Below are 71,565 nucleotides of genomic sequence, written 5' to 3'. Positions count from 1 at the left end.
AATATTCTAAAAAAAAATCGAAAGAGAAAAGAGGCAAAGTACGATTTGTCTTTTAAGATAAGAATTTAATTTTAATGTACTAAAATAGTTTTATACGTGTATTCAATTACGTAACGTAATATTAGTAAAAATAATTATTTTTTATATTAATCGCGTGAATAGTTATAAAAAAACGGATATTTTGGAAAAACTCATTGTTAGATATAAGAGACTGAGAGAGTAATCTGAAAAGTGTATTATTGAGATGTGATCAAAGGTATAATATATAAGGAGTATTTATAGGTGCTAGATAAATTAAAGTAATAAAGGCATAGAATCCTACAATTAATATACAGATATACTATATAAATATAGACGATACTAATTGATCTAAATTGATTCTAATGATTCTCTAACACCTATATTATCAATGGATTGGTTGTACTTCCGATCAATTAAATTATCAACAAACACGATTTACCTAATTTTTATGGATGTAATAGATTAAAGAATAAAAAATTTATTGATTAGATACAATATTTATGGAAATTATAATTAATAGAAGATTTATTTCATTGTTACTTTTGTTTCTAATTGTTAATAAATATAATAGATAAATAATAAAATAATAATTTATAAAATATAAAATAAATTTTATAATTAAAATTAAATAAAAATTATTTAATAATTATTAAAAAACTTAAAAAATATATTTTATTATAGAAATTATTTAATAGTCTAAACATTATGCAGCATAGAATTTTGGTCATTGACTGGCAATGCAATAAAATTAAACCCTTAAAATAAAACTATTTTTTTATTCATTTTCAAAATACCAAAAAAAGAAATTTACATGATCTATTACATAATAATTGTAACAATAATATGACAAATATAACAAAATAAATACACTAATACAGTTAGTAAGGAAGGGCAAAATGGCAGGGATATAAATATTGAGCCCTAAATCGAAATGAAAGCAAAGCATGATACAGGGATTTTCAGCGTGCAAGCTTACTGTAACGTCACACACCCTAGCTGCTTCTCTTCACTCACTTTCTCTCTCATCTCTCACTCTCTCTCCTTCTCTGTCGCGCTTCTTCTGGCGGCGGAGCTGCTCAATTTCTCCGGCGGCGGCGTCACATTTACGATTCCAGTCACCTGAAATGGCGGCGAACGATCGGAAAACGCCGAAGCTTCCCGTGAAAGGCAAACGCAACATCCTCATCACAAGCGCCTTGCCTTACGTCAACAACGTCCCTCACCTTGGCAACATCATTGGATGTACGTTCCCCTATCCCTCTCTCTTGAAATTGAAATTTTCTGATTTGGAATTTGTGATTGCCGAAGATGAAATTGAAATCGAAATGAAATGAATCTGATTTATTATTGTCAGGTGAATGAGAATGTGTGTATTGTTTTTTCAGGTGTCTTGAGTGCTGACGTGTATGCTCGGTACTGTCGCCTCCGCGGTTACAATGCTATTTACATTTGCGGTACCGATGAGTATGGCACTGCAACAGAGACTAAAGCTATGGAGGAGAATTGCTCTCCCAAGGAGATTTGTGACAAGTACTTGTTTCCTCTTACTTATTTTTGTGATTTAATAATATGTTGTTTACTTACTATAGTTTATTTGGTGAGGTGTAATGTGTTAATTACTTAGCTTAGTTGTGGTATGAAAATTGGATTGGCAGTGGCAGTGTTGTTTCAGTAGGTTGTTTTTTGATCTTATTATCTGTTGTGAGAATGAATAATCAAAGGATGATGCTGTTGTTTGGAGTTTGATCAATTCTAGAGCCATATTTTGATAATACTTTATGGTATTTGTGGGTTCGTAGGTACCATGCAATTCATAAGGATATCTATGAATGGTTTGATATAAGTTTTGATGAATTTGGGCGGACTTCAGCCCCACAGCAGACTGAAGTTTGCCAAGCAATTTTTAAAAGATTGTTGGACAACAAATGGCTCTCAGAGAACACAATGCAGCAGGTGATGATGAGTTATCTATTACTTTTCAGTACAAATTGTTACCTATATAAATTTTTAATAATTTTCTTCTGTTGACACCATTTGTCACTTGTAATTGGTTGTAAATGAAGGGTTAGTTACTGATGTTGAGTTTTTTCACAGACATGTTTCTCATGCTTTGTTTTTGCTTAAACGTCTATCATATTTCAGCTTTACTGTGACACATGCAAAAGGTTCCTAGCTGATAGGCTTGTGGAGGGTATATGCCCAACTCCAGGGTGTGAGTATGACTCTGCACGAGGAGATCAATGTGAGAAGTGCGGGAAGCTTCTAAATCCAACAGAATTGAAAACTCCCAGGTGTAAGGTAGTATACTACAAATCTATTTCTTAACTTCTCAATATAGGTTTCATCAATTGGTTAACTAGTGGTTTTTAATCTAATTAATGGGTGAATTTTCGCACTAGACTTGTGATTGTATTGGATGATCTTATTGAGCTCAGATTTTTTAGTATTATTTCCATTACATAATCCTTTTCCTTAAAGTTTTGTTTCACCGTTGCATGGGGTTTCCTTCTTTGGTTCTTTCTGATTATTTAATGTAGTTATGGTTTCTTGAGCACCTATTGACTAACTTGTTATGTTCTAATACAAATATAGTTGTCGCAGTATGAACTTTTGGCTGAGATTTTCACATTTTAAACAGGTTTGTCAAAATACTCCACGAATTCGTGATACAGATCACTTGTTTCTTGAACTTCCCCTGTTGAGAGAGAAATTGGAAAAATACATAGAGGAGGTGAAAGGGTCATGGAGTTCAAATGCTAAGCAAACAACAGCTTCATGGCTTAGAGAAGGATTAAAGCCACGTTGTATTACCAGGGATCTGAAATGGGGGGTTCCCGTTCCACATGAAAAATACAGTGACAAGGTTAGTTTTTCTGTTCGGTCTTTCACAAAAGAACATGTTGCTTGTTTTTTCATTCACTAATTTTATAATCATATTATTCAAATTGGAAGGTTTTCTATGTTTGGTTTGATGCACCTATTGGGTATGTCTCAATCACTGCATGCTACACAACTGAATGGGAGAAATGGTGGAAAAACCCAGAGAATGTGGAGTTGTATCAATTTATGGGCAAGGACAATGTGCCTTTCCACACTGTAAGTTATCAGATTTATCGTAGTTCAGGGTTTATGTACCATTATTGCTCCTATAGTTTCCAGGATAATGCATGTTAATATCTTGTTTCCTATGTTCTTTTTTCCCCCCAAGTGTCATCAGTGATTCCCATTAGTTAAAATGGATGCTTCTGTTAATTTTATATTGTTTTCAATACAATTTTATTTGCTAGTGTTGCTTGTTCTTATGAGACTTGCTTCGAAGTCTCAGCTGCATACTGTTTGTACATGTGCACATCTTTTCCCTCTAATGACGTTCATTACTTGTAAAGCTTGTTATGGTTGCCACATTTTTTGAAGTGTGTATAGCCTGTGCTCCATTGACAATTTGACATTGCTTTGCTCTATGGATCCTACAAGTTTAGTTATGTTATGTATCACCTGGTTGCTTAGTGGAGCCGGTCAACAAGAAAAAGACACCCTTTAATTGCATTGCAGAATGGAGTATAGTTTAGAATGATTGGAAAAATACTTCTTTAGAATCTGATCGAATTGCTTCTTCAGGTGATGTTTCCATCTACTCTTCTTGGAACTGGTGAAAATTGGACCTTGATGAAGACTATTAGTGTTACTGAATACTTGAATTATGAAGCAGGTTGGTTGTTTTTCTTATCATGTTTATTGATAAGTGATTTATTGAGACATCGCTGCTTGTTGATTTTCATTTGAATAGTTTGAAGTTGAACTAACTGAATTTTGCCTCAAATTCAACTTATTTATAGGGAAGTTTTCTAAAAGCAAAGGCATAGGAGTATTTGGTAATGATGCAAAAGATACTAATATTCCAGTTGAAGTATGGAGATATTACTTACTCACAAATAGGCCTGAGGTAACTCTAGTTTAAATGTACTTTTGGAATATAACTTGTATCTCATGAAGTATAATTGTATGCTCTATTCTGTCTCCCTTTATTAAGTACTTGAATGTGATTATGCAATGTAGGTATCTGATACATTATTTACATGGCCTGATTTGCAAGCAAAATTAAATAGTGAGCTGCTGAATAATTTGGGCAACTTTATCAACCGAGTTTTGAGCTTTATTGCCAAACCTGAAGGTTGGTTGAACTTTTTCTGCATCTACATCTTGAAATATCTATTGATTTGCTACTACAGATCTGTAGGAATTAAATGCCTAAGGACTATGAGTACATTATTTTGGAACTACATAACTGCAAACAAATTGTTGTCCTTTATCAGTATTTGGGAAGTCAAGTGCACAGTGCTTACATTGGAGTCATTTATCTGCGGCTTTCATCTTGTTCATTTAATGGATTCTGGACATATGGTTAATCATCTACAATATTTATGTGTTGAAAAGTAATAGAGAGTCCAAAGAAATGTTTGTCTTGACCTGCTTTGCTTTTGCAATAACATTTATTACTAACTCCATCTTATATAGGTCAAGGATATGATTCTGCTATACCTGCTCTTGCTGATGGTCTAAGTAGTGAATCCCATGATCCTACCAAAAAATTGGCTGAAAGGATTTCTGCATACGTGGACCAGTACATAGAGGAAATGGAGAAGGTTGCCAATCCTCTTCTGAAACAACATTGTTTTGTGATTGCTAGAGTTCTGAGTCAGTGCACTGTATTATTATTATGACATTTCTTTTTGCAATCTGGGGACAGGTTAGACTGAAACAAGGATTGAAAATCGCAATGGCCATATCCACCGAGGGGAATGGATATCTGCAGGTATTTGTTCTCCATGCCCCTTGTTGGCATTTTAACACCAATGTTATGTTAAATGGCTGTGTAACTTGCTTCTGGACCTTTTTCTTAATTAACTTTGTAGGAATGTGAATTTTGGCGCCTTTACAAGGAAAACAAACCTCTTTGCTCTCTTGTTATGAAAACTGCGGTTGGGGTTGTATATATTCTTGCATGTTTATTGGAACCCTTTATGCCGTCATTAACACAGGAGGTAAATTCACTTCCCTTTTTACATGATTTTCCGATGTAGTGTTGGTCTTCTATTTGTTTTTTCCCCAAACAAAAACTGAGATTTTTTATATTGCAATATATTCTGGGTACTTTTCTGTTTTGTCATTGAAGGTATTTAAGCAGCTAAATTTGTCTACGGAATTGCATCTTTCGCTTTGTGACGAAAAAGGAGATGTTAACAAGGCAAAGATACCTTGGGAGATCCTAAATGCTGGCCATAAAATTGGGAAACCACAGCCACTGTTCAAGGAACTGGTATTGACTTGTTTTTTATGAATTAGGAAAGATCCTTGCATTCTAGTTGTGTGATTTATTGATTTGTTCAATGTTGTTAAACAGAAAGATGAAGACGTAGAGTTCTACAGGAAGAAATTTGCGGGAAGTCAAGCTGATAGGATCTTGCGTGCAGAGGCTGAAGCTGGAAAAGTCGCCGAGGAACTGAAGAAGACAAAAATTTCAGGTTTTGTTTTTTATAAATTTTTATTTAATCTACTTTCTCTAATTTTAGAAAAGTTTTGGTTTTTGGAGGGGAAAAAACAGTTTACAAAGATAGAGGGTGAGATATCCTATTATTTCCGCGGAATATCAAAACCAGAAGACAAGGGTTGGAAAAGTATCAAAACTATATGCATTAGTGCCTTAGATGTCCCTAAATATCACAGATAGGTACTTCACCATGAAGAGGTGACAGTCAATCCTATCCCCCAATACAATAAATAGCTTCTTGGACCATTTATAATACGCTGCTCCATTTTAACTTAATAACCCATAATATAGCAATCGTTGCATCCTTGTGTATGATACCACTAACTAATTCTTATTTATCATAGCAATCATTAGATATATCTCATTTGTTATGGTGTGTCTGATTGCATACTCTTTTACGAAGTTTTAAAGATCGGATACTCAGATTAATGCCATTGTTTGCAACAGATGGTGGAAAGAAAAAATCATCCTCAAAGTCATCAAATGATGGCAAAAACAAAGCTGCTCCTGAGCCAGAAATTACCATCAGCAGGCTTGATATACGTGTTGGCCTTATTAAGAAAGCTCAAAAACATCCCGATGCTGATTCACTATACGTGGAAGAGATTGATGTTGGCGAAGAACAGCCCAGAACAGTTGTTAGTGGGCTTGTCAAGTATATACCACTTGAAGAAATGCAGGTCTGTTCAACTAGCATGTGTATATCCTGTTTATATAACTACTTTTGTAGGTACTGTTTTATCTATCGTTTGACTAATCCTAATAAATTTCTTCAGAATCGAAAGGTCTGTGTTCTCTGCAACCTAAAGCCAGCAACAATGAGGGGAATTAAATCCCAAGCAATGGTTCTAGCTGCTTCGAATAGTGATCACACCAAGGTAAGGAAAACACAATGCCTTTACATGTAGGTACATTGATGGGCATATATTTCGTTTGTTTGTTTACCAAAGAAAATAATTGAATCGTGATTAGTAAAAGATGTATGATCTTACGCTGCGTGTACATAACCGCAGTGTGTATCTTTTAACCACACTGTTGCTGCGTTTGAATTTCTTTGGAATTTTCTTGCCTGAAGTATTTTTTTGTTTTCCTTTCAAGTACTTCTTTCACTTGAGGTATTAGAGTAGTAGAGTGCTAAATTTCTGATTGCTGTGCTCATAGGTGGAGTTGGTTGAGCCACCCAGTTCAGCAAAAGTTGGAGAACGAGTCACATTCCCAGGGTTTGAAGGTAATCCTGATGAACTCTTGAACCCAAAGAAGAAAGTCTGGGAAACATTGCAAGTGGATCTGCAAAGTAATGGGGAACTAGTGGCATGCTACAAAGATGTTCCACTCACCACATCAGCTGGTGTTTGCAAGGTCTCATCCATACAAAATGGATCAATTAGGTAGGCAAACATCAAAGGTTTTCAGTGTTGGGGAGAGTGTGTCAGAGTGATATAAATTAATTAAATAGGAAAAGAGAAAACATAATTTAGCCCTTACTATTGACTAGCCAGATTGTTGTTGCTTTTCATGTTTAAGTTTAGAATATACATCGATGAGTAATTTTTATTTTTTGTGAGCCGGACCCAAATTGTTAAGATGGTCGGCTAAATTTCAATTGTTCTCTATACTTTTCTTGTGCCACGTGCTCATACGATGATGATATAAGCAATCATTCCTTCAAAGCCAATGTTGAACATCTTGTGATGGAGACGCTTACGGTTATTCAAAGGACAAAGATTACTAAAGGATGAATGGTAAACGGCTCCTAAACAAAAAGAATAGATGGCAGTGAGTGAAATTGAAAGTAAAGAGAATGTCGGAAGTAGGGGTGAACAATACATAACCGGGCCATGCTGGTTCTCAATTCTGGTCAGAACTAGCCCCTCTTTTTTGGCAACTTTGGTAAAACCCAAAAAGAAAAGGAGTGATCGGGTCTATTATATAAACCGTGTTATGGTTCATGTTTGGGTTATCCAGCCCGGACTGGTTAAACCTAGAGAGTAGAAATGTAAACTCCGGTTAATTCTTGTTTACTTTCGTTAGTTTGTCTAAGCAAGTATTGGTAGTTTGAATTAAGCCTTGTGCATGTAATAACCCATTGGTCAGGAGTAAACTCTTAAATGGAGTTTCGATCCATAACAAATTAATTATTGACCTACTAGGTTAGGGATATCATGAGGGAAAAAAAAAATCCGCTAGGCCTTTCCCTCCTTCCTTCCCTCTACTTCGTCTCTCAAATCACCTAGCCCTTCTTGGTGTCACTGGTTTGTAATCTCTCTACCGCTGCGTGTTGCAACCGTAGGACTTAGTGTCATTGCTGTGGAGTCTTTACTTGTCAATTCTCATCATTGTGTTGCAACCGTAGGACTTAGTGTCATTGATGTGGAGTCTTTACTTGTCAATTCTCATCATTGTGGGTTCTCTGCCCATCATTGTTGCTAGATATTTGTTCATGTTGCCATCGCTCCATGCTCTTGTTGTTGTTTCTTCTTCTTCTATCATCTTGCTAGATTTGTATTCTTTGAACGTTGGCACATTGTTGCTAGAGGTGGCAAACGAAAAAGTTCGCCTTGCTCGCTAAAAGTCCGTCATTTAGCGAGCTAGTCCGCCCCGCCCCACCTAGTGAGGCCCTTGCCTCGCCTAACGGCAGGCTAACGGGCCAAACCCTCAAATCTTTTTTTTATAAATAATTATATATTAAATAATATCTATAATCTCACAATAATTTCAATAAATTTATAATTTCTAAATATATAAAAAAGTTACAATTTCTAAATTCGCAAATATTAAAGTCTTTATAATTATAAATATGTAACAAACATAATTATAAACCAAGCTGTTTGAAACAAAGTAATAAAACTAACATTGTCCAAAACAAAACAAACATTGTTCAAAACATATAATTAAACATATTCAACTTTATAATCAATCAAATATAAAACATATTCTAAAATATAACTTAAAACATCTTTAATTATCATCTTTATCTTCTTGTAGATAATAATACTATAGAAATTTGTAAAAAGGCCCTAACAAAGAAAACGTCAGGCCTGCTGGGGAAGTCCGCCCCGCCGAAGCCTACGAATTAGGCGGTGCGGGTGAGATAGTTTCAAATTTTCAGCCCAACTCGCCTTTTTTTGGCGGGTTACGTGAGACAGCTTAATGAGTTTTGGCCCATTTGCCACCCCTAATTGCTGCTAAATTTGCACTCATTGTCGTTGTTGCATCTTTGCTTTGTCGCCATCATCAGATAGATTTGTAAACTTTTGCTGTCGTTGCTTCCTTTGACCATTTATTTTAGTACTTGAGACCGAATTATTATTATTGTTGTTGTTGTGAATTGATGTATTTAGCATTTTCATAGGCAAAATCAAATTAGATTGAGAATTTAATTCTGTTTAATTTCTTCGTTCATTGATTTGTTTAAAATATTCGATTAGTTTCGGTTTTGTCTAATTTCTTTTTAATCTTGACGGCCATCCTTCACGGTCATTTCTTTGCCGGCACCTTTATGCCCAAAATATAAGATCAGTTTTGGGTCAACTTTTATCTAATTTTTGCGATGTTGCTAAACCATAACCATATGGCAGCCGTGATTTTAGTTCAAGTCATAAATCATATGCCTCTTAGTATGTTATATTTTGATTTGAAATTTAGTAAAGATCAAGTAGTGAATAAGGATCCAAGTGTTGGGGGGTGTGAGTTTATAATGTAATAGAGGTTAATACTAAATTGATACTCGAAAGATTCTAACGCTAACAAAATGGTATCTGACTTTTACTATTGACAAAATAGTCCCTAAAAAATTTTAAAATTTGACAAGCGTATCCTCGAACTCGCCGGAGCAAATCTCCGGCAAGCACAATGCTAACGTGGCCGCCGTGACTTGGCAAACCACCCCCAAACCCTAATCCCTCCTCCCCATCGCAGCCCCCTTCCCTCTCCCTCCTAATGCACACTCCCCCCTCCCTCTCCATCGCAACCCCCTACCCAATGCACACTCCCTCCCCATCGCAGCCCCCTTCCCTCTCCCTCCCCATTGCAGCCCCCTCTCCAACGCACACTACCTCCTTCCCTCTCCTTCCCCAATTGCAGCAGCAAAAGCCTCAATAACAGCAGAAACAACACCATCAGAACCCAAAACAGAACCAATAGAAGAACCTGCACATTCAAAACCTAACCTTGCTTGTTCTTCCTTCTCTCTTTTCCCTCATTCCTTCCTTCTCTTATCGGAGGACCATAACAATAACAATATCCATTCACACACACAGACATTTACACAAATGCATAACCTACATATATAAATATAAAGAGAGAAAGAGAGAAAGGCTAAGGGGCTGAGGAGATGCGGCTATTCCAGGCCTTGTTGTCGCTCTGATGGTGGTGGCAATGGCCCTTGATAGTGCTCTTGCTGTTGAAGTTGCTATTGCTGTTGAGGTTGTTGCTGTGATAGAAAGGAGAGAAAAGTGTGCATTGGGGTTGCTGTTGTTGTTGTTGTTGCTGTTGATGTTGAGGTGGTTGTTGCTGCGAGTGGTAGTGGAGGGAGGGAGGGGAAATGTGCATTGTGGAGGGGGTGCGATGGGGAGGGAGTGTGCATTGGGTAGGGGAAGGGTTGCGATGGAGAGGGAGAGGGAGGGGGGAGTGTGCGTTGGAGAGGGAGAGGGGAGGGGGTTGCGATGGGGAGGGAGAGGGAGGGGGAGTATGCTCTGGGGAGGGAGGGATTAGAGTTTGGGGGTGGTTTGCCAAGTCACGGCGGCCACGTTAGTATTGTGCTTGCCGGAGATTTGCTCCGGCAAGCTCGAGGACACGCTTTTCAAATTTTAAAATCTTTTAGGTACCGATTTAGTATTTACCTCTAATGTAATATTTAGGATTGAGAATTATTTGTTTAATTTATCTGACAAAAAAAAGTATAATAATATGTAAATAGAACGTTGCTTGTCAAAGCATACTTTTGATTTGTAAACATTGCTTACTAAGAAGTAAGAACTCATCTTTTAAAGGTATTTCACAACAAGCATCTAATTTTTAATCTTTCAGAATAAATTATACAATATTTATTTAATTTACTATTAAAAGCAAAATACTAAAACTGTCAAAAACCTGTAGACATTGTCTGTTTTATTAGGTAGGGATGTCAATTAAGTCTCTTAATCTCACTCCAATTTATAATTTTATTCTTGATGATAGAGATGATAATAAAACACTTCATATTCACTCATAAAATATGTGACTACAAAGATTCATACCTTCTATAAGGCATGTTTTGTTGCCAATGAGTTATAACTCAAATGACATAGTCTCTCCAAATAAATTTTTTTGAATTAAATGTGTTTGAAAAAAATATTCCAAGTTACATATGCTGGTTTTGGGTGATGTTTGCAAAATAATTCTGATAACTAGGTGATAGGAGGAACAAACCGAATTAATGGTGTCAATATCGTCAAAGCAAAACTTTGGAGCATGTGAAAAGATTTATATCATGCTGCTGAATCTGGAATCAAGCTCGTGGAGTATGTCTGATTGTCCTGAGGCGTATGACCTGGTGTCTGGATGTAGATTACCTATAGATATAGTGAAATAGAGATGGTTAAAAGGATCTTTCACTTAAAGATGAGAGCAGATTAAGAAGTGAAATTTAAACTCGTATTAATAGATTCTAATAAAATTGCACATTAGCTTGTTAAAAGAGAAGTTTGTGATATTGATGCTGAAATAGTTTGGCCACTCCAAATGCATTACTTCCTCTGTGCAGAACTTTGGATAGTTTATTCTTCAATGTTTTCTCCTTCTTTCTCTTCTTTTTTTTTTTGTTGTTCACAAAAAAAAAAAGATGCAATTTGTGTGATTAATCTTGTAAAATATTTTATGAGTTTAATTTTGATGCTTTACATAGTCGTACAATCATATCTGTTTTTTTGGATGACCATTCACGCAGTTAATGTAAAAAATAGTTTTTTTTACTAATATGACATTATATAATTGGATGCACGTGTAAAACTACTTTATACTAACAATATATTAAAATTAACTTCATATTTTATACCGTTCCATTCAAATACCGAATGATATAACATAATATAACAATAATCAAAATAAAAATAATAATTTTTTGTTCAATTGGCAAGTAAGTAATTAAGAAGAATATAATGGTTATCTCCATCAATTTGAGCATACAATCTTATTTGAGTTTGAGATTTTGTGACAACAACAAAAATTAAGAAAATAATAATAATAATAATACTTAATACTACTAATAAAATAATTATTTATATACAGTTATTTTAATGAAAAAATAATAGTTAAGAATGATTAAGTAATTTAATATATACCCAATGAGTTATAGCTCAAATGGCATAGTCTCTCTATACTCATTTAAGAGGTTGTGGGTTCGAGTCTCCTATCTTTGGTAAAAAAAAAAAAAAGTAATTTAATATATATGATTAAATTAATTTTTTAATTATTATTTTCATAAAAAAATAATTATAAATAAATTTTTATTTAATAATAAATATAAGTGTAAACTATAAACCGTAAAAGTGGTTTACTAAAATTGACTCGCAAAAATCCATGTACATAAGGTTTAGTAAATAGTAAATAGCCCCACCCATGAAAGGAATTAGAGTTATGTAAGTTATAGGGCCCAAAAAAGTGTCAGTCCCAGCGAGTTGGACTGAACCCATTCCATTCCTATTCATTCTTAGTTGCCAAACTCACACACACACCCGCACTCATCCAATCAAATCAAATCAAATCACCCTTCATTCACCACTAACAACTTCACTTCGCTTTTTCCCCCTTCACAACACACTTCTTCGCTCTCTCTTTCTCTCTCTTACTCTGCTTCAAATTCAAGCTGTCTTTTACCCTTCTCTCACTCTATATATATTTTTATTTCCAAACGAATAAAAATTAAAATAAAAAGTGGGAAAAAGGGTTGTGTCTGCGTGTTTGTGTCTCTCCCTCCCTTTCTCCCTAAAATCTTTCTCTCGAATCTCCCTCTCTTTCTCTTTCTAGGGTTTTGCTTCTTTCTCTTCTCTCTCTCTTTTACACATTCTATTCGCTCTCTGTATTTGTCTCCTTGTGTGTCTCTCTCTAGGGTTTATCACTCTCTAAGCTCTCAGCCATGGCCGCCGAGAAGCTCAGAGATTTGAGCCAGCCGATTGATGTGCCCTTGCTTGACGCCACCGTCGCCGCCTTCTATGGCACCGGATCTAAAGAAGAGGTCAGCTTCCACTATTCTCCTCCTTCTTCGACTCTCTTTGCACTGCCGCAATGTACCCTTCATATTTTAGGGTTTAAAATTCTCTTGAAGTTGCCACTTTTTTTATTGGGTCTTTCATTAGAAGGGGCTTTAGCGAAGCTGTTTAACACCGTGCTAATATTATTGACTGCAAAAATCATATTTTCAGAACTCAAATTGAGTATGATTAATCTGGGGTGTGTATTGTTTTTTTCTTTTTTTCTTTTGAACTAACTAATGGTTGATACTTAATTAAACTTATATGGGATTGAAAATTGGGAACATTACCAATGTCTATTGGTTGGTTGTGTTGGAGTGCTGTATTGATGAATATGCTGCTGCTGCATTAGTCGTTGGGCTTGTTTCACTTAAAGAGGACGTGGCATTGTGTGTGGAAATTTTGCCCCTTTGGTGTTGTGAAGACTAACAGGTTTTCGTGCGGATTGTAATCTTGCAGAGAAGTGCTGCTGATCAGATTTTGCGCGACTTGCAAAACAATCCCGATATGTGGCTTCAAGTAATGCATATTTTGCAGAACACTCAAAATCTCAACACAAAGTTCTTCGCCTTGCAGGTTGGTTTTGTTAATGATCTGTGCCATAGCATTTAGGGTTTACGGATTTAGGGACTTAATTCATTCCTGCAAAATGTGTTCGTTTAGGTCATAATGCTATTAATAAGCTGGACAACCGACCATTACATGTATAAAGCCGATGAAAATAACAAGGATATTGTTGTCCAGATAATTCCTTATTTATATATTCAGTCATTCATTTAGGATATGGTTTATTAGGGACTTAAACCGTTCCTGCAAAATGCTATGGTTAGACCGTAAGTCCATAATGCTATGACTAGTGGTGGACAAGTGTGCACTATATTTAAAAATACAAAGCAAATGACAAGGGTCGCTATTGTTTAGATAACTCTATAGAATGGTTCATTTGCTTCTTGTGCTTTGTTCTTATGATATTTGGGTATTTAGTTCTGGCCTCTGCATTCAAGTGGCTGATAGTTCTGTTTACAACATTTGTTAGGTCTCAAACTAGCTTTCCACTTGTTATCAGAATGTCAATTTAGCTGCCTTCTTACTACATGTTTTTTTTTTGGCTTGTACATACAGGTTCTAGAAGGTGTAATTAAGTATAGATGGAATGCACTACCTGTCGAGCAGCGAGACGGAATGAAAAATTTCATCTCTGATGTTATTGTACAGGTATCAGCTGCATTTGGAGAAAGAAGAAACATTTAGCTAATCAGACATACGTTGATATTCATCATCTTTTTTTCCGGATACCTAGTTTCCCTGCATCATTGATATTGTTGTACTTTCATTGCACAGCTTTCTAGCAATGATGCATCATTTCGGACTGAAAGGTTGTATGTCAACAAACTCAATATCATATTAGTCCAGGTAACAAATGCCCTAATGTTGTTTTTAGTAGTTATTCTGTTAGCTTTGTAACCCCATTATCCAGTGCACGTTGTATGAGTTCAAGGTTCTTAATGTTGCACACCTCTTCATTTTCATCTCTCAAATTATTTTTCTCTTGCTACCTAATTGTTGAAACTTGAAAGTCTATTTTATTATTTAAATCGATTGTTTTCTTTTTAATTATTTTTTGAGATGAAGGCTGCCAATTCTTTTACAATTCGTCCAAAATCTGGATTCAGGAACATTCTTTGCGTTGAGTTCTTATTTTCATTCCCCTGGCCTTTGCTATATAATCATGAATTTGCGCACAGCTAAAACCCATACAATGATCTGTTTATCTCATGCAGATTTTGAAGCACGATTGGCCAACAAGATGGGAGAAGTTTATTCCTGACCTTGTCGCAGCGGCAAAAACTAGTGAAACAATTTGTGAGAATTGTATGGCTATATTGAAAGTAAGTTTATCATGTGTTGAAAGTCAGCTTATCTTATTTTTTTAAAACTTTTATTTTTGTCCTAACAGCGAGTACTAAATTCAATTTTTTTTTCAGCTTTTGAGTGAAGAGGTTTTTGATTTTTCAAGAGGAGAGATGACTCAGCAGAAGATTAAGGAGCTTAAGCAATCATTGAACAGGTAACTCTTGATCGCTTTTATACAGAAATTTCATGTGATCTGAAAATTTTCTTTGATGGTTGCTTTTCCATTTCTCTTTCTATTAAGCTGGAGTTCTGTAGATTTAGTTATTGGTTTTGAAGCAATAGATTTATAGGATGCCTTCATGGAGTTTCATAATTTCTGTTTCAAGTAAATAAGGTTTAAATGTTGGCTAGAAGAAAAGATTTTTGGACTTAGGATCATGATGTGCAATGTTTGGTATTCTGCAGTGTGTTTGATAGGGAGAAGTGCTTGGGTTTTGTGAAGTTTTTCAGTTGAAGTCTGTTGATGTGTTGGTTGGTTGTGGGATCAAAAGTTCTTGGTTTCTTTTGGCTCCTAAGCCAATTGGTGTTTTAAGGGTGTTTTGTGTACTGATTTGCATAGGAAATGTGCTCTCCATGGCCACTGCCATTCTTGAGGTTATTAGGGGAGTTTTTCTGTAGCATTTTTGGTATTTTTGTTCTGATGGAGGAAATCTTATTCTCGCCTCACTGTATTTCTGTTGCTTTGATGAACTTTTTTCCCTGAAAAATATTTTTGTTCTCTTTTGCAAGTGGTGTATTGATTGAAAGACTAGTGAGCTATTATAACTGCTTATATGAATGGCTAGGTCAACCAATTATTGAAAATGACTAGTTGGGAGAAAACACTATAGTTGTTACTGCAGTATTTGTTAATTGCTAGATGCATCTACTCACTGGCAGGTTGCATTGGGTTGACTGAAACAAAATGATATGTTTGTTGATTGGTAGGATTTTATGAAAAACAAAATCATCTTTGAAAAATTAAACATTGGGGTTTTAGTACTTTCTATCTGTGTCTTGTAATTAGTTGACAATTTAACTTAATAGCATCACCTGGTTCCTTTTATTCCAGAATTCATCATACATGATTTTGCTTGTTTCGTGCTTGGTTATTTGAATATTTCTGCAACATTTTTGCTAATTATTCTACTTTCTTCTTTGCAGTGAATTTCAACTCATACATGAGTTATGCTTATATGTGTTATCAGCATCGCAGAGGACTGAGCTCATACGTGCCACTCTCTCTACTTTGCATGCCTTCTTATCCTGGATTCCCCTGGGTTATATATTTGAATCAACATTGGTAGGCCCTTTTTTCTGCTTTAATGGTATTCTATGGGAAAATTCACAAACTGATAATTTTATATTTGTTACGTCACAGCTTGAGACACTCCTTAAGTTTTTCCCAATTACAGCATATAGGAATTTGACATTGCAATGTTTAACAGAGGTATGTTTCATCATATGAATGCTTATATTTTTACCTGAAATTTTTTATGATAACATTTATTTTTTTTTTAAATCTTTGTAGGTAGCATCCCTTCAATTTGGAAATTACTATGATGTGCAGTATGTGAAGATGTATAGTATATTTGTGGTCCAATTGCAGGTGTGTTTTGGTTGTTTTCTTTGTGTATAGTTGTATAGTGTTCAATTATTCAGTTGATTCTATTTTGAGCTTAATATAATCTAGTTTTCGTTGTTTATGGGATAATTTTTTATTCAATGTAGGGCATACTTCCACTTACTACAAATATACCCGAGGCATATGCACATGGCTCAAGTGAGGAACAAGTGGGTCTTTGTAATTTTCTGAACAAACATCCTGATTTACTTATCGAAAGAATTGACTGTGAATTGTTTTCCTGACCCTTCTTCTCATTTTCATAGGCATTTATTCAAAATTTGGCACTGTTCTTCACATCATTCTTCAAGGCAAGTCTAATTTTTGCAGGCTCTCTATAGATCAATGGTTATGGGTTTTGGAGTTGAAAAAATCTCTTCTTTTAATTGTATTTCTCATTCCCTACCCCTTGCTTTTTCTGTTTACTGTTTCTCTTAACAGTTTCCATGTATTTATGCAGGTTCACATTCGCATCCTTGAAACCACCCAAGAGAACATATCTGCTTTACTGCTGGGCCTAGAGTATCTTATCAACATTTCATATGTGGACGATACCGAGGTCTTTAAGGTCTGTTGATTTTGAAATGTTTTTTTTCCCCTCTCTACATATATCCAAAGTTGTCTCTAATCTTGATATTGCTGATAGTCATGCTCTTCAACCACAACCAACAGTGTGTCTGTTAGCCTGCATGTGCATACTACAAAAGTATTTGTTCCTGCCTTCTGTTCTGAATACTGAAGTTCAGATTATTCCTTGTTTGTTGATACAACAGGTCTGTCTGGACTACTGGAATTGCTTGGTATCGGAGCTGTTTGAGCCTCACCGTAGTTTGGATAATCCTGCTGCTTCTGCAAATCTGATGGGACTTCAGGTATTATCTCCGTAGTTGGGACTCTGATTGTTGAAATTATAGAATATATGATTTTCTTGTGAGGTTAGTGTTCACAGTACATCATTTATTTGCCTATTTGTTTTTTGATTGATAATGCGTAAAAGGTTGTAATTGTTATTAAATGGGGGAAAAATAAGATATCTAATCCTGTTCTTGTCTACTCTCTTCTCATCTAATACATTTTCCTTTTTTCTATCTAGAAAACAAAAGGCAAAAGCAAAGGAACATAATTGGTTTCAATGTCTACCGTCCTTTTTGTTTTCCTTTTACTCAATTCCTCTTAGATCTCCTCTTTTGCCAATTCTTATTTATTTGAACAACTTCAAAATATTTTCACGTCACAAGATAGAGTCTAAATCTTAACCCCCCCAACCAAAAAAAAAAGGGTTTCTCAAACCATTCAGTTTTAAAGCTGTTATTTTGGGAAGGTCAATGGTTAGCTGTCTTTGATATGTTATACCTCGTCTTTCTTCTTTTGTGTGCTCCTAATGTACTATTTGCTGACGATGATTCGTGATGGAATGATCAGGTTCCATCAATGCACCCTGGTATGGTTGATGGGCATGGTTCGCAGCTTCTTCAGCGGCGTCAGCTTTATGCTGGCCCCATGTCAAAGTTGAGATTGCTTATGATATGCCGTATGGCAAAGCCTGAAGAAGTTCTCATAGTTGAAGATGAAAATGGGAATATAGTTCGAGAAACCTTGAAGGACAATGATGTTCTTGTTCAATATAAGGTTATGAGCGGACTACTAATATTAAAGAAGAAAAATGCATTGAAGCTAGTTTACTCTGAATGCTATCTTTTGATTGATGGCCTTTTCAGAATATATTGTTAAATCTGACTTCCACTCATCATTTTTGGCTTATACAGATTATGAGGGAGACTCTTATTTACTTATCACATCTTGACCATGACGATACTGAAAAACAGGTATGTGAATTGGAAAGCATCCTTTTTCATTTTGCTGGGAAAGACAATGATATCATTCTTTGGTTTCTTATCATTCAAGTTATTGTTGCCCAATTTATGTTGTTTCAAGATAAGCTGACTTTATATTTAGGGAACCACGATTTCCAATTTTATGTTAAATGTTACTTGTAATATAAGATTAATTATCTAAAATCTGATAGAATACAGTACTATAGTGGTATGGGCATGTTTTGGTTTAAAGTGATGGCATTAAAAGGGATATTATGAAATCGTCCAGTGTCTTGCTGATTGACCTTTATATGGCTTGTTTCGTTAACATATTGTGTAATATACAGATGCTGAGGAAATTAAGTAAACAATTGAGTGGTGAGGATTGGTCGTGGAACAATTTGAACACATTGTGTTGGGCAATAGGATCTATATCTGGTTCCATGATGGAGGAACAGGTACTTTAGCTTAACGGCTTATCTTAATTGTCATCCCCCCATTGCTCCATTTTCTTCGATGTTAGTGCTTTGAATAGTGATAATTATTGTCGAGGAATTTCTCTTATTCTGGTAGTGCTCGTAGTTTTAACTTCAAGTCTTTTACCATGTTGTAGTCCTGAGAAGTGAGGACTACCATATTTATTTACTTGGTCATATCTAAAAAGGATCAATGTTTACCATGGCATCTAATATTTCAGATACATATTGCCTTATATTTTTTTTAACAAATCTCTGTTTCTCTCATGGTTTCATTTTGATTTATATAGGTCTAATGTATGTATTAGATTCCTTTTTTTAACTGGTTAAATTTATCAATATGGAGTGCATTTCTATTTCTTATATTTCATTATTTTATGAAATGTTTTGCTTTTCCCTGACGTTTATAAATAAAATTTTGGATTTCTGGCAGGAAAACAGATTTTTGGTTATGGTCATTCGTGATTTATTGAATCTATGTGAAATCACAAAGGGAAAAGATAACAAAGCTGTTATTGCAAGTAATATCATGTAAGAATTGTTTCTGCTTGCCTTGTTGCTTTTGTTTTTGCAAAATATTTCTGCATAATGTATTAATATGTTTCTTTTATCGACAGGTATGTTGTCGGGCAATATCCACGATTTCTAAGAGCTCATTGGAAGTTCCTTAAAACTGTTGTTAATAAATTGTTTGAGTTTATGCATGAGACTCATCCTGGAGTTCAGGTTATTTTTCCTGCTTTGAAAGTTCACTGCAATTATTACCAGTGTATTATTTTCAATATTATTGGGAGATGTATAAACATTAATTATGAAATTACAGAACTACTTAGCAATGAATGTCGAATTATTTGTTTTGGTATTTCTGTTCTATTTATAAATCTCTCTCTCTCTCTCTCTCTCTCTCTCTCTCCACCCTTCATTATAATAATATATGTGGGGGTATGTAGACACAACCAACCCACCTTATGGTTGTAGTGTTTCTATGTGTACCCTGTACTTGCTTTGGCCAGCATTGCTGGTATTTTTTCTGTGAACTCGAAGGGAATATTGTTTGAAGTTGCATATATTTTCGGTGGGCAATAATCAGTATTTGATAATTGTCTTTTCTATGTTTTTTATTCAGGATATGGCCTGTGATACATTCCTGAAAATTGTCCAGAAGTGCAAGCGTAAATTTGTGATCACCCAGGTATCAGGGCTTCTAATTGCTCGTTTCTCATGTTTTTGCTCTATAGTGAATACTTCGTAACACAATGTAGTTTCTGAAAAGAGCTTCCAAAAGTAGTAATAACGTAGAACTTGGCATTTCTCCAAAAATCAATAAATGTGCCAATCCAAAATTGCTATTTCAGGTTGGGGAAAATGAGCCATTTGTATCGGAACTGTTATCAGGCCTTGCAACCACAATTGCAGATCTAGAACCCCATCAGATACACTCTTTCTATGAATCTGTATGTCTTCGATCTTAAGTTCGTTTTTATTTAGTTAGTTGTATTTGTGGATATTTAATTATTATTGTATTCTAGGTCGGTCACATGATTCAAGCAGAGTCTGATACACATAAGAGAGATGAATATCTTCAACGATTGATGGAACTCCCAAATCATGTATTTTATTTTCGTGATGAGCTATTTTAATTTTTAAACTGTCTTGCTATGTACATGAATTTGTTTTCTTTTTTCTTTGGGGTTTCTATAGAAGCTAATTGTTGGAGTTTGTAATTTCCTCTATTTTCCTCCAGAAATGGATGGAAATTATAGGGCAGGCACATCAAAATGTGGACTTCTTGAAGGATCAAGATGTAATTCGTACCGTGCTTAATATATTGCAGGTAATACCCTCAAAATTCATAGATATTCGGCTGTCTATTCCTTAATATTTTACCTTTGTGCAGTCTATTGCACAGTATAAGGTCGTCAGTGGTGGAAAACTTTGAATGATTTGTTTGTTGACTCAGCCAATGACCATTTTTTCTCCTACTCATGTCTAGTTTCGGGATGACATTCTTTGACAATTACCAATTCATCCTTGTACTCAACTTCGTGATAGCATAGTAGAATGTTTCCCGCTGCTTGTTATTTGACTGTTGTAGGCTTGTCACCATGGTTCGGGTTTCTGCTAGGTTATAATGTGTAATTGAATAATTGATATGATAAATTGTCAATTCCAAGGGTCTCACTTTTCGTAGATATTTTCTTATATGATGGTATGGTTTAATTTTAGTCTCTTGAAAATTGCAGACGAATACAAGTGTTGCATCTTCTTTAGGGACATATTTTCTCCCCCAAATTACATTGATATTTTTGGACATGCTGAATGTATACAGGTTTGTTCTTTCGATGTTGTGTGTATTGTGAACGTATTGTAATTTTATTATTTATTTCTGATGAATGCTCAACCATTTCCACCCTAAAACAGGATGTACAGTGAGCTTATTTCCAAGAGTATTTCAGAAGGAGGACCATTTGCATCAAGAACATCTTATGTGAAACTATTACGGTATGATAACCCTTCCTTTGTGGTGCAGACAGTGTTACTGTTTAGTTGCTTTTTTTTATGCAAACTGGGTTACTGTTTAGTTGCTTATATATACATGTGCTTCATGGATGCAGTTCGGTTAAGAGGGAGACACTTAAGCTTATTGAGACATTCTTGGATAAGGCTGAAGATCAACCACAAATCGGGAAACAATTTGTGCCACCAATGATGGATCCTGTTCTTGGAGATTATGCTAGGAATGTTCCTGATGCAAGAGAATCGGAGGTTTTGTCCCTTTTTGCCACAATTGTAAACAAGTATGCTTCTACTCATTTGTTTTTCCCCATTTATTTTTCCAAAATGCCAACCCTATGACAAATTTAGGTTGATAGTTATATTGTGAATGCTTACACTGACTCACTTCCTCTGTCTCTATCTGTCTCTGTGTGTATGTGCTTGCCAGGTATAAAGCTGCAATGATTGATGATGTACCTCGCATATTTGAAGCTGTTTTCCAGTGCACACTTGAGGTAACTGTGTAGAGTAATTTGTTATCATAAAAATAGTATAGCTTGGCATTATAATGTGATTGCTGCCCTACTGTTTAAGTGCTGTATTGTGGTTTGTTGTTACTTGAGATTTTAATTTGCATATTATGGTTAATATAGAAATTTTTTCTTCATGGTATGTTGTAAATCTATTCCCATCTAGTGGGATAAGGCTTCGTTGTTGTAAAATTGTTGTTTCTGGAAAGAAATATCAACTGGATTTTCTTTCTGCAGATGATTACTAAAAACTTTGAAGATTACCCAGAGCATCGGCTCAAGTTCTTCTCATTGCTTCGTGCCATAGCTACTCATTGTTTTCCTGCATTAATCCACCTATCAAGTCAGGTTGTCCCTCTTTCTCTACATGCAGAATCTAAAGCTGAAGTGTTTATCTGGCTTCTTTTGTTGAACTGAATTGTTAAAAATTGGAATATGTGTAGTATGTGCCTGATGTTGTTTGTTGTTTCTGTCAGCAACTGAAGCTTGTCATGGATTCGATTATATGGGCTTTCCGGCATACTGAAAGGAATATTGCTGAAACTGGGTTGAACTTGTTATTGGAGATGCTGAAGAAGTTTCAGGTGTGGTCTTCATATATTATTTTACTTGTCTTGTCATAAGACACCCTAACCTGAAGTTCTTTTTCTGCATTCTTATTTTTTTTGTTTGTTTTATTCCTGTTTTGGAGAGTAACTCCTCAATATTATCTTATCTATAATTATTCCCGCTGGTTCGTATTTTTTGGCTGATTGTCGGTATGCATAAACAGGGCTCAGAGTTCTGTAATCAGTTTTATCGGACCTACTTTTTGACAATTGAGCAAGAGATATTTGCCGTCTTGACAGACACCTTCCATAAGCCAGGGTTCAAATTACATGTGTTGGTGCTTCAGCATTTGTTCTGTCTGGTGAGTGTATCATCATGGTTCATTTTGCTTTACTAAAAACTGTGGTAATATGAGAAGAGTTACTGGAATAACAAGTTTGACATTTTTCAGTTGGAAACGGGGGTTATTACCGAGCCTCTTTGGGATGCTGCAACAAATCCCTTGCCATACTCGAGTAATGCAGTATTTGTACGTGAGTTTACTATAAAACTTCTAAGCACTTCATTTCCCAACATGACATCAGCAGAGGTAATTTGAGTGAAATAATATTTGTTGCCAGTTGATTGTCCCCTCCTTTACCAGAACAGATAACTAATTACAAGCGGTGTGTAGGTTACGCAATTTGTAACTGGACTCTTTGAGTCTACAAAGGATCTTTCAACATTTAAGACTCACATACGAGACTTTCTTGTACAGTCAAAGGAATTTTCAGCTCAGGTAATTTTTTTTGTTTATTATTATTTTTATTTTTGTTACTTGTATTCAACAAAATTGCTACTATGGCTTTCTTGTATTTTCTTGACCATTACATCTCGCCCTAATGGTTGGTTTGGAAAGCGTTTTGGAGAGGTGTTTGTGCTTTAGCATAAGCATAATTTCGTTTTGCGTTTGGTAAAAAAAAAGCTCATGTGGTTATGCTTGTAGCTTTTAATAGCCAGGGGTGTTTTTGAAAGCACCTAAGGAGGAGCTTTTCAAAGTTGGTTTGTGCTTATCAAAATTAAAAAGTCTAATATAATCTCGTACATTAATTAATATTCAAATTTAATTTTTATATTAATTTCTATTATAGTATTTTTAAATTTTAAAAGTTATTTTACCAAACGCACTTGTTGCTTATGTTATTTTTAAATGAATTTACCAAACACAGATGTTACAACTTTTAAAAAGCTAATTTTAATTTAATTTACCAAACACAGATGTTAAAAACTTTTAAAAAGCTAATTTTTAAAAGCTAGCTTTTATAAGCTACTTTTGAAAAGTAAAAGATACCAAATTAAGCTTTAGTATTTTGCTTGTTATTTGGCGAAGCTTTTATTTATTTGATCTTATTCCATTTCTAAATCACTTGCTTCTATTCTCTCGTCATTCAATGAAGCGTCTTGTGTGCTAACTTGCGTTAATATTATTGCTTGACTGTTATGTACCCCTCTGTACTTCAGGATAACAAGGATCTGTATGCTGAAGAGGCTGCAGCTCAGAGAGAGAGAGAGCGACAAAGAATGCTTTCTATTCCGGGGCTTATTGCCCCGAGCGAATTGCAAGATGAAATGGTGGATTCATAGATAGGCTAAACAGCGGGGAGTCAACTCCATGGTCACCTTAACTTGTTCAGCAGATGCATTGGTTTTACCAGAGTACAAGATACTGAGAAATGATGCAGCCTTTTTCCTCCAATTTTAGTTTTTTTTCCCCACGTCCCAATGCTTAATGTTTGGGGCTGGTTTGGCAAAGGTTTCTCTGGTTGTCGGAGTTTTGGCTAGCTGGCTGGGTGGGGATACTATTGCCATGTCATTTGGGTGAGTGTAGAGTATTTAGTTGCTAATTGAGGTTGATGATTAAGGGATTCAGTGAAAAATTCATCATTTATATATAGAATCTCAGGATGGAAAGAAGACTATGACTCCTTAGGTGTGCTAACCTCTGGCGGTTTGTGCAGAAACCCCTTGTGGTTTGATATTTTGTATTTTTTCACCAATTAATTCTTAGGGATATTGATGGACCATGAGTGCTCTGCTCTTAATATATGGTTTCATGATACTATTATTGTGTTATAAGTTTTGTTCTCTTCTCTCTCACAATAGAGGGAAAAAGATATTGTTCTATACTTTCTATTTTTAGTATTTCTTCAAAATCTGTTACATTGTCTTCACAAATGGAAAATCCTGTATGTGAAGTCGGATTATTTGCATTGTTGTTCTCTCGCATGGCTGTTGACTTGATAAAAAGGGATTGAATTCGATTATCAACTGATTGCAAGCTTTCAACTTAAATTCGTAAATAACCACTTAAATTCTTGTATTCAATTGGGCAATAAATTAGAAGAATAATATATAATTTTCTACCTCCATTAATCATATCCTTTTAGTTTTGTCGTGCATGTTAAACTCAGATATTATGTTTAGCAAGACTTAATCCTCTTTTGAGTGTAATTAAACCCAAAATGGTGGTGTTTTTTTACCAAGAGTTAAAATGTTTAACATTTAATTAAGGTGACCCACCTCTAATTAATAGCTTAATTATGCTGAGACTATCAAAATGGAGAGAATATTTTGATGGTCATCCAATCATTTGCGGGGATGATTAGATTCATTTATGAGTTATTTTTACTAAAAAGTAAAAAAAGGAGAATATTCTATTTTTCGTTTGATTAGTGTACTTCCTGAATTTGTTTATGTTGGAATTGTGTCCAAGTCAACACAGAAAGGGGAAAAGGAAGGAAGGAAGGAAGGAAGGAAGGGAAGAAGGAATAAAAGGAATTACGAAAGTGCTTAGAAACAAAGCAAACCCAGCTTACCCAAACCAACGCTGTTTTTTCTTTCCCTCCTTTCTTCGTATTGGTTCCTTCTTCTCAGATCGCTAATTCTTCTTTCGATTCGATTCGCTTCTTCGTCCATAGTTAGGATTTGATCTCGCCGCCGGCATGGGTCAAACGTTTCGTAAACTGTTTGATTCCTTCTTTGGCAACACTGAGATGCGGGTACCCTAATTCTCCTCATTCTCTACTATTTTTTATTACCTTCCATATAATAATAATTATTATCATGATTAATGATTGATATTTCTTCATTTAATTAATATAGCTTGCCTTTCAGGTTGTTAACAAATATGTTTGGTTTGCGGTCATCATGATCATTTTCAATTTTGGATGATTTATTTATATTACAATTTGCGCGCAATACGAATCGTGATTATGTTTGGTTTCTTGTTACATGCTACTCTTATTTATTTATTTTTTCTCATTTTCCTCTGAATTCCATTGATCCGATTCAGGTTGTGATGCTTGGTCTTGATGCTGCTGGAAAAACAACTATACTCTACAAGCTGCACATTGGAGAAGTTCTATCAACTGTTCCTACAATTGGTGCGTTTTCCTGTATTAATAGGATCCTTATTATTATTTCTTTTTGTTGAATATAAATTGAATTTGTTGTTTGGTCCTCTTGCATCTACTCGGTAGTTGCTAAAGGTAAAAAAATGTGTGTTTTTTATAGGCAGACAGTGTTAAGCTTCTTCAATGTTATTTATCTTATCTACTGCTTCAAGTAGCATGTATATGTGAATTTTTTTGGGTAAAAAAATGTTTGGTGAATTTTTTTTCTTTTGGTAATGGAGCTGGCTGGTTTCAGTATAAACTAGATTTTGTTGCAGTCACTATTGGTAGGGATGATAACTATAAGTAGTATGTATATGTGAATTGAATGGATGGAAGCATGTTTGAAGATTTCAGTTTAATAATAATCTATACATTATTTTGGACTTATAATTTCGCATGGCTTTGCAGGTTTCAATGTGGAGAAGGTTCAGTATAAAAATGTTGTATTCACAGTTTGGGATGTCGGAGGTCAAGAGAAATTAAGGGCACTTTGGAGGCACTATTTTAACAACACAGATGGTCTGGTAAGGATTAGTTTACGTTTGTGTTCCATTTGGTTTCTCTTGTGAAATGTTACTTTCTGTTACATTTATGGAAGAGGACTCACAAGCAAGCTAGGGGTTTAAAGTGTGATACTGATATGTGCATGTTTATGCAGATATATGTTGTTGACAGTCTTGACCGAGAGAGACTTGGGAAAGCAAAGCAGGAATTTCAGGTGATAAAAATAAAATCCAATACCATACACACAATGTTATTCCAACTAGAATTTGAATTGATCCATGGATTACTTGCAGACAATCATAAATGACCCATTTATGCTCAACAGTGTCATCTTGGTGTTTGCCAACAAACAGGATCTGGTATGTCTTTGTTACTTATTAAGCTATGGTCTTTAGGCCGAATGACCCCACATTTAAGGGTAAAAGAAGTAGAGATAAGTTAGAACCAAAGCGTTTAAATTGGTCGAGTTTGTTGATAGTCAATAATAATAATTATGCTATAGTTGTTAGCAGATTGTTCTATATTGGCATGTGCACAATGTAATTAATTCATATATCACTGTTGCAAGTATAGTAGTCTTCTTCATTTACTGGTATTAGTGAAAGTAAAAGTAGTTCAAATTAGTCACTCTGTGAAGGGTTTGGCTCTAAAATCATTTCCAAAAATTTTTTTGATTTGAATGTGGGGCCAAACTAATCTGATCTCCTAAGATATTTGGCATGGTGGGTTATCCTTTTGTAGGTTTTCTTATGTAAAGACTGTTAGCATTGATAGTGTATACGACTCCATCAAACCCTTCTTATCCCAGTATCTGTAGTCTTGTTAATTTCTTCACTTTCATTGAAATCGACCTGCACATCTATACATTTATCAGTTTCATATAATCTTAGACTACTGTTCCTGTTGAACTCCAACAATTTATGGGGTTTTGCCTTTTTTCTCAAGTGAGTTTATAATTGTGAATATCTTATTTTAATTGTTCAGAGAGGAGCAATGACACCAAGGGAGGTATGTGAAGGATTAGGTCTCTTTGACCTCAGGAATAGAAAATGGCACATACAAGGCACTTGCGCGCTTAGGGGAGATGGCCTTTATGAGGGCTTGGACTGGTTGTCCTCAACTTTGAAAGAGAGACAGGCTGCTGGATACTCTTCAATAGCACTAGGAACCTCATCCTTCTAATTTTCCAGGTTTGAACTTTGATGAACTACCATCTTTCATTCATGACTTGCTTTCGCATATATTTGTCATTAACTTAATTAAATGTGTATTTCTCTATTGCAGCTATTTTGGCCTTAGGCTTTGGCGATTGATGCCATGATGCATGGTTGTAGGGTTTGGCCAGTTCATTCTAAAATGTTGTGAATGTTAATCAAATTTTTTTTAGACTCACATCTGGAGCTCGTGAGGTATATATAGTTGGTTCAACTTTTTAGGGTATTTGAGATATGACTTACTCAAATTATAGTAAGTTTGTGAATTAACTAGATTCGGTTGCCGTATTTGAAACCTCTCATTTAAGTGCTGCGTGGATCATTTATTCATTCTCCCCTGATTTCCTCCTTGCTCTGATTCTGTGTGTCTGTGTCTGCGTTCCTCAAATATCATTACCCTATAAATAATTATTCTGAGTTTCTGACACAACATTGGGAGCTTGTCATGATCTCTTTGTCGCCAACGTTGTTAATAATTTTTCATGTTTTGCTTATCGGGTGAACCAGCCTCTATTTTATTTATTTATTTTTGTTTATCATGTTATGCCACACTCTACTGTCTCGATACTTAGTACTATCTAAAAGAACAAACATCAAATAATTTTGATTGTTGGAATCTAGTGTAGAATGACACGCTCTACCGTAATTGAGCTTTTAATTTGCGCCGTGCGAGTATATATTGTGTTAATAAGAGAGAAATAATGTTTACAAATATACAATAATTTAGAAAATGTTGCTACAATAATGTATGTAATTACTAATTACCAAGAGCCTTTTTTTTTGGGTCGTGAAGACCTATATTAACTCATAATGTCAGAATGAATTGATGGTTCGAAAATACAAGAAAAATGTTTAAAATGTGTAAAAGTCATGTGGATATCAGGGTTCTGAAAATCAGATTGATTTGGCCAACCGGACTGATCCGACCGTGAATGGAAAGTAATTACGGTTCGGTTTATCATATGAAACCGTCTATCCAAAAACCGGATGCGAGCCATTGAACGTAGTCAGTGACTTGGTGATGCACGGTCCTCGTGTCCTCATTCTCCTTAGTAGGGCTGACAATGGATAGGGTAGGGTAGGGTTTGGACTCTATCCTAATTCTATCCGCGAATTAAAAACTTTTTTAAAATTCTACCCTATCCTATCCGCGGGTTGAGAATCTCTCAACCCTAACTCTACCCGCACCCTAAAGTTTTAAATCCTATCCTACCCGACCCTACCCGCAGAAAAATAAAAATTTTTCAAGCAAATATAAAATTCAACTATTCCAAATTTTATACATATTAATAACATAGAAAATAAAAAATTAAATTTAAATTAAAATTAAAAACAATAAAATCTTAAAAAAATCCAACATAAAATTACAAATAATATGATCATCAACTAACTTAGTGGTTATTTTAAGTTTTTACAAGAGAAAAATTGTGAGTTCAACACTCACTTTTTCACTACATACATAACTTATATATATATATATATATATATATATATATATATATATATATATATATATATATATATATTATAATATATTAGGGGTGCGAGTAGGGTAGGATAGGGTATACCCTAAACTCGTACCTTACCCTACCCGCAGGCAAATTCGTACTCTATCCTACCCTACCCGCAGCGGGTAGAGTAGACAACCCTATCCGAATGGGTTGGTTCGAGTTTGGTTCGGGTTGGGTACCCGCAGGTAGGGTATATATTGTCAGCCCTACTCCTAGGGGTGTCAAAAATTCCCAAGAGGCGGGATCCCCGTGGGGACCGCCTCGAATGAGCCCCGATGACGAGAAATTTTCCCTGCGGGAACGGGGGGCAAAATTCCCCCGAAACAGATGCGGAGATCCGAGCAGGGATCCCCGTCCCCGTCCCCATATTCCCCACAGCCCCGAATATATTAAATTACTTAAATACTATTAATAATTTATTTTTTACTTTGGTTTTTTAGTCATTTCACCTTCCATATATATATCGAAAATTTGGAAACCCTAGCCCCTCTTTCCACACACTAGTGCCGCTACCAGCTAGTCAGCTACCCAGTCACCCTCCTCGCGAAGACGCGAACCCCCCCTTCTGCGTTCTCTCCGTCCTCTTTGCACCCAGCCAGCCACCTCCGAACACCTCCCTCGCGGCCTCGCCACTGTCCGTTTCAGCCGGCCCACTCACCGCGTCATCACAGCACCTCGCCGTTCCCCTCTTTCTTCGCCAACGTTGCTGCTCCGTTGAGTTTGTTAACTCCTGCGCCGCCGCCGTCTTGCATTGTTACATCTCCCGCCCCCGCCCCCGCCCCCGCCCCGCCCCTCCCCTCCCCTCCCCTCCCCATTGACATCCCTACCTACTCCTGACTCTTCAAACGAAGCTTTTCCAGTTTTACCTCCAAATCAAAAAAGAAACCCTAGTTACAGTGGCCTCCCCCACCACCGACTCATTGTTGCCGTCCGTTCGTCTAACCGTCGCCGCCGGTCGCGCGATTGCCACCTGGTTCGTCGTGCTCGAAGGCCCGCCACAAGTTCGCCAACGCCAGCATCTCCAGGTCCTGCTCCGCGGCTCTTCGCCCGTCGTCCTCTGTCGCCAGCGTTCTTCGCCAGCTTCCGTCGTCCGTTACTCTCCCTCGAATCTCTGCTCACTGCCTTCGCCGAAGGTAATGCCTCGATTCTTTCCCTTAGTCAGTCCTCAGTGCTTGTTCTTGGAATCTTGGTTTGATTGGATTTGTTGACTTGGCTCCTTGTTTGAGCTTGATGATAAATTTTAATTTGATAACTCTGTTACTGATTGAATGGATAATGTTGTCTTACACACTTTTCTTATCTCGTCTAGCTTCTGTTCTCCTACCGCTCTGATCATGGATATGATCTTCGAGCTCGGCTTTGTCTCGGCCAGCTTGCAGCTTGTTAAGAAGGAGCTATTTGTTATACTTGGTGCTGACGAAGAGCTGAAGAAGCTGGAAAGGACCCTGCTGAAAGTTCAGGTTCTTTTTGATAGTGTGAAAGCAATGCAGCACTACCCTCTCGATTACAAGATGCAGCAACTATGGCTTCATGACACTTGGTGTGTGTTACTTGATGCTGAGGACTTAATAGATGAGATTGCCTTGGAAATCTCAAAATTTACTCCCGATGACCTCAGCTATCTCATGGGTGATGGCAACCGGTTGAGAAACTCTGTCTTAGCTGGGCTTAAGCTTAATATTCCATCCTCCATTGTTGATATGAGACAGCAACTGGAGGATATTGAGAGGAAGGCGGCCAATTTTATGAATGAGTTGTACAAAATCAACCAGTTTCACTCTATAAGCAAGCTGCAATCCAGTTCCTGGTAGATGCATCCTGTGTAATTGGAAGGGAAAATGACATGGAAAAAATTCTATCATTGTTGTTAGCTAATGACATGATGAATGAAAATTTTGCAGTCATTGCATTAGTGGGAATGATGGGAGTAGGAAAAACTACACTAGCCCAGTTTGTCTACAACAATGATGATGTGGCGGACAATTTTGAATTAATTTCTGGTGATGAAGATGCAAAAAGAATTACAAGGTCGATGGTTGAAGCTGTTTGCGAGAAAAACTTTGAGTAGTCTGATATGGATCAAATTCAAGTTACACTTAAAAAGGTACTCCGGAAAAAGAAAGTTTTAATTGTACTAGTTGGCATTTGCAATGAAGATGTAGTTGGCATTTGCAATGAAGATGCAAATGATTGGGAGATTCTTTGCTTGCCATTCAATGTTGCTGCTAAGGGAGCAAAATATTGGTGACTACATCAAGTATGTTTGTTTCAGAGATGGTTGCCACAATTTCGATGTGTCATGTGCACACTTTATCTGATCAAGACTGTTGGAGAATAATAGAGAAAAGAGCATTCTCAAGCTTTATTCTGGATGATTTCAAATGTTCGGTGTTGGAGGAAATTTGATTTAAAATTGTACAAAAATGCAATAAATTACCATTGATAGCAAAGATGTTTGGAAATGTTTTGCGATTTAATCACGATGAAAAGAAGTGGGAAGCTATATTGAAAAGCAAACTATGGGAACTTCCAGCATCTCGAAATATATTTTCAGCATTGAAATCGAGTTATGATCAATTGCTTTCTTGTTTGCAAAGATATTTTGATTATTGTTCTATTGTTCCTCCAAATTATAAATTCAGCAGAGATGAGTTGGTCAAGTTGTGGGTATCTGAAGGCTTCATTCAACAAAGCGGAGTAAAAACGACACAAGAAATTGGTGGAGAATATTTTGATATCCTGGTTCAGAGGTCATTTTTTCAACTCTCACCAATGGATCACGGTAACCATCAAGTATTTAGAATGCATAATCTCATTCATGAATTTGTTGAATTGGTTTCTGATGGGCTGTGCATTAGAGTGGAAGATGGCATGTCATCGCCAATTTCCAATCTTAAAATGTCAGACATACATCTTTAATCTGTGACGAACGTTCAAATAGAACACTTGAGCATTTTTAGTAAATGTGATCGAATGAGGACTCTTATTTTGTTTTCTAAGAGTGGTGATATCCCTGTCAAGATGATTCCTTTGGCGAAATCAATTTCAGTTATTTGAGGGTTCTAAACTTGAGTTTTTTCGATATCAGAGAGTTACCTGAAGCTATTGGTACAGCAAAACACATGCGCCATCTTGATGTGTCTAGCACTCCTATTAAAGAGCTACCTGAATCAATTATAAATCTGAATGGGATGAAAACGCTTAAGCTCAACAACTGCATCCACCTACTCAAATGGCCCAAGAATACGAAGAATCTTGTTCTAATCTTCATGTTCTTGGGACAAGATTCTTCATGTTCTTGGGAGTGAAGATTGGAACAAGATTCTTCATGTTCTTGGGCCATTCGAGTAGGTGAATGCAGTTGTTGAGTTTAAGCGTTTTCATCCCATTCAGATTTGTAATTGATTCAGGTAGCTCCTTAATAGGAGTGATGGACACATCAAGATGGCGCATGTGTTTTGCTGTACCAATAGTTTCAGGTAACTCTCTGATATCGAAAAAACTCAAATTTAGAACCATCAAATAACTGAAATTGATTTCGCCAAAGGAATCATCTTGACAGGGATATCACCACCCCTAGAAAACAAAATAAGAGTCCTCATTCGATCACATTTACTAAAAATGCTCAAGTGTTCTATTTGAACGTCGTCACAGATTAAAGATGCATGTCTGACATATTTAAGATTGGAAATTGGCGATGACATGCCATCTTCCACTCTAATGCACAGCCTATCAGAAACAAATTCAGCAAATTCATGAATGAGGTTATGCATTCTAAATACTTGATGGTTACCGTGATCCATTGGTGAGAGTTGAAAAAATGACCTCTGAAACCAGGATATCAAAATATTCTCCACCAATTTCTTGTGTCGTTTTTACTCCGCTTTGTTGAATGAAGCCTTCAGATACCCACAACTTGACCAACTCATCTCTGCTGAATTTATAATTTGGAGGAACAATAGAACAATAATCAAAATATCTTTGCAAACAGAAGGCAACTGGTCATAACTCGATTTCAATGCTGAAAGTATATTTCGAGATGCTGGAAGTTTTCATAGTTTGCTTTTCAATATGGTTTTCCACTTCTTTTCATCGTGATTAAATCACAAAACATTTCCAAAAATCTTTGCTATTAATGGTAATTTGTTGCATTTTTGTGCAATTTTGAATCCAATTTCCTCCAACACCGAGCGTTTGAAATCATCCGGAATAAGGCTTGAGAATGCTCTTTTCTCTATTATTCTCCAACAGTCTTGATCAGATAAAGTGTGCACATGGTACATAGGAATTGTGGCAACCATCTCTGAAACAAACATACTTTGTGTAGAATTGCATTTGTGTAGCTTTCCCGTTTCTTGGCGATCTTCTAATGCTGAAAGATCTTCACATTGAAAAGATCAGTAAATTGGAGTACGTTGACGTGACAGAGTCTTACCTGGTTATCAGTCTTTGCGAGCTCTTACATTGTGTAATATGCAAGACTTAAGAGAATGGAGGGCTTTGAAGGCGGGTGACATGGCTAAACTTGAGAAAATAGAATTTTCTGAATGTCCCAAGCTTAAATGCTTACCAAGGGGACAACTACCAAGCTCGGTGAAATGTTTAATCATCAGAAATTATATCAATTTAAAAGCTCGATGTATGGACCGTGGGAGTGAAGATTGGAACAAGATACAGTCAATCCCTAAAGTTGAGATTGACCAGGAGGATTGTCAGCGCAACATCTGATATAGGACAGATAAATGCCAGGTAGTAACTACATATTTATCATCATGAACAGCATGATTTTCTTTTAAATTTATACTTGTCTTCATTGTTAGTACTGATGTTAAAAGATTTTGACACTAAAGGGAGCAGACCTTAGATAAATTCAAAGTTATTTGTATGTGCTTTGAATAAAAAACCTGATTTCTCTGTAGCACACCCTTCTCCATATCAGTTATGTTATCTTTTATTACTTAACCTTTGATTCTTGCTTCATCTTTATAGAATGGAGCATAGGCGTATAATTTATACAAAAAAAAAAAAAAAACAGTATGCTTTTGAGCAAACCATACTTGAAACTGCATGTAGTAAGGGTTACAGACGTGACCTACCTTCCTCCACTCGATTGTTTGATGATTTTGCAATTGGGTAGTTTTAATCTTGAAATAATTTGTCAAAGAAAAAATTGTAGCTACAATCAATTCTTGAAGACTCTTGTTTTATCAATCTGTCAATTGAATTCGCCTTTTACCCTTTGTAAAAGTTGCATCTGATTAATTGTCATTATAACTGCTGATTGTTCATGTTTTATATGGTGTAACTACAGCCTTGTTGGGTGGAGAATATGCTGCAGCAAGTAACTCTCTTTATTGGCCTAAAATCAATGAAAGACTCGTAGGATTATCAGATGCTGTGATGAATAACAGTTGCCCTGTACTTAATGAACTTGCTGAAGCAGAGATGCTTGTCAAAGAAAGAAAAGGTTAGACTCCGATGCAACCACCCAAAATTTTTGCATAATTTGTGATTTATCTAAAATCAAGATGTTATAATCATTTTTTTGTGTGACTAGATGTTATAATCTATATTACACATTTATTTTGGATCAAAACTCGTAAATATTAATGATAAATGTTATAAGTGACTAACAACATACTTAAAATGTTTTGAAAATAAGTTAGTGTCTAATAGCTATATAAGAAATTTTCCTTTTGCTCTAAGTCGCCCAAAATTATGTCATATACGTGTATGCTCTATTATATTTTTATTTTCATTTATTTAGGTTTTTGTTTTGAAATATCTCCCATTCATTTTTCTATGTTATATATATGTGTGTTTTTTTTGGGACAAGTATTTTAAATGTTTTTTTGTAATATATTTTTTTTTGGATTACTCTTAATTTGTAGTTTTACATATTTATTTTTAATTATCTTTTATCTATCATCATTATACATTTGCTTATTGTCTACTTCTACTATGTATAATGTGAATTGAGGAAGGATTTGGTGCACATAGCATTTTTGAATTTATATTCCTAAAATACTCTCTGTCATGTATATTTATAAAAAAGAAAATAAATTTTCTAGCTATTGTTAAGATTGAAACCTAAGAACTTTAGACTCCAAAAGATAAAACCTAACAACTTTAGCTTACCATGAAAAGTATCTACTATCATCTTAACTAAACTCACAGGTATTAATGTATACATATTTAATAAATGAACAGTTGAATTAATAGGCACTAATGGAGATATGTGAGTTCTGAGAGTTTTTGTGTACCGATTTCTTTTTCTAAAATATTTTTCATCGTATATAACATATAAAATAAAAAAACTCACGATCTTATCTAATCCCACACTTGTAAATATCACACATATTTTATGACTAGAATTCTAGAAAGATGAATTAATAGACATGCTTGTGTTACATATATAATGGGGAAGGATATAGAAGGATTTTGGTGCTCAAATTTCGTTTTCTAAATTCTCATTCATTATAGACAACTTATAAAAATATTTTTCTACTATTTGATTCATGAAAAATACATTTCACTGTTTTTTTGTAATTGTTACACAGTGTTGCTGTTCATGCATTAGTTCCGTTACTTTTTTTAATTATATTTTTATTTTTAATATCAGGTTGAAGCATTTTGGTTTGTGATTATCGTTGTTGCGCTAGATGCAGGGAGCAATTATTGGTACTACAAGAGTACAAGGCATGTAAAAACTGTTTCAAAAAAGTAGATATTGGACAAGAATGTTATTGATTTTGATTAGATAAGTTGTGGTTACCATGTGAATTTCAAACTCCATTTAAAGTAGCATATACTATTTTGGTTTCTTAGTTAAAATCTATGGTATGCACCATAGGTGTAGACTTCAATCGATAATAGTTTATGGGACTGGCAATTTACTTAAACAATGTATTATTGATGTGAGTTTTGATAGATATGTTTTCTAATAGGTGGTTTCGTAGGTGCGGAAAATATATTAAGGACCTTTAATCCTTCTAAGCTCCAAGATATTTTTAAAAATTATGAAAAATATAAAGGTAAATTTGTAATATTAAAATTTAATTTATTAAAAAAGTTCCCAAATTTTTGAATTTTCTAAACTATCCTATCATTCATCAATTTTAGAGTGCACGCTACCCACCTCCGTAGTTCCATGGTCGCTATCCTCTCCATCCTCCAGGCATTCATCCTCAGAATTTCCTTTCCACTTCGTCACTACTGCCACCTCTTACACCTCATTCTTCTGCACCAGCTTCTCCTCTTTTCCTCAGTGGAGAGCACGCAAACGTGCAATTGCGATGAAAAAACACACATGGTTTTTGTTTTGTGGGGGTACAATAGAAAAAGTAAAAGAAAAAGGAATAAGAAAAGAAAAACAAGAAATTAATTCCAATGACATAGTCAGCCACTCTAACCATTAATATTAAATATGAAATTTTCGTATCTAATAGTCCAATTCCACTAAGTAGTATTTGAAAATTATAAGAGAATGGGATCTCAATGCCACAATTTTAATTTGTCATTCTTTTGGGACCTTAACGTAAATTATAAAAGTTATATAAAGAATGACAACCACAAATAGAATATTTTGAGTTGGTCCTCCAAGTTCCAACTTTTAGATTTCCCCACCAAACACAATGGACTTTCAAATTTAATAATTAATAGTTTGTGCTGTGATTTTTTTGTTTTTTGTGTTAGATGGATTAGATAATAGATATCCCTCTTAAGCATTATAAATTTACCCACATTACACTCACATACGTAATACTTAAAAATTTCGTCCACCATAATGTTGTCTAGTCAAGTTTTAAATTGAGGTGCACTTATTGCAAGGCATAAATGATGACTATACTAGTAAGGAAATGGATCCTGGAAAAAACACTTGAAAAAATAAAGTGTCTTTAAGGCACTGTATCTATGATGCACGGACACTTAATACGGATACGGAACATGATAGGAGATAGGATATGTCGATATGCGAATTTTAAAATCTTATATGATACGGGGACCCGCATACATATAAAATATAAAGTATTTTTTAGATAAATTGTAATGATATTTTGATATTTTATTAATATTAAAATATAAATTAAAATTTTTAATTATTTTTAACGTCTTATTTTAATTATATCAAGTATTTAAAATATTTTTTGTTTTAATAAATAATAATATATACTATATCTAAATTTATTTTAAGAATATATGTTAAGAATAAGACTGGACACGTTGACACGTGATAGTATTTAGGTGTGTCCAAACGTATTCGGAGAAAAAATTTTTATTTTTTATTAAAACACGGTTGAATACAGCAGACATGCGTGTTGGATGAGTGTCAGTAAGTGTCGTATCCGAAATGTGCGCGGACACAAAAATTCAACGAAATGTCTGTGCTTCATAGCACTATACACCGTGATGGTTTTTCAGTGGCTAAGAGAAGGGGGGTTGAATCTTAGCCCCCTTTTTTGCTTATTAAAACTTGCTGGTCTTTAAAACAACTTCTGGAGACTTTTTGATTTTTGTCTCGTACCCAACCACGAGACTTTTCTTTTTATCTCGTCACCCGGCATGAGATATTTTTTTATTTTATCTCCTATGCAGCAGAAACAGAAATGGAGTAGAAGAAAGAGAGAGAATCACACCACGATATATCCTAGTTCAGCTATCCAGTGCAATGCAGCCTACATTCAGTCTCCATCACAACAATGATGGAATTTCACTATAATCTTCATGATTACATACACCAATTCTCCTTAGGAACTACCCTTCCTATCCGGGACAAGTCCAGAATCTAAACCCTAATCCTGAACTTGACTTGGTCACAGCCAAGCTTTCAACTGCTAAGTGCTAACCCAACTTGTAAGGAAATTCCCACAGAATTATGAAATACAACACAGATGTACAAAGGACCTCTAAAGACATCTATGACTTTTTCTTTTAATTTTGCACTCTCTGTCTTTTTTCGCTCTATGGCTTTTTCATACAAACCTCACTGTTTGCTTTTTTTCATGAGACTCAAGACAGACAAATTTAAACAGAAAATTACAAAACAGAAAACATTGAAGGAAAAGAACTTCTGTTAGTTTAGGTAGTTATGAGAACTCTGTGTCTTACACTCTTACTCCTTACTTCAAGCCGTGGCTGTTCTCCCTTATTTATAGAAGGGGAAGCCTCCAAGATTGAAGTTCTTGAACTGAGCCAACTTCTTCTTCTTCATGCAAACCGGTTCGGCTAGAGAGAGAGGAGAGGAAACTGAATGTAAAATCCAACATGCAATTACCTCTGTGTCTTCCTTTTACACCAAACTTTATCAATCTGACCCATCCATCTTGACTTGCACTCCAAGAAGGATCTCTAGCCCTTGATGAGTTCTTGATGATGACAGCTTCTTCTGCTCTAACTTCTGCATCTTCTCCACGTAACTACAGTAGCTACCTCCTGTGGTGGTTGATCAAAAGCTGAGACAAGTCATCCCTTAAGGATCTTCTTCCATTTTTAGTATGGAGAAGCTGAGATCTCTTCACCAAATCTTACCATTTGTGGTGAAGATTTCAGCCACAACATACTTTTTGTTTTCTTTTTCTTGACATCATTACAATGGTCTTGTTACTTGCTTCTTCTTCTCTTCGGTAGCTTGCCATAGCTTCCATGCTTTCTCTGTGAAATGACCGAGAGTGAGAAGAAAGAGTAGAGAGAGAAGAAAGAGAAAGAAGAAAAGCATTCAATGGATTTGAACAAATGAATTAAACTAAATTCATTTTCTTCCCTTTTTGCTTTAGATAGCGTGTAGCATTGATGATCACAATCAAATCAATTACTAATTTCTCTCTCATGGTTCTAATGTCTGCATTTAACTATTCTTAATAAAAATTTGAATTTCATCAAGCAAAGGGTGTGAAATCTGTTGGAGTATGCAGCATTATTATTAAAGAAAATGGCTTTCATTAAGTTAAAAGAGTAAAGAAAGTATTATGCCCCCATTTCTTTTTCTTTACTTTCCGACCAATTTTTTTCGTCTTGTAGCAAATAATAATTCTTGGGTTTGTTTAAATGAATATGACCCAATAAACAAAATAATGATTCATCCACACATTATATTGTAAATTTTGGGCAAAACTAAATGTTTGGCTTCATGTTAGGTTAGTCAATTTTTCAGTCCAACAGTAGAATTTGCACAATAAAATTATTAATTAATAAGTGTGAATTAAAAATTAAATTAATAATTTTACAATTAATTATGTTAATAATGTTTGATCATCATTAATTTTAATTTGAAATTTTTCAAACTCATCACACTGAATTATCAAATCAGTCAGGATTAAGGAATTTCTTCATACACCAACTGTATCCTATAATGTTCTTCGCCTTGTCTTTTCCTTGCATCCAAACTACGTACAGCAAATTGCTCCACCCAACCTGGAGATTCTAGACAAAAATTGCTCCTTCTAATTGTTATGTTACATCAGCATCTAAGGCTTGGTTTGATAAAAAATTTTAAATAGGCATTTGTATTTTTTAAAAGACAAGCTCTTCATCTTTATTTAGTAAATTAAAAAAATTATATATTTGTACTGGTTATTTTTAAAAGATAAAAATATTTTTAAAATTTAATGTGAAATTTTTAAAATTTGTGTTTATCAAAATTAAAAAATCTAATATAATTTTATACATTAAATAATTTTTAAATTTAACTTTCATATTTATTATGGTCTTTTTTAATTTTAAAAGTTGTTTTACCCGACATAACTATGGTACTTATACTTATCAAAAGTTGTCTAAGATAGAAAATCAGGTCCAAAAAGGTTGAAAGTTCATCCAATAAAAGTGGCTTCTTTTACTGCTGCTATAGCTTTCATAAGCCATTTTCAAAAAGTAAAATGTTTATCAAACTAAGCCTTAATCGTGTTAATCGTTATGTCACTACTTAGGGTCCGTTTGGAAAAGTTCGAAAGTTACATTTTTTCGACTTTTGACTTATAAAAAGTTATATTAATAGTGTTTAGTACAATTTTTTATATATATGCTTTTAACTTCCCAAAAAGTTATTTAAGAGTTTTTGAAAAAGTTAAAAAATTTGACTTCTCTCTTTTTCAAAAAGCTATTTTATCATTCTTATTTAATACACAACTTTAAAATAAGTACTTCTATAATAACTTTTCAAATACAAAATAACTTATTTATAAGCTACTATTAATAAAAGTCCTTATACTTTAAACTCTTTTTTCAAAAGAGCTTATTTAAAAAGTTTACCCAAACTGTCCTTAAACTTAGTTTGGTAAAATTTTTACTTTTTAAAAGTAACTTATTTTAGTAAAATTTTTACTTTTTAAAAATAACTTATAAAAACTAGTTTTTAAAAATTAGCCTTTTAAAAATTGTAGCATCTGTGTTTGGTAATTTAAATTTAAAATAACTTTTAATAAACACAAATAATAATAAATGCGTTTGGTAAAATAACTTTTAAAATTTAAAATACTATAATAAACATTAATGTAAGAATTAAATTTAGATATTAATTAATGTATGATGTTATATTAGATTTTTTAATTTTGATAAGTACAAATTAACTTTAAAAGTTTCTCTTTAAATATTTTCAAAAATATCCCTAATTTTTAAAAGGTGTAAGTATAAGTACATAAACTTTTTTATTTACCAAACGTAAATCGAATACTTGTGCTTTTTAAAAACACAAATACCTCTACCAAACCAAGTCTTAATACGAGAAAAGAAATAATAAAAGAAAAATTTCCGAAACCAAAAGTATTTTTCTCCCTAGGAGAAACTTATTTAAGCTTTTGCAGAGAGAATAGTCTTTTTGTGATTCTGTGACCTGATACCATTCAACCACCCGAAACTAGGAAAACAAATTTCAAAGGCAGAAAGAGAAAGAATTCTTATATTATTATCAATGATTGAATCCTAAGAAATTTTGCTTTACATCCGTAAAGTACAAATCAACGACTGTCCCAACTCCCAAGTCAGAACACCCAACAAGGGAAGCACCGCTCAAAAAACTACAACATAATTTTGCCCCCTCCTCTTTTCTTCCCTCACTATGTGCGTGTGTATAATTTGAATGTATACACAAACTACAATGTTACCAGCCTAGAATTTGCTGGGTTAACAAACCAATCAAATGTTACATAAGCAGAAAAATAGAAGAAGAAAACAAAAAAAAATCAGCATCTTTCATCTCCTGTCCAATTGTTTTTCTCTTTTGGCCCTGTAGGACCTTCCTCACCATACAGCTCCACTGGAAGCTTGTTAAAGAAGTTCTTCACTGAGAACCGAAGCATAGCATTCGCGGAAGCGCATCGATTATCCTATCAATCTCAGTTCTCGAATCATAAACGATTTTTGGCCCCCACTCTCTCATATACTGCAACCATTCAACCACCCGAAACTAGGAAATCAAATTTTTTAAACATCGAAATAATTTAGGTATTTTTCAAAAATATTAGCTTTTTTTTTTTTTACACCTACGGGAAAAATTTGATATAAACACAATTCGACATTCATTTATTATATTTTTTAAATTTAAAAAATTATAAAACAACAATGACATTTTGTATTTTACTACTTTTAATTTTTAAAAAATATAAAACATGTTATTTTGTCATTTATTTGTTGATCGGAAAAATATTCTCGATGAAGGTAAATGGTTCGAAGTGATAAAGCAGTCGAAGATACCAGCAGTTTTTGAAAAGGCACACGCGCCAGCATTGGATGGAGGTTCTCGACACGGATTTGATTGCAGGGTCTTTTCGATAAATCGAGCAAGTCCAATCGAACAAGATACTCGAAATCAGATATTCGAGATAAGTTATTCGAATAAGTGATTCGAGTAATTATGGTAGCGGAGAAGTTAGGGACTTCTATCACGCGAGGAAATCATGGGAAAGGATTAGGCAGAAACGGTTACCAAGGAGAATGCATTCAAGGTTGTGATATTGTAATTAATTGTAATTAATTGACATTTACCGAATGTAGATTATAAATACTAGGAAGTATTAGGAAATAAGGGTTGAAACTTTAACTCAGAAAAACACTCAAGCATACTCACATCACAGGAAATTCATGAGTCTGCAATCGAATAACTTTTCTGTAGGATTCTTTCCATCTTTTCATTCTTTCAATTTATCTTTATGTAAACTTTACTTTTCAAGTAAATTTATTTTCTAAGTATTCTTTATTTTCATTATCCAATTTACATTCCTGCATTTTAGATAATATTAATGAAAATACTATATCAATTAAATTATCATTTAATGTGTGAAATTAAGTATAAAACTTATTACTTTGATAATATTAATTCTAACTTAAACTTGGACTTTTCAGAGTATAAAATCATCAAAACATAAGTTTTATACTTAATTTTATAAATTAAATGATAATTTAATTGATATAGTATTTTAATTATTTCTTAAATTACATATTGTATAAATATAGTTGGTCATTATATATTACTTCTAATTCTAAGATCAAGTTTTAACTCCTATGCTATTTTAGAGGACTATATTTTATATTAATTTTTTAACATCAAAAGTTTCAGTAATGATTTTTTAGATGCTAATGAGTCAAATGATAATTTTTAATAAATTTTTAGAAATTTAATGTTCTGTTTTACACATTCATAAATTTATAAAAATATAGATTTTCTGAAATTTGAACTAAAACACAAAAGTTGGATTTCAATTATTATTCATTTTGATTTTTTCGATATTTTATTTGAATCCAAATGTAGATATTTTCTTATTGACATTTATGTTTAAAGTTAATATAGAATAAATAAAATAATAAACAATTAACTTTCAATAATAATCTATATCAGTATTAAATTAAATCAACTAAATTCGATTTATATGTATATACTGCAGAAGTAGTAAATCGAATCCAATTAGATTCGATTTACATTGAAAAAACGTAAATCGAATTTAGTTGATTCGATTTACATAGAAATAAAATCAGACATACATGTAAGTCATTTTATTTTAGGACATTTGCGTAGTATTAATTCCCATTTGATTTGTTTATGTGTTTTTACCAAAATTTTAGGAATAGAAAATAAAGAGAATATTTATCATGTGCATGTAAAATATTAATTATTATATATTTGTATATAAATACATGTACAATTAAACTTATTTTTAATATAAATTTTAAATTTTAATAGGTTCTAATTACCGATAGAAAATTGTCAAAAAATTTGACACTAGTTACTGAGAGAAAATTTGTCGAAAAATAAACCCCATTTTTGACTGAATGTGAGCCGCTGAGCCTTAGCATAATAGCATCCAAGTTACATGTAGGACATGTTAATCCAATGTGTGTAATTCACTCACATAAATTTTTCAATCCTGAAAAGTCGCTAATAGTCCACATTAGTATCGCAAACATCTCAAATTTATGAAAGTTTGAATGAAATTAAATGTTAAGAATAATAGAAATTGGTGCTATTTTCATAAAAAATTTGTTTTGATGTTAAACTTGATGACTTCAAACTAAAATTATGTTTTTCGAAGACTTAGATCAAACTAAAAATGCTTGATTGTTCCAATACATGAACAAATCACCTCTGTAGTACACCCTGCGTGGAATCGTAAGTTATCATCCCTTCACTTCATTGTTTCCAGTGGTGTCAACGGCAATGTTCACTGAGTTGCGCATTTTCTTCTAATTCAAGTTGTTTATACATTGGAAAGGTTTGCACGGATATACATTTAAGAGATAGTATGACTGCACGGGGTACCTTCATCAGTTGTTTCTGATCGAGATTCGAAAACTTATTTAAGCTTTCGCACATAGAATAGTCTTTTTGTGATTCTTTTACCTGATTCCATTCAACCACTCGAAACTAGGAAAACAAATTTCAAAGCCAGAAAGAGAAAGAATTCTTATATTATTGTCAATGATTGAATCTTTATAAATTTTGCTTTATATCCGTAATGTACAAATCAATGACTGTCCCAAGTCAGAACACCCAACAAGGGAAGCACCACCCAAAAAACTACTACAACATAATTTTGCCCCCCTTCTTCCCTCACTGTGTACGTGTGTATAATTTGAATGTATACATAAACTACAATGTTACCAGCCTAGAATTTGCAGTGTTAACAAACCAATCAAATGTTACATAAACAGAAAAATAGAAGAAGAAAAAAAAATCACCATCTTTCATCTCCTGTCCAATTGTTTTTCTCTTTTGGCCCTGTAGGACCTTCCTCACCATACAGCTCCACTGGAAGCTTGTTAAAGAAGTTCTTCACTGAGAACCGAAGCATTCGCGGAAGCGCATCGATTATCCTATCAATCTCAGTTCTCGAATCATAAACGATTTTTGGCCCCCACTCTCTCATATACTGCAACCACAGAGGCTCCTTGACAGCATCTCCAAGATATTCAGCTGCAACAATCTCATAGTGAACACTTGAATTCACATAAAAGTTGCTTCGACACGCATCGTTTCTGATCCCAACTCCAAGTTTTGAAGAACCTTGGATAAAGGTTCCAGGATGAGGGTAACTAGCATGCCCATTTTTTGAAGAGTAAACAATAGCTTTGTTTCCATCAATGTATTCTAAATCATATGCATCAACCCATTCTCCCCCACTATGCTGTGAGTAGTATATACTATATAATTCTCCATTGAAATTGCATACTCTAAGTGTGAAATGCTCCCAATCACCAACATGCTCTCCAATCTTGCTTAAAGGTATGTTTTTCATTCCAATTTTAAGAGTGGCTGGTCCATTGAATGGACAGAAAATCCACATTGCAATGTCTGTGAAAGTTCCACCAAGTGCCGGCTTCACATGAACATAAAGCCTTGCACTTTGCAAGTCCCCGCGTTTGAGAAAGTCCTTTCTATCATCACTTGGCAAGTCTATCCAAAACTCCTTGTCATTCGTTCCTCCACGAGGTAGATTTGAGCCGGTTTCATCAATTGCCTCGCCTGTAGTTACACCCTTTCTGTACAAGCAAGCTCCATTGTTGAAATACCAGACCACAGAAGACGGCAAGTAAACTTCTTCCGGATGAAAGAAAATGGTAGGACCATAATGCTGGATAAGTGCATGTATCTGTTCCAGGTTTGGCATTGTTTGTTGAACAGGATTTAGGTTCCTCAAGCATGCAATTGGAAGCTCTTCACCGATGTTCCAGCATCCGTTACTACAGAAAAAGGACCCAACTGGAACTCCTTGCCCTTGAACGCTGCGATCACAAGGTCTCAAGTTCCAAGCCTGAAATGAAAGCTCTGGAATTTTAGAATTTACAGCGAGTAATAGGCGGTAAGGCTCGCATTTATCAGTGAGGTCAGAACGAACACAGCAGATTTCATCCAACTGAGGCTTATTAGGATTGTCAGTAACCAAGTATCCAACTGCCTTGTAACCTTCTGGAGGCTCAGGTATCCAAAAGTAACCACAACCACTCAGAGTTTCACGATTTCCTGCATTCGAACTCCAAACTAACTCAAAATTCAGGGGATTCCTCAGGGGAGGTAGCTTGTCGTGATCATCGCAATGATTAGTTTCAACTTCCTTAGCAACAAGCACAAAACCCCTTAAAGGCTTGTTGCTAGGTTGACAATAATGGCCAAGGATGTGGAAACCCTGAGGTATTTCGACAGGCTTATAGAACACAACAGCATTCTTTTTGTCCTGCATAGCATTGCTGCTCCAAATGAACTCAAAATTAGAGACCTTGAAAGCTTCTATTTCACCAAGATTTGCAAATCCAGAAGCAAAACTTCCTCCTGTAACCATAGATTTTAGAGACCTAAGTTAATTTTTCCTTTCAAAAAAAAGGTCCTTGCTACTTCTATATGCTATTGATTTATATAATGCATTGTTAATCATAATAATCTAGTACACAACACCGAATAGAAGTGAGGAATTTGATTTCTAAATCAAGGAAGGGTAAAAGAAGAAAGTAATTTCATTGGAAGGCGCATACAATGAAAAACGTGAAGAGAAGGATGTTACCGTGAGGCCAATTCGGGATCGGAGAGGGAAGAGAAAAAGTTTGAGGCTGAGAAGTACACATTATTGCGTTCGTCTTCCGACCGAAGCATGAGAAAACGAGCATCTATCTCCCTTCTTCTTCATACGCACGCATTCTGTGACTTTCTTTCACTTTATCCAACACTCCTCAATCATCATCATCATGCGATCCATCTTCTCGTGTTTGATTGTTTTTAATTTTTTATCGATGTTTCTTCTCATTCATAATAAGCTTTTCCGAACCAATCTCTCTTGGCTCATAATAGTGTATCTAAATGCAGGCAAATTTGTGCATGGATCCTTGAAGGAAATAAATAGTAAGCTAATAATCTTTCAATTTGGCATAAACAGTTTAATAATTAATAAATGGTTAATTCGTCAACGTCAAAATATTGATTTCGTTAAATTTTTTAAACATTGAAATAATTTAGGTATTTTTCAAAAATATTAGTAATTTTTTTTTTATTTTGACACCTACGGGAAAAATTTGATATAAACACAATTCGATATTCATTTATTATATTTTTTAAATTTAAAAAATTATAAAACAACAATGACATTTTGTATTTTACTACTTTTAATTTTTAAAAAATATAAAACATATTATTTTGTCATTTATTACTTTTTAAATTTTTAAAAAGTAAAATAGTAATGTTGTATTATATTTTTTTTTTCACGACCGTATACAACAGATATATTCAATCATGTCTGGCATTACACCCCTTTAGAGTCAATACATTAAAAAATAAGTTGTCATTTGTCAACGTATACAGTATACTGCATCCAAATTTTGATTTTCTTCCCTTCACACTCCTTTCGACACGTGGTTATTTTACGTCTTGGAGCGGGAGCTGAAGCAAAATTGAATTTAATGGCAAGCAAGCATCATAAGGTTGTTTGCACCAGATTAGAGGGAGAAGATATTTAAGCTACGCCCAACATACGTGGACGGAATTTCAGATTAATCATCCCCTGAAAAAAATGTCCACAACCTAATCGTGTCTAATATTCATTCATTTGTTTTTACTATATTAAAAATCAGCCACTACATGGTGTATTTAATATAAATTTAATTATTAGTCAATTGTATATTTGATTATTCTACTATGTCAAATTTGATTATTCTAATAGATATTATTTAATTAAAAATATATATAAATAAAAATATAAAAAAATACTACTTGTTTTTTAAAATTTAGTCTTTAATAAATTTTTTTAAAAAATAATTATTATTTAATTAATTTAAATATCTATTTTTACATATTAATTGTTCAAAAAATTAGAAAAGTTATTTATTTATTTATTTTTTAAACTGAATAAAAGAATAATATTTAAAAAATATTTAGTTGTACTGAAAATATAAATATACACAAATATACCATAACTGATTTAATAATTAATTTTTAATATATAGATAATACTTTTGTTTCTTATATCTATACCAATATATCTATATCAATATATAAAGTCAATACCAGAATTTAGGTAGCGTTTGTTTTGAGGTACTGAGACAGAAATTGGGAGACGAAGACTTAGTATTATGTTTGTTGGTTTAGAGATTCGTACTAAAATTTCTGTCTCTCTCTCCAAAATTTCAGTATTTCAGTACTTCCAAAAAGTGGGGACACAGGAGACTAAAATTTTTAGAGATGAAGACTAAAACTTTAATAACATTTTATACCTAAAATACCCTCATTTCAATTAATTAATTCCAATTTTACCCTTTGTGCAAATTAAATTAGAGTTTCATTCTTGTTTTAATTTTCGTCTCCCATTTTGCACCAAACAGAATATTGAGATTTATTTCAATCTCTGTCTCTCAGTCTCAGTCTTTCTGTTTCTGTCTCTCCACCAAACGCTACCTTAGTGTCTAATTTTGGTAGACATCATTTGTCCAAATTCATTTTACAAACTAAATTTGTGGACAAAATAGTAAAAATACATTTTTATTTTTAATTAAAAAAAATCATTAACCCACAAAGAGTCAAATAACTACCGCAATCGTGAGGAAATTAAATAACTGCTCCACTTACAAATATTTATCACTATCGTTGATCTTCTTTTGTACGTTTTGCTATCTTTTGGTTCTGCATTTATTAAGAAAAGGAGAATTCAACATATCAATAATTATGTTGTCACCGAAGAACAAATGCAACATCATCTCGCAAGAAGACGTGCAAAGATAATTTGACAAGGGAGTTGATACAACTCCAATGCCAACACAGGTATCTATATTTTGCCTTTTGAAAAACACAGGGATAAAAACACACGATAATGGAACTGGTCTAAATAATAGACATTATGATAATATAAGTGGTTAGTATTTTATATTCACGGTTTATTTTATCTTTGAGTACTAATTTTTAATTTTTAAAAGAAAATTCAAAAGAGAAGTGCTCTTTATCTTATTCCATATTTACATCTAAAGTTTTTTTTGTATAACTGTAGATCGAGTACTGTTCAATATTTCAAAAAGTTTCTTATATGAACCAGCTTCAAACAATATATAAAGACAATACTACAATTTGATATTCAACTTTTGAAGAAATCATCTTCCTTTAAACAATTCATTTCACAAAATAAATTTAATGGATAAAATAGTAACAATAATTTTTTTAAATATTTTATCCAAAGATCTGAAAACCGGACCGGACCGGCCAGTCCGACCGATTTAACCGCGAACAGATAGCCTTTACGGTTTGGTTCAACACCAAAAACTGGCAGAATCAAAACCGTTTTTAAACCGCTGAACCGGTCGGTCGAACCGAACCAAAACCCGGCCGATTTTCTTATTTTGCCCAAAAACGCCAAAACGCAGGCGTTTAGCATTCAATCGAACACCCCAGCCCTACCAACCCTAACTCCCTCTAATTCTCCAACGGCGCAGCACACTCCCTCTCTCGTCCCTCCCATCACCCTCGAGCTGGCGGTTCCTCTCAACACCGGCGAGCTCAATCCCTCCCTTTCGTTCAGCCGCCGAACTGCTCCTGACGCTGTCGCCGGTTGGAGCTTCGAAGCTCACTCGGTCCCTCACTCAGCTAACGTCTCAGACTCTCAGCAGTGGAAGCACAGTCGCCGGACTTGCCTCCTGCCTCTGTCACGTAGCTCTGTTCCTCCGTCGCAAACTTTGCTCCTCCATCGCAAGCTCTGTTCCTGCCTCCGTCGCCAGTTCTGTTCATGCCTCCGTCGCCAGCTCTGTTCTTCTAGGTATTTTACTATTTTTTTCACTGATTGTTCGGTCTTCTTCTTGGTTTGAACTTCGAAGTTCTGAAATTGTTGTTCTTTGGTCTTCTTCTTCGGTCTTCTTCTTCAATTTTTGTTCCATTTTTAGTGTGACTGTTTTCAATTTTTGGTCTTCTTCTTCTTTATTGATGGCTCGTTCCCTCTGTTAGTTTGTTACTCTGTTTTAGTGTGACTGTTTTCTAATTGCTCAATGGCTCGATTGCTCTGTTAGTTTACTGATGGCTCTGTTAGTTTGTTATCTGGCTTACTAGTTGCTGATGGCTCCTAATTTTTTTGCTGGCCTCTCGTAGAATGTATGGTTCTGATTCATGATTCCAGAACGCCTAATGTTGATGTTTTTGTGTTTTGCTGCTTTGTATTTGTTAATTTGTTGAATGCCTGAATGCTTTGTATTTGATAATTTGTTAGAATGTATGGTTCTCAATTCTGATTCAGTGATTCCAGAACGCCTAATTTGTTAGAATGTTGATGAATACTTGTATTTGAATGGCTGAATTCTCCTTTGAATACTTGTATTTGAATGGCTGAATTCTGCTTTGTATTTGAATACTTGAATGGCTGAATGCTGTAGGCTGTAGGCAGAATTGCCTTGTGTTGAATGGCTGAATGCCTGAGGCAGATATGGTCTTGTGTTGTGGTTAAGAATATGCTGTTAATTTCCATTGTGTTTGGCTCCTGCTTTAGGTTAAGAACATGGTTGATTTTCATTGTTAATGTTTGTTGCTGTTTTGTAGTTGCTGTTTTGTAATTGCTGGTTGCAGGTTTAGTGTGATTATTGGTTAATGTTTTGTAATGTTTGGTGCTGAAGGCTGATTGCTGAGTTCAGATATAGTTGTTTATTTTGACTTGGGTAAAGAGACTTATGGTCATTTATAGTTGCTGGTTTTGCTGGTTTTGGAATGTTGAATGCTGGTTTTGCTGAAATATTTTGGCCACTAGAGCTTCTTTGATCAACTTCTGCTGAGAATATGCTATACACAGGTCTATGATCACTTGATCAGAGAATCTTGACTCCCCACGAACGTAAGATAATTGGTGAAGGTCTCTCCCATGCCATAAGATTCTATCACACCTTGAGAAAAAAAGCATGCATTATTTTGATTGTTTTGTATTTCCATTAACCACTTCTCTGATTGTTTTGTATTTCCATTAACCACTTCTCTGATTGATAAATCTTTATGTTGACATTTAATATTTGATATTTCTTTATATTATTTAACTTGAGTTTGTATATTAATAAGAGTATATGAATTTGATTGATGACATTTAAGATAGTTTTTTAAATTTGAAAATTATTTTAATATTTATATTATACTATAGCTATATTTTAGGATGTTTATTTATAATTTATTTATTATTTTATTTTAAAACAGTTTTTTCGGTTGAACCATCGATTAAACCGGTTGGACCAGTGAACCAGTAGCTAGAGCGGTTTGATGACCGGTCCGGTTTTCCGAACCTTGATTTTATCTTTGTTAGAGAATTATTAGAGAATCATTAGAATCATTTTAGATCAATTAGTATCGTTTATATTTATATATCATATCTGTATATTAATTGTAGGATTCTATGCTTTTATTACTTTGATTCTTCTGGCACCTATATATACCCCTTGTACATTGTACTTTTGATCAGACTGAATAATACACAAAACACTTTCTTTAGTTTGGTCTCTTGTTTCTAACATGGTATCAAGAGCTTAGGTTATTTTTTTCAGAAACAATTGGTTTCTAGTCCTTTTATTTTGTTTCCTCCAGCAGTACTTTGTGCTCACTTTTCGACTTCTTCCCGACGCTTTGGTTCGTCACCGCCGCCACCCTAGCCTTCTCCTTGTTGCGACGTTTCCAACGCCACCAGAATCACCGCCGTATGCTGCCGGATGCGCCGGTCAAAGTTGGCTGTCCGGTTGAAGCAGCGCTCCCTCCAAACGCCTCCAGCGCCATTGGATCAGCGCCTAGATCAATGACTCCAGACGCGTCACGTGTCACAAGCAGCCAGACGGATCCCGCTTCGCCCGCGTGCCCGATCTGCGTGCCCGAACCAATCCGCCCTTCAACCTGTGTGTTCGCGCGCCCAGTCAGCGCCTCCCTGTCTCCAATCACGCAGTGCCATGTGTCCCTTTGCACTGACGTGGGCGCTGACGTGTCATGTGACATGGCACTGACTTGTCGCTGACGTGGCACACAGTGGGACCCTCCCTAAGGTTTTTTGGTGAGCTCTTTCCGATTCTGCCCTCCGTTTTCTCGTTTTTGGCTCCCAAGTTGCAGTTTTTCTCTCATCTCCGTGATCTTTGTATCTGCTATTATGGAAAAGTCAGCTGTTTTTGCTACCACACACAGAAAGGATATATTCTGTCGAAATTGTAACCGTTTTGGGCACCTCTTCTCCGTCTGTCTCTCTGTTGAATGTCGCACATGCCACCAGAAAGGTCATATTAGCTACCATTGTTCACAACTTTTCTGCCATTATTGCAAGCTCTCTGGACATTTGATTACTACTTGTCCTACTCGCCCACCACGTCCTAAGCCTGCTTCTGCTGTTGATGCTACTCTTGAATCTACCACCTCTGCACCTCTCAACCCGTCTCCTGTCTCTTTATCTGATATTGCATCTCTTCTTCGGTGTCTTCTCTCCCTTTCTGGTAATACCCCTACTGTTCTTTCGACTCCTTCAGGTGATTCTAAATGGTATTTTGACTCGGGATGCTTTAATCACATGTCTCTATTGAGTAATCTCTTCTCGTCTCTGTCTTCCACTACAAATGCACCTTCTGTCAATACTGCTAATGGTTCCCTTTTGCACGCAACACACAAGGGTTCTATCTCCCAGTCGACTCTTAATCTTCCTGATACTTATTTTATTCCCAACTTAAACTTTAATCTTATTTCTGTTGGTCAACTTGTTGATTTGGGTTTTAATGTCACTTTTTCTATCTCTGGTTGTCGTGTACAGGATCGTCGGACGGGACAAGTCATCGAGACTGAACGTAAGGTTGGAAGGTTGTTTGAAGTCGAGAGTCTTCATATTCCTCCTGTACCAAATCTCTGTGCTGCTTCTTCTCCATCTACCCTTCACTTATGGCATCAACGTCTTGCCCACAGCTCCTTAAGAAATTGCGTCCTCTTGTGTCTCAAGGTGTTTTGGGTCAGGTTCCTAATGAATCTTTTGATTGCATTTCTTGTCAAACTGCTAAACAACCTGCTTTATCTTTTCACCATAATTCCTCTCTTGCTTGCTCTCCTTTTGATCTAATTTACTCTGATGTTTGGGGTCCCGCTCCCACCGTTTCTATGGGAGGAGCTCGATACTTTGTTGTCTTTATTGATGATTATTCACGCTTTACTTGGGTTTATTTGATGGCCAATCGTCATGAGTTACCTCAGATTCATATTAACTTTGCCACTATGATTAAAACTCATTTTTCTAAGGTCATTAAGATTTTTTGCCGTGATAATGCTATGGAATACCGTGATTCCAAACTCTTAACCTTTCTTGCAGAGCAGGGTACCTTGTCTGAGTTTTCTTGCCCTGGTATGTCTCAACAAAATGGCCGAGCTGAACGCAAACACCGTCACATCTTATCTCTGTTCGTGCAATGCTTCTTTCTTCTTCGTGTCCTGAGCGTATTTGGGGTGAAGCTGTTCTTACTGCTGTTCATGTCATCAATAGACTCCCTTATTCTGTTCTTGGTAATGCTACTCCTTTTGAGCGTCTTTATCGTACCTCCCCAGATTATAGTTCTCTTCGAGTTTTTGGTTGTGTCTGTTTTGTTCTTCTTCAGCCTCATGAACATAGAAAACTTGAACCTCGGGCTCGTATGTGTTGTTTCCTTGGTTATGGCACTAAACACAAGGGTTATCGTTGTTGGGATCCTCTCTCTAAATGTATTCGTATATCTCGTTATGTTGCCTTCTGGGAGCATCATATGTTTTCTCGTTTCTCCTCCTTTGAGTCTATTCCTCCTACTCAGTCACATTTTTTCTCTAACCCCAATGTTGATCTTTTTCCTAGTGATGATTCTACAGGTTCTGTCTCGATTCACCCTCCACAGCCTCCTATTCTTCCGCCTTCTCCATCTCCCGATGATTCTAGACTGGACGATGCTCCTACTCCTACCGTCATGGCTCCTCCTTCCACTCGTTGTTCCAGGGTGAGAAATCCACCTCCTCATCTTATTGATTATCATTGTTTCTCTACTATTCTTCATCAACATGAACCTAAGTCTTTCAAAGAAGCCTCCACAAATCCAAATTGGCAACAAGCAATGCAGGAAGAAATACAGGCACTTGAAAAAGCACACACTTGGGACTTGGTTGATTCTCCTTCTAATCAGGAAGTTGTGGGAAGCAGATGGGTATACAAGATCAAGACTCGCTCTGATGGTTCTATTGACTGTTATAAGGCACGATTGGTTGCTCAGGGTTGTACACAAGAGTATGGTATTGACTATGAAGAGACTTTTGCTCCTGTTGCTCGTCTCACATCTGTTCGATCTCTTCTTGCCATTGCTGCAGTCAAAAAATGGTCTCTCAGTCAGATGGATGTGAAGAATGCATTTCTTAATGGAGATTTGAAACAGAAGGTTTATATGAAACCCCCTCCAGGTTATCCTTGCCCTTCTGGCAAAGTTTGTCTCCTTCGCAAGGCACTCTATGGGCTTAAGCAAGCTCCTCGTGAATGGTTTGACAAGTTCAGCACTACCATATGCAGTCTTGGTTTCACTTGCAGTCCTCATGAGAATGCTCTCTTTATTCATAAAAGTGAACGTGGAGTTGTTCTTCTACTTCTGTATGTTGATGACATGATCATTACTGGAGATGATGCTGATAGTATCTCTGATCTCAAGGCGTCCCTTCAGCGTACTTTTGAGATGAAAGATCTTGGTTCTCTCAGCTATTTTCTTGGTCTAGAAGTCATATCCACTGATGATGGTATCTATCTCTCTCAAGCTAAATATGCTTCAGATCTTCTTGCTCGAGCCGGAATTACAGATAGTCGCACTGAGTCTACTCCTCTTGAGCCTAATGTTCGATTTACTCCTATGGATGGCATTGTTTTAGATAATCATACTCTCTTTCGACAGCTAGTTGGAGGACTCGTCTACTTGACTGTCACCCGACCAGACATCGCCTATCCAGTTCATGTACTTAGCCAGTTCTTGTCAGCTCCTCGTACTACTCACTATGCGGCAGTTCTTCGCATTCTTTGCTACATCAAAGGCACTCTATTTCATGACCTTTATTTCTCTGCCCATTCCTCTTTGTCCCTTCAGGCATACTCTGATGCTGATTGGGCTGGTGATCCCACTGATCGTCATTCTACTACTGGTTACTGTTTGTTTCTTGGCGACACTCTCATTTTTTGGCGTGCTAAGAAGCAAACATTCACTGCTCGATCAAGCACAGAAGCTGAGTATCGTGCCGTCGCTGACACCACTGCTGAGGTTATCTCGATTCGTTGGCTTCTCGAAGATTTGGGTGCTCCTTAGTCGTCCCCTACTGATGTTTTTTGTGACAACCGCAGTGCTATTGAAATTGCACATAATGATGTCTTTCATGAACGCACCAAACATATTGAGATTGATTGTCACTTTGTTCGGCAACGTATCCTTATTGATGCTATTCATCTCATTGCTGTTGGAACACTGGATCAGACTGCTGATATCTTCACGAAAGCTCATCACCCGACTCGTTTCCGGACTTTGTTATCCAAACTCAAGATGGTATCCTTAGCTCCCACTTGAGTTTGAGGAGGGATGTTAGAGAATTATTAGAGAATCATTAGAATCATTTTAGATTAGTTAGTATCGTTTATATTTATATATCATATCTGTATATTAATTGTAGGATTCTATGCTTTTATTACTTTGATTCTTCTGGCACCTATATATACCCCTTGTACATTGTACTTTTGATCAGACTGAATAATACACAAAACACTTTCTTTAGTTTGGTCTCTTGTTTCTAACAATCTTCATGATGTAATATATAATATTTATTCAAAGAATTTTTCATAATGAATAAATTTAAAGATATGTTATTGCTCACTACTATATATAAAATGCCTAATAACAAATAAAATTATGAATTTCATAATAAATAATTAAAATAAATATTTAACAAATAAAAAATTTTAAAATACGCAATACATTCATTGAAGGTTGTGGTAGGCTTAGAGAAGGGGGGTTGAATCTATGCCTTCCTTTTTAGTTGCTGTTATTATCCTTTTAAAACAAATTTGCAATTCTGATTCTGTTTGAACTCAGCAGCGGAAATTTATGAGACAATTTATTTTTGTCTCATGAATATCAGAAAACAGAACACAGCAGAGAAGAGAAAAGCTAACACCAGCATGTATCCTGGTTCGGTTGCCTTATGCTATACAACCTACATCCAGTCTTCTCCACAACTATGGAAGAATTTCACTATAGTTAACAGTATTACATACACCAATAACACAAGATTGACCCAATCCTTTCACACTCAAGTTCTAACCTAACTTGACATTGGCTATGATAATACCTAACTATACCTCTTAGTGCTAACCCAACTAAGAAAGGGATACCTTACAGGTACAAGATACAAGACACTTAACCAACCTAAAGAAATCAAAAAATAACTCTAGGTTTTTCTCTCAAGTGTTTCACTCAGCCTTTTTCCACTCATGGCTTTTTCTTAAGCTTTCTCACTATGCCTTTTCTCTCATGAAATTACAGAAAGATAAACTTAGAAAAGTACATTACAATCAGTAAAACATGGAGATTGACTTCATCAGCAGCCACTACAAGAAAAACGCGTATTTGTAACAAAAAAAATTGTTACAAAACGTCGAAATTTTGAAACAAAAGTTTTTTGTAACAAAAAAAGGGGTCGTTGCAGTAAGTCCCGTTACAAAAAGTTTTGTAACGAAAAATGGAACTGTTACAATTCAATATGATGTTTTGTAACAATTTTTTCTGATACAAAAAACCAGAAGCCGTTACAAAAGTGGTAACAAATTTTGATCTTCAAGGTATTTTTCGTGACAATCTATTTTTTCCTATCAAAAAATTTTGTTACAAAATATAACTTGATTTTGTAACATTTTTTTTCTTTAGTTACAAAAGTAAAATAATTATTTTGTAACATTTTTTTAATTAACTAATATATTAACTATTTTATTAAGCAAATCTACATTTATATAATATGTAAAACATACATAATTCAAACATGCCTCATTTAACTAAAATTGTTTTAAAAGAAAATAACATTAGTGAGTACATTGATTAGTTCTACAAGTTATATGTCTTGCACATGTTCAACCAAAAGTTAAAAGTTCTAACATAGATTAGTGTCTCTATGAATCAAAATATTCTTGAGCCCTCAAAGTAGCATGTGGTCACCATTTCAGCACTCCTATAAATAAGAAAATCCGAAACAAAAAGTTAGGTGCATAGTCAAAAGAAATATCTTGAGGCAATCAGAAATCATGTAGCAAACAAGGGTCTATTTTGACACAGAAATTCGTCAAATAGAACTTGTTTGCTCAAACAACACAATGCAGTTTAATTGAGCAACCAAATAGGACAACAACCAAATAGTGAATAACAAAACCCAAGCTTCCAGCTTCCAACAACCAAAACAGTGAAGCACTTAACCGGATAATCAATCAATTGAGCTTAGCAACAGTTGAAAACCAAAAGCAATTAAATACCAACTCAATCAATTAATAGAATCAAAGATGAATATTGAAAATAGCTTAAGGTAAATTTCGGCAGCATTTCAGCAGTAAATTTGCCTATTTCACAATTTCAATCAATCAATTCAAATTTCATATGAATTCTTTGACCGTTAAAAACACAAAAAATCATAATGAATTCATAGGAAGGAACTAAATAAGCTAATTCCAGCAAGAAAACATGAGAAAACAATTAAAACCAATCCAACCACCAAGAAGTAGAGCAGCACTCAGCAGAACAGCAATCAATGGCCCATCATACAGCACCCAAAATAGTAAAATGAACAAAGGTAATGGATTCAGGCAGCATTCTATTCATTGAAGTTAATAACCATTACACTTGCAAGCAGCAGGGGCACAGCAGTTTATCCATTAATTCAATAGAAAATCAATCAAGCCAAACTACACGATTTCAGCAATAGATTTATCAATAAAACTAATCTCAGTTTAGCAACCATCATCTACTCCAACACAAACAACAATAACTCAGCAGCATTTCCTTTCTCATTGAATTTAACAATCATTCAACAAGCAAGCAATGAGGGGGAAAAATCAGCAGCAACCAACAGTAAGTATAAAGCAGCAATAATAACTTAATGTGAGAAATTATTCAACAACAAATGCACACACAAATACAAGGATTACTTAAATGACTCATCATGCTTATCCACATAAGTCTGTAGTGAAACCACTTACCGTTTCACTTAAGAGGCTTGTAACAACAGCTTTTTTATCAACTTCTTTCTCATTCTCCCTTTCAGGCTCACTGCCAGTACTGGTAGGAGGTGGAAGTGCTGAAGCACCAAACATGGCTTCGTCATGAGCAGCTTGGATTTGTTCCTCCCTTCTTGCCTTGATAAGAAAATGGATTCGATCTATGTTTAGTCTTCCATACATAGATGATGCATGTATGTTAACAAGGAACAAAACTGACTATTCATGAATATAAGAAGAGGAATATACCTCTATTTTAGAATACCGGAAACTCTGGCCAATTTGCTTGACCAAGAAAGCATCATCTTCAGCCACTGCAGATAGGTGGGCAAATACAATTAGTTCAATTAAGTTTCAGGCTTCAAGCCAAATCCCAAACCATTACTCATTATCATTTATAAGAAAAAATATCATTGGCATTCAATAATTAAAAGAATCACCATGACTAAGCAGTGAACAATTAAAATCAGTAAGTATTGGTGATATTAAGAAGCACACAACAACAGTACTCAACATTGGATCAATTAAAAATGAAATTTACATTATCAGGATTTAGGTTCATATCACTTCATTTGATCAATTAATTATCAATTGGAAGTGGAACCCTGTTTTCATAAACCAGTTCAGAGTTTTCAGCAAACAACCAACCTTCCAATTGACTTATCTAAGTCTACAAAACAGATATGAACATGAAACTTGTACTCACTTAAAATAGACTGATAGATCTTTAAAATCCTTTTGAAATCAACTCAAAATTCTGTTTAAATTAAAAGTTATAGCGTTTGGAAGTTGGTGCGGCAGAACCAGAAAACCAGAAAAATCTGCAGCAACCACTAAACTTTCAAAAATCATATCTTCCAAACCACTTGGCCAAATTCCCTGAAATTTTTATGGAATATTCAAGACACACTAAAGTTTTACAAAAAATAGTTTCATCTAAAAATTAGGTCTGGACTACTCCCAAAAAGTCATTCGTTCTGCTGCCAACTATGCAGTTTTCTGCAGAAATTCTGCACAAAGTATTTCCAACAACCTCACATACCAATTCCTATATTCAAGCCTATAATTCATCTAAAACCATATTTCTAACTTTCTTTTGACTAACCAAAGTTTCCCAAGAACTCTTAATTCAATATATCACAATTTCATATCATAGGTGCAACGTAACCATATTATCACAGCATCCATTCTTCAGCATCTCATCTATAACAACATATCTCAAGTTCTGATTCATAAAATCAATTTCCAGCAGCCATAGCAACATTCCATACACAAAATCAACATCAACAAGTACTAGCAGCAAGTATAACTTCAAAATACACAACATCATCAAAATACACAACATCATCAATAATCATTACATTAAATCATTAAACCAATCACCAATTACAGCTACGATTCAACTCAATACTAACAATTATTCACACAAAGCAATCATAAACCATTTACAGTTACTCATTTAATTTTATTGACATTCATAACTTAAAACATTTATTTTTAAAACAAATCCCCTACCTCAGTTAGTCAAAAACCACAAAATTAAGCATGACTTCAACTTCGTTCTAACCCGCAGCAACAGCAATAGCCTTAAATCGGATCAGCAACGGCAATGCCAGTGAACAATTTGCAGTGGTATTGACATAACCCTAACATATTAATATCTCAGCATTCTCAATCAACCATGAAAACAGAACGGTAACAATAAGGGTTTTGGAACAAGGACAACTTACTAAAACTTGAAAGGAACAAACGACAGGGAGCAGCAGCAGTAATAGCTTTGTTTAAGCACAAGCAACCCCACGACCACCCATCACGGCAGCAGCGACTTCGGCACACAAGGAGGACCAAAAACAGAGACAAGACTGAGTAACTAACGAAGACAGTGACTTCAGCGGCGACGACTCTCGCCAGTGACGGTGACAAGCTCTCGTAACGTTGACGGCGACTGGGTGCAGCGGCGGTCATAGGATCGGCTTCCCCTCTCTCTCATCTTCGCGCACTGTCTTTCTCTCTTCGAAGTTCGACAGCGGCTGGTCATCGGCAGAGCACAACGGCTCCTCTTCTCCCTGGCAGCGTCTCTGGCTCGCGACGTGCTCTCTCTCCCTCGACGGTGGCAGCAGCGACGACGTCTCCCTTTCTTTTCCCACTTTCTCCTCTTCGCTCCCTCTCTTTCTTTCTTTCTTTCTTTCTTTCTTTTCATTTGTTTTCAAAAGCAGCTGAGTATTAGGTTTTTGGGAAGGGATGGCGGTGGTGAATGGCAGTAAGACGCTGGGGTAAAAGGGTTAGAGTTTGTGTATAGAATTAGAAATTTTGGATTTAATTTGAGTAAAATATTTTTAATAAAATTAGAGTATAAAGTATTAATATTTAAAAACTAACTTAATCTCTAAACTTTAAAATATTATTTGTGATATAAAAATACTTATTGATTCTCAATAAATTACTCTAATTAAAAATACATGGTAATACAATTAACTTTTTTTATCTTAAAAAAATATTATTTAATCATAAATCTACAAATTAATTTTAATAAAATATTTTAATTAAAGTATTAGAGATAATATAATTAATTTTCTTTGTTTATAAAAATTAAAGTATTAAATTCTAAAATCTAAAATATTTAAACCAAATCATATAAAATTCTTATTATTTTACATTTGCTAAATTTTATAATTTAAATATAAAAAATAATTTAATAATTATAAAATCAGATAAAATCTTAAATTATTTTAAACTCAATTAATCAGAATTTGTTTAATTATCTTTAATAGAATAATTTCAGAGATTAAAATACTTAATGATAAATAAATCTAAATTAGCTCTTAATAAGATCTTCTAAAATTTTTATGTCTTACACACTATATAAAAATTTTTTTGAAATAAAATAAAATTATTTTAAAAAAATATATACACAATTTTTTTTACTCTTAAAGTGTTTAACACTTTGAAAAAAAATTGTTATAAAATATACTTATATTTTGGGACAAATAATTAACTTGTTACAAACAATATTGAATTTTGTGACAAATTATTTTTTGTTACAAAATAACTGGAGTTTTTGAAACAGAAAGTTGTTTTGTTACAAAATAATTGGAGTTTTTGAAACAAAAAAACATTTTTTTACAAAATATTTTAAATTTTTGCAACTTATTTTTTTTTGTTACAAAATATTACAATATTTTGTAACAAAACACCATCTCGTTACAAAAACTAACATAATTTGTAACAAAATAAAACAGGTTGTTACAAAATATTATCATGTTTTGTAACAATTTGTAATGTTGTTACAAAACATTATCCTTTTGTAACAATCACTAATTATTATTACAAAATACTATTCTTTTGTAACAATTTTAAATTTGATACAAATTTTTTGTTACAAATATTCTATTTTCTTGTAGTGAGCCTCTTTGCTATGTGCAAAACCAGATTCGTAAACCTCAGATGCAATTCTTCAGTATTGGCCGAATGCTTCTTTGAAAGAAAGTATTATCCAAGTAGAGGAACTTCCTAACAGAACACTGTTCTCACACTCTGGTTTTCTCTCCTTACCTTCTGAATGAACAGCAAGCTTCTTTTTATCTCCTTGCATGTTGCTGGGTTCTTCTTCCAAGGTCAGCACCTTGAGCCTTGAGCTTCACCAACCCACAGATTTACTTTTTCACATTAAACCTTAGAGTAGAAACTTTGCTTTTGACTCCTTCATCTTGGCCGAAAGCCACAAAGCAGTAACCATAGAAATCTTCTCATGGTCAACTTGATCTCAGCCATTGAGTAACTACTTGGTCCCCAAGTATCACTTGTGACCGTAGATGTACAGCAGAATAGGGCAGAGAACAACTCTCCCTTGAATGTCATTTTCGGATAGAGCAGAGAGTTGGGAAGAAGGGAAGAATATTTGATGCAAGCTAGATGAGATGGATTACCTTTAACCTAAGCTTGATTTAGATTAGATTTTCTGCTTTAGCTTCTGTGCTTCAAGCTTAAACTTTCTCTCTCTTGCTTCTTTGGTTACTAGCTTATGGAGGAAGCGTTTTCTCTCTTTCTCTTTCTTACTTTTCTGAAGTCTTGATTTGACTTGATTTGAGAGGAGAGGAACGTTGCTTTGGTTGGAGCAAGATGGAGGGAATTGAAATTAAGCTGGGTTTGGTTCGGGTATTCATTTGAGCAACCCATCTGACTTCTTTCTTTTCTTTTCCTTGGGCTTCAATTTTGTTTTCAGCCCACTATTCTTTTCTGTTTGTTTTTCATTCCATTTGGGCTATGGAATTGGATTTGGCCTACAATACATAAATAATTAGTAATATGCAATTTGTAATTAATCTATACTAATTATTTATTTACCAAAAATAATGTTTGTCATCACTAATTACTTTAGTTAATTTCTTAACTCAACAATCTCCCCCTTGATGACAAACATGATTTTAGCAATAATCAAAAGGAAATTAATTTGAGTAAAGTTTAGAAACTCCCTTTGATTTTCATTTGCTCTTGTGTTGCTCCCCCTTTCCTTTTCAAGATTAGCTCCCCCTGGATTTATGCTTTCCTCTTTGTTCCTGTTTCACATTATACTTAAAGAAAGCACAATAAAGAACTATGCACATTTATCTTGTCTAAGGGATAACACATAAGCAACACCACATAATTAGCCCAACATCAAGCTAATATCATCAGCAAGTGAAATCATACCCAAAAACAGCAAAAACAGCTAAAAACTAAAACACTATTGCTATGACTCCCCCTTTTGTCATCAAGGGTGGACAATAAGCATTAACAACAAAAACAGCACTATAAATCCTGCAAGAAAGGTTAGTGAACAGTCAAAATAACTAACTAAATAACCTAAAGTGCATCAGTGTTCAAAGTTATTACAGTTATCCAAGACATCAAACGGAGAGCAAACAGTAGCAAAATAAAACAGAGTTTATGAGACAAAAAATGAGCAGTAGCAGCAGTTTTTATGAGACAAATCCTAGGCATCAGAACCATTCTCCTCCAAAGCAGCTTCCTCTTCAACATCAGTGGCAACGTCTTCATCATTGTGAAGGTTATCAATGAAGGTCATGAGCACAGCCACTCTGTCCCTTGATTTTCTCAGAAAGTTCTCATGCTTGCTAGCTAGCTTCCTTTGTTCCTTGCTCATGGCAATCATGTGGTTTGATTGGGAAACAAATTCTTGAGCAACATCCTTGACCACATTCAGTAGAGCAGATTTCTTCCCAGTTGAGATGGAAGTTCCCTCGGTGGAAGGAGGAGGAGAGTCATCTGGAATGAACTCTTCATCATCATCATCTAGAACCACTCTTTCAGATCTAGTGGGTCCTTTGTTCTGTTTCACTGAACCACCCCCTTTTAGGTATGAATGTCAGTTTTCATAATCCTCATTGGACAGGTCAACACCAAAAGATTCAAATATGTAAGTTAAAAACATGCCATAAGGTAGTGCTTTATCTTTTATACTTCGAATAGAATCAAACATATATCTAGCCATCAAGTAGGCAAAAGAGATTTCTGTTTTAGTGATTAGGGCATACAAAACAAGTGTGTCAGTGTAAGAAACCCTTTGATATGAACCACTTTGAGGAATCAAGATGTGGTTGACAATACGGTGCAACTGAGCATGTTCATATCCTAGGGCTTTGTGAGTGGGCGTGATGCCATCAATTAAGGAAACATGTTCACAAATGTGAGCCAAAGCATCATGGTAAGAGATACCAACTCCATCATCCCACTTTACAGATGTATAAGCACACGGTCCAACATCAGTGTACTTCAAGGAGTCACTGATAGTTTCATTATTCAAGATAATGTCTCTGCCCTTAACATAAGAATGCACACTTCCTTCATGGTAAGTCATGTTTGCATAAAATTCTTTGACTAACTGAGATATACAGGTTTTTTGATTTTGAAAAGGTGATTCCAGTCTAAAAACTCCAAATTTTCAACAAAAGGAAAGCCTTTCTTTTTCAAATCAGGTAAATCAGCCAGAAAAGATGGACATAAAGTACGATACTGAATAAATCCCTCATAAAAATTGTGGTTCATGGCAGATTTGAAACGATGGGGGTTAAAGTCTGAGTGAGACGTCATGTAGTGTGATTTGTGAGCAAAAGGATCAATGTCTGGTTCTCTAACAGATTTGAGAGGGCGATGAGGGTTACTTCTTTGTGATCGAACAGGGACAGACCTTGACTTAGATTTTGCTGTCTCAGGAACAGGTTCTTCAACAGCAGGATGCTTCCCCTTGGATGAGCCAGGTTTCGAAGAGCTTGGTTTGGAGGGCGTCGTCTTAGGTGGTGGCGTCGGCTTGGCAGGAGCAGGGTACCTTGGAGTGGTTTTGGTTTGCGCCATGGGAATAGAGCGAGGAGGAGAGGTAGGAGGAGAAGGAGATGGAGTAAAGGTCCGGTCTTGGGAGCGAGTGGAAGGTTTTGAGGGAAGTTTGTAAACTTTTTCACGAGGAGGCCTTTTAGCAATGGTTTTCTTCCTCATTTGGTTAGTTTCAGTCTTTTGAGGGAAGGGAAGCAGTAAAGTGAGTGGGAAGAAACCGAAGAGTGTGAGGAGAAGTTATGGAGGAAAGAGAGGGAGTGTTGGTAACCGTACCCAAAAGTGGATTTCCAAAACCATGCAACTGCATCACCATTTGAAAAGACTTGAAAAGACATGACTTCATACAAGAAAGATTTTATTTGATTTAAAAATTAAAACAGGAAAATAATTTTAAATTTTGAAAAACAACATTAGACAAAAAAAATTAAATCCACTTGAAAACCTTTTGGGCCACAAAACATTAAATGAAAACCTTTCATGAAAACTTGAACACACAAGTCATCAAAAACAATAAACAAAATCGTAACATTCATGTTTGGGCCTTGAGGTGATATGGATTTAATGAAACACATTTGGACCATTCTTGATCTGAATTTTGAAGTTGGCCCAGATTGAGTTTCACTTGAAATAAGCACAGAACACGCTGACTTGAGGAAAACGTTCATCACCTGCCCAGAATTGTCTCATGCCTGTTTATGAGAAAAAAAAAGCTCCAACAAATACATCAGCATTTTTCAAACAAAAAATCATAACTCAGAATTCCTAGACTATCTCTAAGCATGCAGAATCTATCCTCAGCTAATGGTTTTGTAAAAATATCTGCTAATTGCTCCTCTGATTTAACAAATTGAATGTAAATATCCCCTTTTTGGACATGTTCTCTTATTGAGTGAAATTTCACTTTAATATGCTTAGTCCTAGAGTGCAAAACTGGATTTTTAGAAATATTAATGGCACTCATATTATCACACATTAAGGGAATATTTTCAGCATTTAATTTGTAATCAGCAAGCTGTGTTTTTAACCATAAAAGCTGAGAACAACAAGAAGAAGCAGCTATATACTCAGCCTCTGCAGTGGATAAGGCCACTGTTGGTTGCTTTTTACTTGACCAAACATTCAATGACTTTCCAAGGAAGAAACATAGGCCTAAAGTACTCCTTCTATCAACTCTATCACCAGCAAAATCTGCATCACAATAACCAACTGCAGAAAAATCATCAATCTTAGGATACCAAAGACCAAAATTGGATGTGCCATGAACATATCTAATGATCCTCTTAACTGCAGAAAGATGTGACTTTTTTGGTTTGGATTGGAACCTAGAACACAATCCAACACTTTGCACAATATCGGGCCTAGAGAAAGTTAAGTGCATTAGAGAACCAATCATTCCTCTATACCTAGTCTCATCAACATCTTTCTCAGTTTCTCCCTTATCTAATTTAGAACTAGGATGCATGGGAGTTCCCATGGGTTTGGCATTTTCCATACCAAATTTCTTAACTAATTCCTTGGCATACTTCTCTTGATGAATGAAAATACCTTTTTCAATTTGTTTAATTTGCAGCCCAAGGAAGAAATTAAGTTCACCCATCATACTCATGTCAAATTCACTTGTCATGAGTTTTCCAAATTCAGAACAAAGGGATTCATTTGCTAATCCAAAAATAATGTCATCAACATATATTTGGACTAGAATAAAAGAATCATTAGAGTTCTTGATGAATAGAGTTGTGTCAGTGGTGCCTCTTTGAAAACCATTTTTCAAAAGAAAAGAGCTAAGTCTCTCATACCAAGCTCTAGGAGCTTGTCTTAAACCATAGAGAGCTTTAGATAATTTGAAAACATGATCGAAATGCTCTTTATTTTCAAAACCAGGAGGCTGCTCCACATACACTTCTCTATCTATCACTCCATTCAAAAATGCACATTTCACATCCATTTGATATAATTTAAAACCACAATATGCATCATAAGCTAAGAGAAGTCTTATGGCTTCCATTCGGGCAACAGGGGCAAAGGATTCATCAAAGTCTATTCCTTCTTCTTGGTCATATCCTTGTGCCACTAGCCTTGCCTTGTTTCTTGCAATGCTACCATCTTCTCCCAACTTGTTCCGAAAAATCCACTTGGTGCCGGTCACTTTCTTTCCACTCGGCCTTGGAACCAAAGTCCATACTTGGTTCTTTTCAAACTCAAGAAGCACATCCTCCATAGCTTTAACCCAAGAAGGGCCACTAAGTGCTTCCTTGACGTTTTTGAGGCTCTATTTGTGAAAGAAGGGCAATGTTTGATCTTTCATTTGCCTTTCTAGTGGAAGACCTTGTTTGCACTCCATGAGATACGTCCCCAATGACAAATTCCTCAGGATAATTCTTCAAGAATCTCCATTCACGAGGTCTGGTGGACTTGGAGGCAGATTCAGTCACCAATGGATTCTGAACGCTGCTAGCTGCAGAATTTCCTTCAGATTCATGAGACAAAGTGGAATTGTCTCTTGAATTTTCAGCATTAGCAGTTTCTGGTTCAGCTTGTCCAGAATTTCCTTTTTCATGATTTTGAGCAGCTTCATCTTCCTTTTGAGCTTGATTTCCTGCATCACAATCTTCCAAAATGCTTTGTACCAAGTTAGTATCACAAAATGTAACATGTATGGACTCCTCAATAATTCTAGCATCTTGATGATAAACCCTATATGCTTTACTAGTTGTGGAATATCCTACAAACAAACACTCATAAGCCTTTGGATCAAATTTACCCAAATTTTCTTTGTTATTTAAGACAAAACATTTGCATCCAAAGATGTGTAAGTAATCTAAGTTTGGTGGGTAGCCTTTCCAAAGTTCATAAGGGGTTTTCTTCAAAAATTTTCTTATGATTGTTCTATTCAAAATATGGCAAGCCGTGTTAACCGCTTCAGCCCAAAGGAATTTCGGAACATTACTCTCACAAACCATAGCTCTTGTCATCTCTTGTATGCTTCTATTTCTTCTTTCCACAACACCATTTTGTTGTGGTGTTCTTGGAGAAGAGAAGTTGTGAGATATTCCAAATTCCTCACAAAAGGATTCAAATAAATTATTTTCAAATTCAGTTCCATGATCACTTCTTATAGAAGAGATTTTCAAATCCTTTTCATTTTGAATTTTCTTGCAAAAAGGTTCAAAGGCCGAAAAGGCTTCATTTTTGTGTGCAAGAAATAAAACCCAACCAAACCTAGTATAGTCATCCACAATTACTAAACCATAATGTTTACCACCTAGGCTTTGAGTTCTTGTTGGACCAAATAAATCAATGTGTAGCAACTCAAGTGGTCTTTTAGTAGAGATGTCTTCCTTTGGTTTAAAAGAACTTTTTGTTTGTTTTCCCATTTGGCAAGCATCACAAGTGATGTCTTTGTCAAACTTTATCAAAGGAATACCTCTTACTAATTCTTTCTTTACAAGTTTGTTTATTTGAAACATACTTGCATGGCCCAATCTCTTGTGCCATAACCACTTTTCAGATTCTTTAGAGTGAAGACAAGCTACATTTTGATCCTTTAGTTCATCAAGAGTAAGTCCATACATATTATTGAAACGCTTGGCAACAAATATCACTTCATTTGTCTTTTCATTAACAACACATCATTCAAGCCTTTTGAAAATAACTAAATATCCTAAATCACACAGCTAACTTATACTCAAAAGATTGTGCTTTAAACCACATACCAAAAGTACATCATCAATGAAAGTAGATTGCTCATTACCTACTTTTCCAACAGCAATGATTTTACCTTTACCATCATCTCCAAAGGTCACAAAACCTCCATCATACTTATTTAGTTTGATGAAGTAGGTTGACCATCCAGTCATGTGCCTTGAACATCCACTATCCATGTACCACATGTCCTTTTTGTTCTTGGATGCTAGGCAAATCTGCATGATGAGTTTCAAGTAGCCTTAGGTATCCAAATTAATTTGGATCCTTTGAAGTTAATCCATCTTTGTTACCCAAGTGCATTAAAATCACAAACAACATTGTAGACTTTGTTTCCTACAACTCTCTTTTCAATGAAGTATTGTGCATATGAGTGACCAAATTTATTGCAATTAACACAATGATTTTCTGATGTGTGTTGCTGAAACTGAGGTGAGTTATATTGCTTGAAATGATTAAAGTGTTGAAATTTTCTGGTTTTTGGAGGAGATGCATTTCTTTTGACAAACTGATTTTTATTAAAGTTATTCCTCTTTGCAAAAGCATTTTCACCAGAATTTCTTTGAATATTTTTACCTTTCGAATATGAGGTTTTGTTGTAAAATGGTGGTTTCTTGAAAACAGCCTCATTTTTCGAAATGTAACCCAAACTTGGCCCGTTTGAACTCGGACCAGTTCTTCGTGAAGGCTCAGCTTCATTTGTGTATTCTTCATCAGATTTTTCTTCACATGTTAAAACATATCCGATACCTGATTTGTTTTGTATGGATTTGGTATTTGATGAAGAGGCCACAAATTTTATAGAGGAAGTGTTAGAAACTACATCTTCCTTGGCTATGTAGCTGGTGCGGTATTTTACAACCACACTTACTTACCGGCAAGTGCACCGGGTCGTACCAAGTAATACCTTACGTGAGTAAGGGTCGATCCTACGAGGATTGATGGATTAAGCAACAATGGTTAATTGATTTGGCTTAGTTAGATTCAAAAGCATTAAACAATGAAGAAGAGTTTGAAGACAGGCAAATAAGAATGTTGGGAATAAAATATTGAGAAGGCAGTTAAGGCTTCAGAGTTATCTATTTTCCTGATTGACTTTTCTTATTAACTATTTTAATCATGCAAGATTTAATTCATGGCAAACTATTTGTGACTAGACCCTAATTCCTTAGACCTTCCTAGTCTCCTCTAAAATTCATCAATTGCCAATTCCTTGGTCAATTGATTCCAATTAGAGGGTGATGATTAAATTCCAGTTTATATGCCACAAGAATCCTAATTATCCAAAAATAAGGGGATTATATGTCACGTATCCCATTAAATACAAACAATGAGAAATTCAGGATAATATGTTTTCAAGCTATTGTTCAAGTAAAGAGCTTTTCCAAGTTTTACAAGAACTCAAATAGAACATGGGTCATACTTCCGTTTCACCCAAATTCATAAAATAAAGAACGAAAACAATTATTGAAATATAAATCAAAACATGAATTAAAATAGAAAAATAATATTATCAATCCATACAATAGACAGAGCTCCTAACCTTAACAATGGAGGATTAGTTGCTCATGGAATATGAAATGTAACTTTGTATGGAATAATGTTGTGGAATCTCTTCTTCTGGAACCACCTTATTGGGATTCCTTTTATAACTAATCCTAATTAATTAAAAATCAAATTTCTAAAATTAAAATAAAAATAATATCTTTTCCTAATTTAAGATTTGAATTTAAATTTGAACTAATTAACAGATCTTTAGTTGATGGATGGGGACCACTTGTTCTGTCCATTCTGCAGCTTCTAATCTGTGTTTTCTGGGCTGAAAATTGAGTTAAAACAGCCCAGAAATTGCCCCCAGCATTTTTCTACATTTTCTGCACGTGACGCATGTGACGCGTCCGCGTCGTCCACGCGTTCGCGTCATTTGTGCAGATTCCAGTCCACGCATTCGCGTCAGGCACGCGATCGCGTCATTGCGATTTCTTCCATTCCGCGCGGTCGCGTGAGCCATGCGTCCGCGTCGGTATTCGCTGGTCATTTCCTTGGCTTCTTCTCTTTCTCTGCAGAAACTCCATCAAATTCTGCCAAATGCTACCTAAAATAAACAGTATTTGCACAAAACTCAAAATAGCATCCATAGTGGCTAAAATATAATTAATTCTTAATTAAACTCAATAAATTAGATGCAAATTCACTAGGAAAAGATAGACAAGATGCTCACGTATCACAACACCAAACTTAAACTGTTGCTTGTCCTCAAGCAACCAAAACTAATATAAGCTTAGGATGTGAATTTTCATGAGAATGAGAGTTCGATTAAGCCCATGTATTCTCTTATAGTGGGGTTTACAACTGCAATCCTGAACAGTTTTGGCATCTCACTTTATCCTTTGAAGTTCAGAATGATTGGCATCCATAGAAACTTAGAATTCAGATAGTGTTATTGATTCTCCTAGTTCAGTATGTTGATTCTTGAACACAGCTACTTTATGAGTCTTGGCTGTGACCCTAAGCATTTTGTTTTCCAATATTACCACCGGATACATAAATGCCACAGACACATAAGTGGATGAACCTTTTCAGATTGTGACTCAGCTTTGCTAGAGTCCCCAGTTAGAGGTGCCCAGAGTTCTTAAGCACACTCTTTTTGCTTTGGACCACGACTTTAACCGCTCAGTCTCAAGCTTTTCACTTGACACCTTCATGGCACAAGCACATGGTTAGGGACAGCTTGATCTAGCCGCTTAGGCCAGGATTTTATTCCTTAGGGCCCTCCTATCCATTAATGCTCAAAGTCTTGGATCCTTTTTACCCTTTGCCTTTTAGTTTAAAGGGTTATTGGCTTTTTCTGCTTGCTTTTTCTTTAGTTCTTTTTTGTTTTTTTTTGTTTTTTTTTCTTTTTTTTTTCGCAAGCTTTGTGTTTTTCACTGCTTTTTCTTGCTTCAAGAATCAATTTTATGATTTTTCAGATTATCAATAACATTTTTCTTTTTCATCATTCTTTCAAGAGCCAACAATTTTAACATTCATAAACTTCACTATAAAAAATATGCACTGTTCAAGCATGCATTCAGAATCACAGAAAATACCACCACATTTAAGTAAATAAGACTATTCTAAAAATTAAACTCAAATTCTCATGCACTACATCTGTTCTTCTTTCTTTTTGATTTCAAGCTTAGTGGGCAATACATAAGACATCTTTTCAGAATTAAACAATTAAGAGAAAACTAAACTAGTCCTAGGATTCTAACTAATAAAGGATCATGCAATAAACAAGACAAAGTAGCAGGAAACCGGAACATAACATAGAAAAAGAGGGGAGGAACAAAAAATGAAAGGAACTCAACCACCTTAATTATCCGCTTTATTCTTCAGGTTGTGCTCCTTCGTGAAGATGATTCGCCTCCCTTTTGTACTAGAAAACCTATAAGCGCAGCGTCAATACCAAACTTAAAGGTTTGCTTGTCCTCAAGCAAAGAAGAACTGAAAATAGAAGAGACAAATATTTAAATGAAAGAAAAAAAATAAAAGGATAAGAGAATAAAAGAGAATTAGGATTGGGAGAGAGAGAGAGAGAAAAAACTGGGCGGCGCAAGCGACGCGACCGCGTGGGGCACGCGGTCGCACGAATTGCGCGTATACTGATTGACGCGATCGCGTCGGTCACGCGGTCGCGTGACCCGTTCCACGCTACTGGCGCGAGGGCAGCCTCGCGCTCGCACAACTCTTTGTTTGAAATTTTATTTGTTGCCAAATCCAGGGTGACGCGATCGCGTGGGGCATGCGATCGCGTGAGTGGCCATTAGAAGGATATGACGCGGACGTGTGAGCCATGCGTCCGCGTGGGAAGAATTATGCGTTTAGCGTCCATCCAGCACCACTCTAGCACAACTTTCGGTCGTGCACCCTTTTCACGTCGAATTCTAGGGCACGCGGCCGCGTGAGTGACGCGGACGCGTGGGTGGCATAAATCACAGGCGACGCGAACGCGTGGGGCACACGTTCGCGTGGTATCATTTG

General features: G+C 35.2%; 5 protein-coding genes and 1 long non-coding RNA gene across 7 annotated transcripts; 5 read left to right on the top strand and 1 right to left on the bottom strand.

Annotated features, from left to right (window-relative positions):
- The first annotated feature begins 869 nt into the window (after positions 1-869).
- LOC112737217 (probable methionine--tRNA ligase) lies at positions 870-7,244 on the top strand. Its single transcript, XM_025787005.3, has 17 exons — positions 870-1,263; positions 1,407-1,551; positions 1,821-1,974; positions 2,164-2,319; positions 2,660-2,884; positions 2,974-3,117; positions 3,640-3,730; positions 3,858-3,964; positions 4,078-4,192; positions 4,537-4,664; positions 4,769-4,834; positions 4,935-5,063; positions 5,195-5,338; positions 5,423-5,543; positions 6,017-6,249; positions 6,346-6,447; positions 6,731-7,244. The coding sequence occupies exons 1-17, from the start codon at positions 966-968 to the stop codon at positions 6,959-6,961; spliced, it is 2,589 nt and encodes an 862-aa protein (XP_025642790.1). The 5' UTR covers positions 870-965; the 3' UTR covers positions 6,962-7,244.
- A 4,988-nt stretch (positions 7,245-12,232) lies between these two features.
- Positions 12,233-24,295, top strand: LOC112737215 (protein EXPORTIN 1A). The gene is made up of 32 exons (XM_025787003.3): positions 12,233-12,782; positions 13,258-13,374; positions 13,921-14,013; positions 14,140-14,211; positions 14,580-14,687; positions 14,784-14,866; positions 15,856-15,994; positions 16,073-16,141; positions 16,223-16,300; positions 16,423-16,485; positions 16,582-16,626; positions 16,776-16,883; positions 17,089-17,187; positions 17,738-17,944; positions 18,082-18,141; positions 18,477-18,587; positions 19,039-19,136; positions 19,223-19,331; positions 19,732-19,797; positions 19,961-20,059; positions 20,135-20,215; positions 20,350-20,439; positions 20,849-20,934; positions 21,027-21,107; positions 21,221-21,403; positions 21,550-21,616; positions 21,869-21,979; positions 22,108-22,215; positions 22,404-22,541; positions 22,632-22,769; positions 22,854-22,958; positions 23,681-24,295. The coding sequence occupies exons 1-32, from the start codon at positions 12,684-12,686 to the stop codon at positions 23,801-23,803; spliced, it is 3,234 nt and encodes a 1,077-aa protein (XP_025642788.1). The 5' UTR covers positions 12,233-12,683; the 3' UTR covers positions 23,804-24,295.
- LOC112737216 (uncharacterized) lies at positions 24,295-27,796 on the top strand. Its single transcript, XM_025787004.2, has 7 exons — positions 24,295-25,218; positions 25,512-25,602; positions 26,023-26,138; positions 26,273-26,332; positions 26,412-26,477; positions 27,103-27,308; positions 27,403-27,796. Exons 1-6 carry the CDS (start codon positions 25,162-25,164, stop codon positions 27,298-27,300), a joined length of 588 nt encoding a protein of 195 aa, XP_025642789.1. The 5' UTR covers positions 24,295-25,161; the 3' UTR covers positions 27,301-27,308; positions 27,403-27,796.
- A 1,994-nt stretch (positions 27,797-29,790) lies between these two features.
- Positions 29,791-31,598, top strand: LOC140177853 (uncharacterized). Its single transcript, XM_072211217.1, has 2 exons — positions 29,791-29,976; positions 30,153-31,598. The coding sequence occupies exon 2, from the start codon at positions 30,178-30,180 to the stop codon at positions 30,652-30,654; it is 477 nt and encodes a 158-aa protein (XP_072067318.1). The 5' UTR covers positions 29,791-29,976; positions 30,153-30,177; the 3' UTR covers positions 30,655-31,598.
- A 579-nt stretch (positions 31,599-32,177) lies between these two features.
- LOC112737214 (uncharacterized) lies at positions 32,178-35,773 on the top strand. The gene is made up of 3 exons (XR_003168918.3): positions 32,178-33,592; positions 34,155-34,310; positions 35,466-35,773. It is a non-coding gene; the product is annotated as an uncharacterized lncRNA (long non-coding RNA).
- Positions 35,774-43,720: 7,947 nt separating this feature from the next.
- On the bottom strand, positions 43,721-46,140 carry LOC112737212 (hypothetical protein At1g04090). 2 transcript variants are annotated; one of them, XM_072211216.1, is made up of 2 exons: positions 45,823-46,140; positions 43,721-45,511 (listed from the first exon to the last, which is right to left on the bottom strand). In XM_072211216.1, the coding sequence occupies exons 1-2, from the start codon at positions 45,909-45,911 to the stop codon at positions 44,002-44,004; spliced, it is 1,599 nt and encodes a 532-aa protein (XP_072067317.1). In that variant the 5' UTR covers positions 45,912-46,140; the 3' UTR covers positions 43,721-44,001. The 2 variants fall into 2 exon arrangements, with proteins under 2 accessions (XP_072067317.1, XP_025642785.1); XM_025787000.3 differs by having other exon boundaries at positions 43,721-45,593; positions 45,823-46,123.
- Positions 46,141-71,565: the final 25,425 nt, after the last annotated feature.

The sequence above is a fragment of the Arachis hypogaea genome, chromosome 13 (genome assembly GCF_003086295.3).
Source record: "Arachis hypogaea cultivar Tifrunner chromosome 13, arahy.Tifrunner.gnm2.J5K5, whole genome shotgun sequence".
Lineage (NCBI taxonomy): Eukaryota > Viridiplantae > Streptophyta > Magnoliopsida > Fabales > Fabaceae > Arachis > Arachis hypogaea.
Note: the sequence above shows the minus strand (reverse complement) of the source record. Positions and strands in the feature narration are given on the sequence as shown.

Bases quoted from the DNA above. Each gene is read 5' to 3' on its own strand.
- LOC112737217 (XM_025787005.3), top strand. From the start codon at position 966: ATGATACAGGGATTTTCAGCGTGCAAGCTTACTGTAACGTCACACACC. The intron at 1,264-1,406 runs GTACGTTCCCCT...TTGTTTTTTCAG, and splicing joins CCTTGGCAACATCATTGGAT to GTGTCTTGAGTGCTGACGTG. The intron at 5,339-5,422 runs GTATTGACTTGT...GTTGTTAAACAG, and splicing joins AGCCACTGTTCAAGGAACTG to AAAGATGAAGACGTAGAGTT.
- LOC112737215 (XM_025787003.3), top strand. From the start codon at position 12,684: ATGGCCGCCGAGAAGCTCAGAGATTTGAGCCAGCCGATTGATGTGCCC. The intron at 14,014-14,139 runs GTATCAGCTGCA...TTCATTGCACAG, and splicing joins TCTCTGATGTTATTGTACAG to CTTTCTAGCAATGATGCATC. The intron at 22,959-23,680 runs GTAATTTTTTTT...TCTGTACTTCAG, and splicing joins CAAAGGAATTTTCAGCTCAG to GATAACAAGGATCTGTATGC.
- LOC112737216 (XM_025787004.2), top strand. From the start codon at position 25,162: ATGGGTCAAACGTTTCGTAAACTGTTTGATTCCTTCTTTGGCAACACT. The intron at 25,603-26,022 runs GTGCGTTTTCCT...ATGGCTTTGCAG, and splicing joins ATCAACTGTTCCTACAATTG to GTTTCAATGTGGAGAAGGTT. The intron at 26,139-26,272 runs GTAAGGATTAGT...ATGTTTATGCAG, and splicing joins TTAACAACACAGATGGTCTG to ATATATGTTGTTGACAGTCT.
- LOC140177853 (XM_072211217.1), top strand. From the start codon at position 30,178: ATGGATATGATCTTCGAGCTCGGCTTTGTCTCGGCCAGCTTGCAGCTT.
- LOC112737212 (XM_025787000.3), bottom strand. From the start codon at position 45,925: ATGCTCGTTTTCTCATGCTTCGGTCGGAAGACGAACGCAATAATGTGT. The intron at 45,594-45,822 runs GTAACATCCTTC...CTATGGTTACAG, and splicing joins GATCCCGAATTGGCCTCACG to GAGGAAGTTTTGCTTCTGGA.